This window comes from Peromyscus eremicus, chromosome 17 (genome assembly GCF_949786415.1).
Source record: "Peromyscus eremicus chromosome 17, PerEre_H2_v1, whole genome shotgun sequence".
Classification (NCBI taxonomy): Eukaryota; Metazoa; Chordata; class Mammalia; order Rodentia; family Cricetidae; genus Peromyscus; species Peromyscus eremicus.
Genome location: NC_081433.1, coordinates 56,253,078 through 56,325,166, shown reverse-complemented (window position 1 = coordinate 56,325,166; position 72,089 = coordinate 56,253,078). Strand labels below are relative to the sequence as shown.

At 43.3% G+C, this 72,089-nt stretch overlaps 1 protein-coding gene across 6 annotated transcripts; it reads right to left on the bottom strand.

Annotated features, from left to right (window-relative positions):
• Positions 1-33,086: 33,086 nt before the first annotated feature.
• On the bottom strand, positions 33,087-62,815 carry Ints10 (integrator complex subunit 10). Of its 6 annotated transcripts, XM_059244343.1 has the most exons (19): positions 62,628-62,815; positions 62,133-62,200; positions 60,290-60,393; positions 59,494-59,633; positions 57,637-57,718; positions 57,029-57,169; positions 52,448-52,619; positions 49,914-50,083; positions 48,951-49,084; positions 46,746-46,899; positions 45,540-45,622; positions 44,276-44,428; positions 43,623-43,731; positions 41,385-41,464; positions 39,837-39,999; positions 38,575-38,668; positions 36,535-36,612; positions 35,667-35,744; positions 33,087-33,507 (listed from the first exon to the last, which is right to left on the bottom strand). In XM_059244343.1, the coding sequence occupies exons 1-19, from the start codon at positions 62,754-62,756 to the stop codon at positions 33,351-33,353; spliced, it is 2,289 nt and encodes a 762-aa protein (XP_059100326.1). In that variant the 5' UTR covers positions 62,757-62,815; the 3' UTR covers positions 33,087-33,350. The 6 variants fall into 6 exon arrangements, with proteins under 6 accessions (XP_059100326.1, XP_059100327.1, XP_059100322.1 ...); XM_059244344.1 differs by lacking the exon at positions 36,535-36,612 and having other exon boundaries at positions 46,746-46,902; XM_059244339.1 differs by lacking the exons at positions 35,667-35,744; positions 36,535-36,612 and having other exon boundaries at positions 46,746-46,902.
• Positions 62,816-72,089: the final 9,274 nt, after the last annotated feature.

The following is a 72,089-nucleotide window of genomic DNA, read 5'->3' as shown; positions in this document are numbered from 1 at the left end:
GTTCCCATCAGCCATGGCTTATAACACTTTCAATGTGCAGCTGCGTTCTTGTTTCAGGATTTTCTTGGTTTCAGCATCTATATCCATTAGTGATACTGACTGTTGGTTTCCTTGTGGTGTCTTCCAAAATCCCTACTCCACAATGAGTTCGTAAATCTTTGCTGATCACATCCTAGCTTGTTTCCATCTGGTCATTGATTAACAGGGAAATCACTTTCCCTGTGGTTATCTCTCTCTTCCTCCTCCCCACAAAACAAATACACAGAATTCCACAGGTTGAGGCAACTCAACCAGAACACCATATTCCAGCCTTTTCTCATTATTATCTCTTCAAATTTTTTTCCGTTGTGTCCTTTACAAACCTTTCCCCTAAAGCCACCTCCCCCTGTGAGCATTTAGAATACCTTTGTTCTGTGTTTCTCTTCATGAAGATTGGTCCTCTAGAAGAACAGAAGCCACCACAGAGCTGACATTTTTTCATTTTACTCCTTAAAACCTACCACTGCGTGAGAGTGGCCTCACTGTCATTAAGAGTGCATGGTCCTCTATTGTCCCTCTTGTCAGGTCCCCCCTTCCCAGTAGTTCCCCTGTTCCCTAGACAATTCACTCTCCTCTCATGTCATCCACACATACATGATTTCATGTATCTGTCTGCAATCACGGAACCACATGAGAGAAAACATACAGTACCTGGCCTTCTTGGGTCAGCTTAATTCAGTCATCTGACTTAATGCAATCATCTCCAGTTGCATCCACATCCCCCCTTCTCTCTTTCTGTCATGGCAGTACACAGCATGAACACTGAGGAAGCCTGTAGTCACATGCTTATGTATTCAATGGATGACTTTCAAAAACAGTTACTGACCGTCAACTAGTGATTAACAATAAACTTAAATTTTGAGTTAAGTATTGAAAGGGGCTGGAAATACAAAAAGAAAATCACTGGAATTGATTTTCCAGCTCTTTGTTTGACTAAATGAAGAAAGACAGAAGTCAGTCTCACCCCTGAGTGGAGAGAAGGCTGGGTGAGGCACGTGCCACTGGGTGAGGCCCCTGGAAATGTGAGGGAGTAACTTACATTTGAAGAGGGAAGGTGTTGGTTATGTGTGCTAGGCCCAGCTTCTGTCCTTCCTCTTCCCAGTTCTGTGCTTCCTGCCTCACCCAGTAACCTTGCTGATTGGCCAGAATGTTCTAGAAACGACTCATGCTGCTGCTATCATTATGTGGCCACTGACAAGGAAAGACCACCACACCTGTGCTTTGCTTGGACGAGACCACAGGGCAGCTGTCAATCCCAGTAGGTGTGTGTGGGGACTGGGTAACATAAGCCAGAAGTGTGCTAGCCAACGAGACAGGAAAACTGGAAGAAAGCAGGAGGCATTGCTCACTTCTCCTGCCCCATAAATGACTCATTTCAGATGCTCCCAAAAGCAGTGATTTTATATTCTCAAGAGACATCCTTCAAGCCTAAGCAATCAGCTTATCAATTACACAGTGCCCAATTCACTTTTTGTTACACTTCCCGTTTTTATTTCCCAGGGACTATCCAGTCACCGAGCATCAAAGTAACAACACATATGTTTTTGTCTTACACATTGTTTTCTGGGGCAAAGTCTTCAGGGAATTCATGACCCATCTCTGTAGGGGTAGAAATTATTTTGACATTCATTCAGCAAAGCAGGCACAAAAGAATTTCATTTCTAAGTTTCCCACTTTCAAAATGTCATCTATTGCAGAAGTAATAAAAAAAAAAAAAAGGAAAACTGTGAGACTTAAATTGTGTTTCTGGCTTATTTCTACTACAGAGATGATTAAAAAGTAGTGTTTGTGATGAGGTATTAAATCTTATTCTTGCCTTACAAGGGAAATCCTCTGCCTTTTTATATTAAAATGAAAAGGCACTCAGTACCAGCACAGCTGTATCCAGACTGTTCTTTCAGTGGATTTCCGGAATGCTGAAGAGGAAGCATCATGTTGGATGATGGCCAAGATAAGCAAGCTTCCATCAATTCAGGCACAAATACCACCGAAACACTTTTTCTATTTTCCTCATGTGTGTGTGTGTGTGTGTGTGTGTGTGTGTGTGTGTGTGTGTACACGTGCATGTATGTATGCATATTTTGCATTACGTGAGAGCACCTGTATGGGAGGTGCACATGTGCATGCATTTATGTGGATCCTTGATTGCTCTTTCACCAAATTCACTGAGGCAAGATCTTGGCAGTCAAACCAAGAGTTCACCTCTATGCTACCAGCTTGCTCAGAGGGAGGATCTCCCGTGTCTTCTGAGATTGGAACTGCAGATGGACTTCCATGCCCACCTAACATCTGTGTGGGCTCTGGGGATATGAAAAGCAGTTCTCACACATGCACTCCAGCAGATCCCAAGGAGTTGATGTCCAGTCGGCCTGGCCTAAGTGGTGAGCTCCAGGCCAATGAAGAGTATTTCAGAAAAAGAAAGAAAGAAAAGAAAATGAAATGAAAACAAAAAAGAAACCCAAGGTGCTCTCTCTCTCCCTCTCTCTGTGTATATTTGAGAGAGAGAGAGAGAGAGAGAGAGAGAGAGAGAGAGAGAATATTAAAACATACTATGGACAAATTCCCAGGACTGGATTCAAACCAGGCTCTTTACATATAAAGTTAATAGTATGAGGTTCACTGTGAAATGCAGATATCAAGGTATCAAGGATCTCTTTTCTTTAGGTCAGTTAAGTACACTGAGATAAGTGAGATCTGCTAGGCCTCAGGGGACCCTACCTTTGCCAATAGTGAGGTAGGTCTACATCTTCCTGAATGTACTATACTGAGTTATTACTGTTGTATTTCCTTTCCTTTTAACAGGTCAATCCCTGAATTTTTCTTTACTAATTTTATTATTACCAAATTTTTATTTCTTTTCTTTTTTTTAACATCTATTTTATTATTAGTAATTTTCTTTTAGTAATTCTGGTAGGAACATCTCCTTTTTTAGACTGTCTCAACATGGGTCAATGTTTGAGGGTAGGATAAGCCCTCACTTTTGGGTCTAGGGACAGACACTAGATGAATTTCTAGCCAGTTAGTATGTCTCATCCCTTGGTCAGGGTGTCGTGGGGGCTGGTCACATGACCTGAGTGAAGCCAATGATTATTGAGTGTCGATGGCTGAGGAGGGTAAGCGCTACCTGAACAAACCTGGCACAGAAGGAAGCCAAATCAACAGGTGGTCACAGCTGAGGTCCTGGGCTCTTCCTGCATCCCTGGTCTGGCTGTGAATTTACCAACTCTGTAGTTCGATCAACTCCAGTTTGTTGCTTTCATTAGAAACGATGGAGCTAGGCTCCCTCTCTGCATCCCAGAGTATTGAGGATTCCTGGAAGTGGGGCACGCGGATGACACAATCCCAACTGTAGATTGTGGACATAACCAGGAATGACTGTCATGGTGGTCACATCTCAGCAGCAAAATACCTGATAAAGTCAAATACGGGAGGAAGTGGTTTCAGAGATTTCAGTCCACAGCCACTTGACTCTGGTGTTTTGGGGCCAGTGGTGGGACACATGACTGTAATAGGGGTCTGTGTTTGTGTGTGTTTGTATGTGTATGTGTGTTTGTGCATGTTGTGTCTTGTGTTGTATTTACGTCCTTGTGTGTGTTGTGTTGTCAGTGTTTGTCTTTTTGTCTTGTGTGAGTTTATGTGTATAGAGTATACTTGTGTTTATGTTCCTATGTGTATTATGTGTACACATTTGTATAATCTGTCTTTGTACATATTTGTTTATGTTTGTGTGTGCTCATGTATGTTTGTATCTGTGACTGTGTGCATGTATGTATGTGCATGGTTTTGTTTATGTGTGTGTTTGTAACTTTGTGTGTGTGTGTGTGTGTGTGTGTGTGTGTGTGTGTGTGTGTGTTGCTAAGTAGGCAGGCAGGGTGTGTGAGATGATTGACAATATCCTTCAGTCACAGGCTGCCAGGCCATGAGTTCCCATCCTGACACAGCAGACAGGAGGAATATCTGCCATTGGGAGCAGCCAGATATTTGCAAGAGAGCCCTGGTGTCCTGCTGCTCGTGGGTCACTTTCAAAAAGCCCATTGAGTGATAAACCTGTTTGGTATTCCCCCTCTGTAATGGTGAGGGAACTGGGTAGTACCGAGGGAAGACTGTCTGCCCTGTGGCTCTGTGTGAGGCAGGCCATTTTCAGGCTTTCCTTGACATTGTTATCTTTTTCAAGTGCACTGCAGCATGCATCCCCCAGTGTTCTTTCTATCATATGAGACCTTTAGTGGGAGGGTAGGGGATGGGGAGCCCAGGACGATTCTCTTCTTCAGTCTTTCTATGTAAGCTGGGAATACATCTGAAGGAAACGTGAAAGCAAATGTAGTCACTGATTGGGGTTAGCTTTCGATGTTGATACATAAATCCACAATTGTTCTATACAATTCTCAGGTTACCATTTCTGTCATTAGCCACATTAAAAGCCTTTTACTATATCCAGGGCAGAGACATCAGGGAAGGGAGGCAGCTTGGAGAAACAAGTGAGACTAAGTGTATTGAAAATACCAGCTTTTTAGTTGTATGTTAATTTTAAAAAGTAAATGAAAGGGGGAGAGCCATCAGAAAATGCTTGCTGATTTTGCTCTGTGCAACATTTGGCTGAGGAAAGAAAAAAAAATCATACGTTGCCTTCTAGGTCTAGTCTGAAATTGACTGCAGCTCACTTGAAAGGCACCATGAATGGAACAGGAGACTGTAGGTGGTTCCCAGTGCTGCTGAGGAGGGGAGGGTGACCTTGGAGACCTGGAGTCTACAATTTCTCTAACCAGTCCAAGTCCCTAAGTTCCTTCCTCTGTAAATATGACAGAAATATCCTCCTTCTTATATCACAGGGCATTTTGAAATCAAATGGAATCATTGTGTGTATGTATGATGAAGGCACATGTGTGCATGCAGAGACACAGATAGATGTATTGGTTCATGGAGGCCAGAGGAGGTGTCAGGTGCTATTCACTGCCCTAGTCCCTTGAGACAGGGTCTCTCACTAAACCTGGAGCTAGGCTGGTGGCCCAAAAGGCCCAGTAGATCCTCCTGTTTCTGCCCTCTCCAGCTCCAGAGTTACAGGTGCTTGGCCGTTCCTGGTGTTTTACATGGTTGCTCAGAGTCTGAACTCAATCCTCAAGCTTGCACAGCGAGTGTCCTTATCTACTGAGCCATCTCCCCAGCTTTTGGCATCATTTTTGAAAGGAATTGGTGACCTGAACATATATAAATGCTGGAGTTAGGGATTGTCTGTCCCTTCTTAATGATGTTGTTTCCTACCCAAGGCATGATAAAGTAGTGCTATGAAGTGTACTTTTGCTTCCCCCTAAACCAGTCTTTGGGGCTAATGACTTAAAAGGTAGAGAAATCAGTTGCACTGCACATTTACCCAAATAGACTATGTTTCTGAAACTGTGCTGACGTCTGAATGAGAAGTGTGTTTCACGCAAGAGCCTTGGCTTCATTTCTACTGTGGTGACATGTGAGAGCTTTTCCTAATGCTCAGAATTTTACCCCTGAAAACACACAGTTCTGAGAAGTGCAGCAGGAAATGGCTTTGGAGCCCAGAGCCAGGAGGTCTTTTCCCTGTGTGGGGACTGAGAACCGAGACATAATATGTCCTGTGTATTCGGTGCCAATCACCTGGGGGGGGGGGGCTGGCCCTTAAATGGAACCACTTAGGTGCTGGTGGCTTTCCTGGATCCTGGCATTTGCAGGAGAGTTCTGATGTCCTGCTGCTCTTGGGTCACTTTCAAAAAGCCCATTGAGTGATGAACCTGTTTTGTACTTTACCCTCTTTAATGGTTAGTAATAGTTTCTTTTGAGGGTCTTGTTATGCAGCTCAGGCTAGCCTAGAACACAAGATCTTTTGTCTACCATGTCCCTTCCTAAATGGTGGGTTTATAGGCATGTACACCCTCCAATTAGTTTCTTATGTACTGTAGCTAGAGTTTTCCTGCCTGGCCCACAGTCAGGACAAATCTCTGTCACCCGCCAGTCCCACAGCCGCTCAGATCCAACCAAGTAAGCACAGAGACTTATATTGCTTACAAACTGTATGGCCATGGCAGGCTTCTGCTAACTGTTCTTACATCTTAAATTAATCCATTTCTATAAATCTATACCTTGCCACGTGGCTCGTGGCTTACCGGCATCTTCACATGCAGCTTGTCATGTCAGTGGCTGGCAGTGTCTCCTCCCACCTTTCTGTTCTCTCAATTCTCCTCTCTGTTAGTCCCGCCTATACTTCTTGCCAAATCAGTGATTTATTTATTGACCAATCAGAGCATTTGACATACAGACCATCCCACAGCACTGCCCCTTTTCTTTTCTTAAAAAGGAAGGTTTTAACTTTTACACATCTCCAAAGCCAGCTTGGTATATTTGGGAATTTGGGCGTAGCTTCTCTTACTACTTCCTGCTGGAGGGGGTCACTGTATCTCATGGGGACACAAAGAAAATTTTAGGATTATGGAGTAGTCCGTGAGGGTATGTCATCTGAGTGGGTTGCCTTGAAACGGTTCTGGATGTTGGATCATCTGAGCCTTGGTGTCACCAGAGACCTTTCAGGGGGTCTTGGCTGGTCAAACCTGATGTATCTTAATCTGGAACAAATCCATAGCCTCTTGCTTTCTGTGGAAATAAAAGCAGAGCCTCCTTTCCAAAGCAACATATCCTTACATCCAAATTTTGAAGTCAAGGTACCTTTAAAATATACATTTTGGCATAACTCAACAGCTTTTGCAATCGAATGTTTTTCTTCAGTTACGAATATCAAAGAGAACATAATCCAGATTCTCTGTGTGGTAGCCATCTTCATGTAGCTTATTTTTTATATTACCTTGAGCCTATCGCTTTAAATTGCAGCATTATAAGACTGAAACGGCGCTGTGGCTGCTGGCTCCACCCACTTCAGCTTCCCAACATGGTGGTGGTACATTTTCCGCCAGCTCTGGGAGCCATCAACTCTCAGAAATAGTGGGTCTATGCTTCTATCAAAGCAGTGTGTAGCCCAGAAACCTCTTTTTTTGTTTTGTACTAGCAAAGGCTACATCCACCACGCAGCTTAATGTGCCACTTGCAGAGGCCTCATTCCTGCCATACTGCAGGTCGAGTGCAAACACCAGGAACCCGCCATAGTAGGTCAAACATGCAGGCTGCCGCTAACTTGAGAGAGACAACTAGGAACTGTTTTTAGCTCCGTTTTAGAATCTTTTTACTCAGGTTTTAGGTGGAAATTCTTGCCAACACGTTGGGCGCCATCTGTAGCTAGAGTTTTCCTGCCTGGCCCACAGTCAGGAAATCTCTGTCACCCGCCAGTCCCACAGCCGCTCAGACCCAACCAAGTAAACACAGAGACTTATATTGGTTACAAACTGTATGGCTATGGCAGGCTTCTTGCTAACTGTTCTTACAGCTTAAATTAATCCATTTCTATAAATCTGTACCTTGCCACGTGGCTCGTGGCTTACCGGCATCTTCACATGCTTGTCATGACGGCAGCTGGCAGTGTCTCCTCCCACCTTCCTGTTCTCTCAATTCACCAATCTGTTAGTCCCGCCTATACTTCTTGCCTGGCCACTGGCCAATCAGTGTTTTATTTATTGACCAATCAGAGCAATTTGACATATAGACCATACCACAGCAATGTGCATTTTCTTTAAGATGCTCTGAAGATATCTGTTTAGCTGGAATTGACAATACAACTTCAGCTGGGCAGTGATGACACATGCCTCTAATCCCAGCACTCAGGAGGCAGAGCCAGGCGAATCTCTGTGAGTTTGAGGCCAGCCTGATCTACAAAGCGAGATCCAGGACAGGCACCAAATACACACAGAGAAACCCTGTCTCAAAAAAAAAAAAAAAAAAAAGAAAGAAAGAAAGAAAAAAAGAAAGAAGGAAAGAAAATACAACTTCAGAAGAATTGACAAGCGGTTGATAGCCACTAGTCTTTGTCCGTTCATTTTCTTGGCAGCTTGATGTCTAATGCCCAGTGATCTGGGTGATGGTGAGACATGGTGCCGCCTGAACTGATTGCTAAGACAGGTTTTGTCAGGGCCAACCCGCCACTGCTTTCACACTGTTTGCTTTTTCTTACAAACCAGTTCGTGGATATAAATGACCCAAACCTTAAATTCCTTGAACAGAGTCACCAGGGGAATAGAGCTGGGAGGTTTGCATCCAGAGAGGACTACCCTCTACTCCCGAGTCTGAGTTTTCAGTCCTCAGTGATTCTTGCATGATTGTCCATCTCCTAAGACCATCCTGAGGAGAAAGCTTCCTTTCAAAGAGCTGGTTGGGAAGGAATAGAATGGTCTGCACTATTTAGGGTTTTCCTCTAGTTTAAAATGGGATCAATATTTGGAAGTCAATAGTTTTATTAGATGAAAAAAATACTACTCTGGTTTGTTTTGTCTTCAAAACTCAGAGTTGGTGTGTAGTGATGGGGTCTGTCCATGGCTTTAGTTTCTGTTTAGAATTCTCAAAGGGGCACTCATATTTTCTAGGTTGATTTTGCTGTGGCTAAGAAATCATTTTGTGCTTTGAAATATATTTTCCTATGAGAATAAGTAAATATTTAGTAGAAAAAAATTGTTAATTTTTCCAAATACTATAGATGTGAGGTGTTTTGTTTTTTGTTTTTTTTGTTTTGTTTTGTTTTTTGCTTGTTTGTTTGTTGAGACATGTAGTTCCGGCTGTCCTGGAACTCACTATGTAGACCAGACTGTCCTCGAACTCACAGAGATTTGCCTGCCTCTGCTTCTGCTTTCCAAATGCTGGAAATAAAGGTGTGTACCACCATCCTTAGCCTGAGTTGACTTTTTAATGATTGGAATTTTTTTTACCCAAAAGTCCCCTGAAGATTTATTGCATTTGAACTTTACAGCTTTGAACCAATAGTTTTGTGAGGTCTCCTCCACTTAACACTCGTCAATAGGGATCATCACCTTTGTTTGGGAAGGCAGGCTCTAGGGCAGCGGTTCTCAACATGTGGGCCATGAGCCCTTTGGGGGTTGCATATCAGATATCCTGCATATCAGATATTTATATTGCAATGAATAAGAGTAGCAAAATTGCAGTCACAAAGTAGCAACAAAATAACTTTGTGGTTGGGGTCACCAGAACATGAGGAACTATCTGAAAGGGTCGCAGCATTAGGAAGATTGAGAACCAATGGTCTAGAAAGATGGGAATATCAATGTTCTTACACAATATGTTTCACTGATTACACGATGGTTTAGAGAGACGGACTATTAGTGTTCTTACATAATATGTTACACTGTTTACATGATGGTTTAGAGAGATGGAATATTAGTGTTTTTTTTTTTTTTTTTTAAAGTAACTTTTTTTTTTTTTTTTTTTTTTTTGGTTTTTCGAGACAGGGTTTCTCTGTGTAGCTTTGCGCCTTTCCTGGAATTCACTTGGTAGCCCAGGCTGGCCTCGAACTCACAGAGATCCGCCTGGCTCTGCCTCCCAAGTGCTGGGATTAAAGGCGTGCGCCACCACAGCCCGGCTGAATATTAGTGTTTTTATACAATATGTTTCATCATTTACATGTTCACAGGTGGAGAGAAACTATCTGCATTATACCAAATACTTGGATATTTGAAAACTTTCCAATAACTTTGAACTGTAATCAGTCTTGAATCAAGAAACAACATATTATAGTGAACCCAACATTGAAACCCTGATGCACAATGAAAATTCCTTAAATAATAGGGATGTGTTTGTGTGTACGTACATGTGAGGGGGGTGTGCACATGTGTAGATGTTTATGTGAAGACCAGAGGACATCATCAAGGGTTGCTCCTGAGGCACACCCCACCTATGTTTATTTGGGGAGGGTCTCTCGCCGGCTTGGAACTCAGGTAGGCTGGGGGTCCTCTTGTCCCTGGCTTCCTGGTGCTGGGATTAGAGCTGCACTCACCATAAACTTCTAGCTCTGCCTGACAGCAGGCGCATACACTGTGCTTCCCTTACACACTTTACCACCACTGCCCCCATACACTGTGCTTCCCTTACACACTTTACCACCACTGCCCCCATACACTGTGCTTCCCTTACACACTTTACCACCACTGCCCTTACAATCACATGATTGTCAGTGAGGCTTGGATAGGCATCTTGAGGAAGTTTCCAAATAACCAAAGCATCAAGTGAACCAGTCCTGAGCGGACTGCAGGTTCATTTTCAGAGAACTTCTCTTTATTTTCCAATTACTTCACCAGGATCCAGGCTTCTAGCCTGAGACGGTGAAGAAAATGGGAGGAACTGCTCACCATCATATAAAGGTTTCAGAAGCTTGTTGCCTATCTATCTTCATCCCTACTGCTCTACCGAAGGCCTCCCTCATTTTAGTCTCTAAAGGAAATTCAAACTTTAATCTAATGACAGAAACTTTATGAGAGTCCTTCCTTCGTGCCTTCCCACAAGCTGCTCTTTCATATAAGTCCCCACTTAATTATTTTTAATTATTATTTTAAGTGTGTAGGTGTTTTGTCTGCATGTATGTCTGTGTACCCCATGAATGCAGTATCTGAGGAGACCAGAAGAGACATCAGATTCCCCTGGAATAAGGGATGGTGATGAGCTACCTTGTGGGTGCTGGGAATTGAACCTGGGTTATTAGGAACAGCAGCCGATGCTCTTAACTACTGAGCCATCTCTCCAGTCCCCAGTGAATTATTTTTGTGACTGGCCATTTAGAAATAGTAACTTTTCCAAGAGTGATAACGCATATATTGGCATATTGCTAGGAAGTCGAGGATTTGAGAATGGCGACGACTGTGGAAAGTTGGCAAAGTGAGAGTTTGGGCAGCAGGGGGACCAAAACACGATCCCTGTCCTCGTGCTATCACAGAAGACTCTCTGGGTTAGAACCACAGTCTATTTGTCTTTCAACAAAGCAAATGATTAGAGGAACCAACTAATGTAAAGGAACCCTGCCTCGCCTTTGATTCTAGGGCTATAAATATACACCTCCCTTTCTACAGTGCAAGGACCACTTATAATTTCTATACTCAGACCTGTTAAAAACGGGGCATAAAGTAATGACGTCCTCCCCTGACTGTCCTGGTTGCTGGGGTGGGGGGAGGTACGTGTAGATGTCATTCTCCCCTGCATCGAGTGCTATGAAAGCAAGCCCTCTTCAAAGGTTCATGTGCTGGGCATAACAAGGCAAAGCTTGGTTCTAACTCGTAACCAACTTGGAGGACTCTAAGCCCACCCTCCCCACCCTCCCCAAGGAGTGACTGGTAACCCAGGGAACCCATCAATGCTGGTGAGGGTGGCACAAGAGGCCTTAGAAATGAGGGCTCCCGTCCCTTGCTCTCCTTTCTCACTGAAGTTTGAATTGTTGTTTAGAGCTCACAGAACATTCCTGGATCATCCTCTTTGTTCTCACAATGCATTCAAGAGCAAACAAAATGTATAACGGTGCATTCATTTTGCATGGTAGGTAAAGCGAAGCTCATCGGTGTTCAGGATTCACTTAAAACCATTGCAAGGTGGCTAAACACCATCTCTTTTCTCTCCGGGGATGCTTTGGGGGATTCCCCTTATAAACACCTGAGGGACTTGAATCAAGACTTTGGAGAGGTGCCCACTAAAGAACTCCAATGCTGGGGTGGGGACTGTCTGGATCTGTTTTCCATTATATGTCTGACACTGGGGATTTATAATGGAAAGAGGTTTGTTTTGGTTCACGTTTCTGAAATCTCAGAGCACGGCATTGGCATTTATTCAGCTTCTTGTGAGGGCCTCCTGCTGCTCCATGTGCAATGGAAAAACAGGAAGGAAAACAGACCCACGTGAGACAGAAGCACAGGCTGAAGACAGAGGGAGCAGGGGTCCAAGCTCATTTTGTAACAGCTTGCTCTCGAGTGACTAATGAAGTCCCAGGAGACCTCACTCACTGCTGGAGATGAACCCAGTCTCTCAAAAAGCAGGAATCTACTCATGAGATCAAATGTATTTTATTTTTTTAAGTGGCACCAATTTTATTATTTTATTTATTTATTTATTTGGTTTTTTCGAGACAGGGTTTCTTTGTGTAGCCCTGGCTGTCCAAGAACTCACTTTGTAGACCAAGCTGGGATCAAACTCACAGAGATCCACCTGTTTCTGTCTCCTGAGTGCTGGGATTAAGGCATGTGCCACCGCTAGTGGGCTATTTTATTTTTCAAATAACTTTTACTAAATGTTAAAATTATTTCACTTTCTCTCTCCTTTTCTTCCTCCTCCCAGCACTTTCCAGCTACCCTTCCTCAAGCTCCTCCCATGCCCTACACAAGTTAATAGCCTCTTTTCCTTTGATTATCGTACATATGTGTATCTATATGTGTATACACAAATAGATACATACATAGTTCACACAGTGAAAATATGCTGAAGGGGTGACGTTTTAGAACAGTCATGATGTTTGACTTCTGCTGTCTTCTTCATGTAGTCATAACTCACAAGGCCAGAGGGGCTCATGACTACTGTCTGCCTAAGTTCCATCATTTTACAGAGCTGGAGACTGAGGCCCATGTGATGGCTCTGTTATATTCAAGCTGGATCCTTCTATGCCTGCCTTCTTACTGTTTGTACCACACCACAGCAGGCTACGGAGGAACCAGAGGGATGGCTGACAGTGTGACAGAGTCAAGCAAACAGAGGAGCCTTGCATTTCAGGGCCTGGCTTGGAAGCCAGGCCCCAGTGGTCTGTTATTTTGCTGTTGCCTCTGGTCTATCTGCTGTTCCACTCATTCATCTTTATGGCTACTACCACATATCTCTCCTCCAACACTTCTGATTTTTGCCTTAGGTATTTCTACTAGTGGATATGTAATGCTCTAATTATGAGGGACATTAGAATTTGACACCTCAGAGTTAAAGAACAGTATGGATGTTACTTCAGCAAGCTACGTTTCTGGGGAGCCTTTTCGCTCTCGTATTTTTATTTCATCCAAACCGTGTTTTATGGGTGGAGAGTAGCTAGGCTTGCTTCATTCTTTGGACCAGACAGAGTGTGGCTCCGGAGCTCATGTGACCAAATGCAAAAATGCCCAGGCCACACTTATATAACAACCTCCCTTGCAAAACAAGCTACAGTCATCAATCAAATGCTCAGACTCGGTATAGGCCAAGGCCAAGTTAGGGGCTCCTGTGAGCAGAAAGGTGGGCAAGAGCCATGACAGGAGCCTATAGAAAGGAGCCCACTTCCTTTTCTTTCTTTTGCCATTTGAACCAAGTACATCTTCCCCATCTCCAGTGAGTTAGAAGGATTTCCTATGCTTCTCTTCTTTCTGACAAAGTCCTGGGAGAAGGGTCTCAGCCCTGCATTACCTCCAGACCTATGGTGCCTGGTTGGTAGGACATCAATAAACCTTGAATAACTGTGCTACTCAAATTGTTGTTAACAATATCTTATATAAGAGCAAACAGTCTCTCAGAGCTCTGGCTTGGAAGTGCAGCCCTCTGATAATGAAGACCTCAGTTGTCCTCTGACCTCTAGACACCTATAACGGACGTGCACCTGGACTTGAGTCTGTGAGTTGATTCTTTCTGAGTCTAGGAAATAGGAAGGTGGCTGTCAGCTGACCTCATAATACACACAGTCACGTGCCCTGTAGGGTTTTTGTTGCCTTCTGTGACCTACGGCCATTGCTACCGGTAGGATGTTGGGACAGGTGCTTCACTGGGTAAGACTCCCCTATCTACCCCAAGGTTCGTGAGTCTCCAGATAATGTATGAGCATGCTTTTTCAATGATAGAGCACTATAGGGAAAAAGCACAATAGTTAATAATAATAATAATAATAATAATAATAATAATAATAATAAAAAGTAAGAATAATACATCGTGAAGCTGATTTGCCCTTAGGCTTCTGTGCTGTCCACATATGCCATAGACTCACCAAAAGAGCTCCCACTTCCTGAGTTCACGTTGGAGATTTACATGTTTGTGCCACCACTGGGCTCCAGCAGATGCTTTTTTCCTTTTCATTTCAGAACTTCCTGGGTTCAGATAATTGCCATATGTGACTTCGTGGTCTGGAGAGGAAGAGTCTTAGGCAATTTGTCCCTCTTATTTAACCTTTTCTACGACTATTGGGAAACTATAAGAAATGCTTCTCTGCTGTTTCTCAGTCTTCACAGTGACACAAGTTCTATGAGGCAAGATTGTTCTATTTTAAAATAAGCCCTTATCTTACTCAATTCACAGGGGAAGGCTGGGGACAGCATTTTCACAATGGTTTGACATTTCAAACTCCGTGCGTGTGTTGAAAACAAAGAAATTGCCAGACGACCCCAATGTTGGAGCAAAATTTGACGTAAAATGCTAACATACTAGCTCCGGAGCTGTGACCAGGTTTATCCCCCAATCTGCTCCAGGACCTTGAATGTTTCTCTCGGCAGGTGGGAAGAAAGGGAGGTTCGCAGAGGTCATGCCCTCAGGTGCAAGGAGAACCCTGGAGCCCTGCCCGACTCTCTCTGAGTACTGCCATCTGCCCTGCAGTGACCTGGGACCCTGCAGTTGCAAAGAGCGCCCAAGCCTGAATGTAGCAGGTCTCTGTCGCCAAGCACGGGCCCAATCTTAAGTCTCTTTCTGCACCGGCGGACTTCATGGCCGGTTCTGAATTCCCGTTGGGTTAGACTCTGAAAACTTCCAGGGACTCATGTCCCTGGTAAGTCCAGGCCTGACTAGGACATCTGAAATATACAAATATAAAGCAGGAGTTCTATTTCTTGCTTTTTGTAATATTTTACAATTTAGATGAATTTCCTTCGTATACTCTCTAACTAGAGAATAAGAAAAAAGGAAAACAACAACAAAAAACCCACGCTGACCATTTGGGAGTTGTTTGGTTTTGTTTTGGGTCCTGGGGATCAGACCCAGGCCTCCCATTTGCTAGGCAAGCACTTTATCATTGAGGTACATCTCCAGCCCTTTTGTTTTTATTTGTTTGCTACATAGCCCAGGCTAGCCCAGAACTCCAAGTCCTTCTGCTCAGCCTGGGATTACAGGCCCGCACCACAACACGCAGATAATTTAGGTTCTTTTGACTTGTAATAGCTTTTAGTAACAGTGAAACTTTGTTTGACTATATTATCAAGTTGAATATATTGAATTATATTATATATCATTCTAGAGACTTTATTTGAATATATGAATTCTTAAAAATCCCTCATATAAGAAATTCATTCCTCAACATTGTTTGTTAGTATTAGTTAGAACTTCTTGGCCATGAAGGAAAAGTGAGCAGAGGAGGCTGAGTAGGACCAGAAGGGCAGGTGCTCCCTAGCTGCCCACAGTGCTCTGTATTTGTAAACATCTCCTCAGTCTTCCCACGTCTTTGGGCAAACTCTCAAGTAAGTCTTATTTGGGACCTTCGTAAATGCCATTAAAGGTGATTTGGAACTACTCTGCTGTCTGCGTAAGCCACCCTTGCTCCACTGGGCACCTGGTCCACCCATGGGCAGCAGTGATTCTGAAATATTTCCTGATGCTAAAATCTAAGTCAGTTTTCCTAGTGTTATTTACTGAGGAAAAGAATCTATTGTGGCAGCTTCTAGATGTATAGAGAGCATCTAATTATAGAGGTCACCAAAATGCTAGAGATGATGAAATTGTTTCAAATTCACCAGAAGGTAGCAGGTCTGGGGTGGTCTGAGTTTCTAAGAAGATTTTTGGTACATGCCTTTAATCCCAGCAGACAGAAACAGGCAGACCTCTGTGAGCTCAAGGCCAGTCTGGTCTACATAGAGAGTTCCAGGCCAGCCAGAGCTACATGATGAGATCCTGTCTCAAAACAAAACACACACACACACACACACACACACACACACCAAAAAGAGTCACATTCCAGCTTTGTGCATTGGTCTCGCCTGGATATAGAGAACCAGAGGAAAATAGGCGCTTGGCCCTGAGACCAGCTCTGCTCCTGCATTTGATGTCGTGTTTTCTCTCACTCGGCCCTTGGATTTTCAAACAACTTTGTTATCGTCATGGGATCCTAGAAATTTCTGAAACCAAGTCCTGGCCATAAGATCAGGGCAATAAAGTCTCTCAGGCATCGTGTACAGAAGAAATGAATTAAATGTGATAAGGCTACTGTGTTGTTAAAGGACAAAAGCAAGAATATAAAGCATAAAGTAGGTGAGCTGTAAAAATCAGATCAATAGGCTAAGAGCTGTCAGCTGTGGGGCTCAAACAACTCAGATGTTCTTAAGGAAGCTCAAGAAATTGTTGTATTTTGAATGCATGGGGAGGTGCTTAGTCTTACTGCAACTTGATATGCCATGTTTTGTTGACATCCATGGGAAGCCTGCCCCTTCCTAAACAGAAACAGAGGAGGGGATTGGGGGTGAGGACAGAAGGAGTAGAGGGAGTGAGGGACTGGGAGGAGAGGAGAGAGGGGAAACTGTGGCTGGGATGTAAAATTTAAAAAAATTATACACACACACACATATATGAAGAAATTGTTGCATTTTTAATCCTTATTCCTCTTGTAAGTCTCAAGCCATGGAAATGACAAGTCAGGAAATGCCTATAAAACCTTTGGCTGTGTTAGACATCTCAACTAGATTATTAAAGTATATTTATTTTATTATATGTGTGTATCTGTGTATAGGTATGTGCTTGTGGGTGCCAGTGTTTGCTGAGGGGGCCATAGGTGTCTGGTCCCCCGGTGCTGGAGCTCTAGGCAGTTGTGAGCTGCCCAAGAGGGATGCTGGGAATTGAACTGAGGTTCTCTACAAGTACAGTCAGTGCTCTTGACTACCCTGCTTGCTCTCTAGCCCCTTAACTAAATCATTCAAAGCAGCTATTTGTTACATTCATGAGATGTCTGTCTTTGAGTTCTGTGTTACCAGAGGCAGAGGGAAGGATTTGAGTTCAAGGAGAATTGTTGGGAGATGTGCTAAGCTGGATTTCAAAGACAACACCCCAAGATTCCCCCCCCCCCCCCGACCTGTGGGGTAGAATATGACGAGGGAGCATGATTGAGAGTTTGTGACTCTATGACACTGTAGAAGGGGAGGAAAAAGTCAGTTGGGTTTAATCCAAAGAGCAGGATTACTCAAATCAGTTTAATCTAATTACACAAGCCCTTTAATAGTAGAAAGTTCTCTCCAGCTCTTGGCAGAAGGAGATGTTACACAAACACCAGTGTTGAGAGACTTTCATGCAGGCTTTGAAAATAGAGTTAGGTGGGAAAGAACTGTGTGTAGTGGGTGGGAACGATCATGAATGAGCGCTGCCTGAAGGCAGAAGGAAGAGGGTCTGTTTACCAGCAGAAAGGTGACCAGAAAAGGGGCCAGTGGTGGGGATGGGGTGCTTTGGGCAGAGGCGGCATGTGGAGAAGAGGATGAACAACGATAGAATACATTGTTTCATCCACATACCAGGATACATACACACATATAGCATATGTCATGAGAAACCCATTAATTTGTATTCTAACTTTAAATTGATTAAAAAAAAAATAAGACCTGGGCATGGCTTTCAAAAACTATGAACAACCCCAGCTGACAGTTGATTTGCAAGGACTTGCCTGTCCAAATGGTATAGGCTCATATTTCCAGCAACTTGGGAGGCTGAAGGCAGAACATTACAAATTTAAGGCCTGTCTGGGTGCAGAATTCAGTCAATTCTACCTGACCTCTGACTTACGGGTAGGTGATTACTTTTGTTATAGGTAATAAAGGTCTGGTGACAAGTCGGATTTGTTATGCAGCAATAATATCTAATACAGGAAGGGGCCTCAGGAAGTAGAGTAAGGGGGTGGAAGGGGAAGAGGGAAAATGGAAAGCAAGAGTGGGAGTGGCCAATGTAAGGCTGTGACTGGACTAAAGAGGGCTCTGTTGTTCTGTGACTTCCTAGGATCATGTGACAACAGCCAGAATCATCACCACAAGGTCACAGCATCCACCTGCTTACTCCCTTGGGCTAGTTCTGCTTCCAAATGCCCTTCGTTGGGGGCTCTAACTTATCAGCGTTTCAAGGATGTGATAGTTAATACTGTCAGCTTGGCAGTATTTGGCCTCACCTGTGAAGCAGGCCTCTGGGGATGTTTGGGGAAATTATTTAGAGCAGTGGTTCCCAACCTTCCTAAAGCTTCCACCCTTAATACAGTTCCTCATGTTGAGGTGACCCCAACCATAAAATTATTTTGTTGCTACTTCATAACTGTAATTTTGCCACTGTTATGAATCATCACATAAATATATGATATGCAGGATATTTGATATATGATATGCAACCCCTGGAAAAGGGTCATTCAACCCCCAAAGGGGTCATGACCCACAGGTTGCAAATCACTGATCCAGATTAATCTCTTGACATGCCTGTGAGGGATTTTCTTGATGACATTAACTGAAGTGGGAAGACCCATTTTGGACATGATGGTACCTTCTGACATGAGGGGCAGGGGATAATTGTGTAGGCAGATGTAAGAAGGTCGCACAGCAACTTTTCCTTTTGAACTGCTGGTTTTCATGTCTTACTGGGAAGTTCATCTGCCCTGTTCCTGAGTTTATCGACCCTCTAGCTGTCATTAATGTCACCCCTTGATGACATTAGAACCCACCTTCTTCAATGTGGTAAAGGAATCCTCCAGGCCTTTGATGCAGATTGGGACTGCAGAGCATCATGCAGATTGGGACTCCAGCATCATGGATTGAACAGTTACCATTTCCAGCTTCTCGATATAAAGAAAGCTGCTGTTAGACTGCCCCGACCATACTGTCTAAACTAATCTAATAAATCCTCTTTTAATATAGGGCTCCATTCCTCTAGAGAACCTTGGCCAATACAAATACCTTGCAGCTTAGTTTAAGACAGTCCAAGGTGGGCTAGAGTTAGGCTCTGTGGCAAAGGGCAGAAAGGCGTCATAAGCCCTCTGGTGTGAAAAGCAAGTCCAACAAAATGAGCCTGAGCTTACACTGGAAATTCTAGAAAGCTGTGGTTGAAAGCAAAACTAAGCCAAGGAGATGAACGTGCATTTACGGTCAAGTATAGTGATTACAGATAAACGGTGATCTTCTGAGTGTCTGACGTGAGGCTTAGGGAGGAAGGGATATCTCAGTGGACCTGGGAGTGCCTGGCAGGGTGGGAATAACTGCAGAAGTCTCACAGTCAATCCCGCAGCCTCTCTCTGCCCCTTCTAGTGCTGCCGCCCTGCTGGCCGAAGAGTGTTAAATCATGAACAGAGTTCTCAGTGGCTTTCTAAATTCTACCCACGACTTGAGCCTATGTACCAAACAAAACTACAGGGCCACGTCTCTCTTAGCTAATTTTAACCCCCTTAGCATGAGGAGCTTTGGATAAGCAATTAATGTCAGCAAAACAAAACCACCCTGTAGCTCAGGGGTGCTAGGAATCAACTACAAAGTTAGCTGGGAAAGGTTGAGACAACTGATATTTCAAGCTTGGAATCTCTCTGCAGCTGATTTTAAAAATACTGTTGCTCTTCCTGATTTGTGTATATGCATGGATATTTTCGCTCTGCCTCTGCCTCATTCAATAGGAACTGAATGAGAGATGAATGAGCAAACCAAGCCCATCTCCAGACTTCGTGCTAACATCTTGTTTCCTGCTCTAGAACAGTCATTCTGATCTCCATGCATTTCTTAAAGACACAAGTCTACTATTTCTAACAGCTACAGACAACTTACGTTTGAACAACTGACCTTGCACAGCTGATAAGGATTCTACCAAGTCCCTGGTACAGACTTGGTTTTTACTGGGAAAAGGCAGCTTCCGAGCATCTTTTCACTTCTTTTTCAGTCCCAAGGATTCAGACTTGGGTTTTGGTGCTCCATGACCGCACTGGGCAAGAATTCTCAGCATATTGGAACTTTCACTCTAAGTACCTAGATTTATAACAAGGGGAAGTAAGGAAGAGACAGACACCTCTCAAAAGAAGGGACAGAGGGAGCTGAAGCTGCAGCCCCAGTGAAACGACCCCAAACATTCCATATTCAACTCAGCATCTAAGCACAGCAACTTACTAAGTCCAAATCCTACCCTTTCTATGTTTCAACAACTCTGAACTCAGGATGCCTCTTCCAGTGCTAGGGAACATTTGTGATATATTTAGTTTCACGTACACATGTAACTCATTTCAAAACTACCAACACCCAAGAAACTCACAGTGGCTCCCGTAAGTTAGTAAGCCTTGCAAGGCCACACTTCTGTCTGCTCCCTGCCGGCTTCTCCTGCATCTCTCCCCTTTGTGAAGCTGCACAGAGCTCAAGCTTGTCTGAAGTGTGAGTCTCTGGCTGGGCATGAGAGCATTTGTGCCACTAATTCAGTTTGCCCAGAGCATCCTTTCCTCCAACTTCAGAAAGATTACCATTTCTCTTCTCAGTCAAATGGCAGCTGGAAGTGTATCTTTAAATACCTACATACATAAAAGAGCTTCCAGTCATTGTGAATCTCTGGACTCACACTAGCTGCATTTTTCCTCATTGGTTTGCTTATTGATTAATCAATTGATCAACTGATTATCTTCCCTTCCCCACTTTATAAGGTCTGTACCCCTGACACACAACATGGAGTAGATGCTCAGTGAGTATGTTGAACAATGAATATATGACAATTTTACTTTAATCCTGTAATACACAAGGCTGGTATTACCAATACAAGTTTTGCCCAAAATATTTTATTATACTGAGTGAAAGAAAGGAGGAGGCATGAACAGTAGCTGGGGTAGACCTGGCTGGTGCAATGTGCTATGTTAGATCTCAGGGTTAGAAACCCCATCCCCCACTCTCCATTTCCAGTTTTCAAGGCTCTAAATTGGGGCTAGTTTGTTAAACCCCTCTCTGCTTCATGAAGCAAGACAAGAAGTGAGCAAAGTACCTGCACATTTATTATTCCTGTGTGTGTGTCGGGGGTGGGGGGAGAGCACACCTATGTGCCGTAGCGCATGACTTAAAGGCAGTGGACAGCCAGTGGAGGTTGGTTCTGTCCTTCCACTGTGGGGTCCGTGGCTCAAACTCAAGCGCTCAGGCTCGCACTGCGAGCGCTCTCAGCTTCCAAGCCATCTCAGCAGCCCACCATAGACTTGTTTTGTTTTTGTTTTTTGTTTTTTTTGCATGAATAAGTGTATCTTTGCTAAGGAATGACTTAATCACCCCACACATTGTGACAGGAGGAAAAAATGCAGAATTCCAAACATCCCTCTGGATCAACTCCCTTCTTTCCTACCATGTTATGGACTCCTCAGTTTTATTGTATTGGTACAAGCAATGCCCTTAATTATCTATCACATCCTGTCAATCACTGAGCAAATGCCATATCAAGCCCCTTTCTTCCCAGACGCTCTTTACTGTGAATTTGCTTAACAAAACTGTAACAGCTGTTTGATAAAATTAGAGACCTTAAAAACGGACAAGGAACCCTGTTTAGTGCTAGGGCTCCAACATGGATATTATGCTGTCTCTTTTATAGAGAAAGACATTGAGCTTAGGGTGAAGCAGGGAGGTCCTTGGTCTCATAAGTCTCTACTCTTTCATTCCAATCCCAGCTGGTGCTTTTTCAGCCTGGACTACTGAGAGCTGGGAGTTGTCATGTTCAAATCTCACTTATACTGAGAGCATGGTAGACCTCTGTCATTGTCAAATTGTTTAAAAACAGAAAATAAAAACTAGTTTCTTTTGGTTTCTATACTCTTCAAATGTCTGGTGTGCACACTGTATTAGTATTCATTCATTAACTCTTTCCTATTTTCAGTGTTCTACTGTATAGCCTCTCTCTGTGGGAGGTGAAATGTTAGCACTGAACTCCCAGAAAGCACCAAATGATACAGAGAATGAGTGGAATAGTTTGGAGTGTTCACTAACAGAAAGGTACACGGGAATCCTCACTCACTTCTTAATCCATAGAATAAGACCAAGACACAGTTTCCCACATAGAGGAAAGAATGGACTGGAAGAAAAAGTCAGCAGAGGAGTTCCTGCAGAAACAAACCATCTGGAAAAAACAGTTTGCTAATTGAAGTCAGGAGTGGGTGAGACAAAGAAACTGACGTGAGTGGGTGCATGGGAGGTAACATTCGAAAGCTGTCACGGGTGGGTGGGAAGATATGCTGATGGGCTCCCGAAGCACAGAGATCCTCAGACTGAAGAGTAAGCATGGGCACGGGGAGAGACAGCCGACTTCAGGGACCAAAGAGGAATTGAGAAGGCCATTGTGGCTGAATGGGATTTAGGAACTACTGTGCACAAACTCATTCCTTATGTTGCTGCACGAGCCAAACTTGAAGAAAAAAGGACTGTGGAGATGATTCAGTTGATCCTGAGTTTGATCCCAGCACCCACCTAAGAGCTGGGTGTGCCCGCAACCCCAGTTGGCAGAAGGCAGAGGCAGGAGGATCTCTGCTAGTGTAGGCAAGTCAGCAAGCTCCAGGTTCAACACAAGACTGTCTCAGAAATAAAAATGAGGTGGAGTTAGATTGAAGAAGATACCAGATATCAACCTCTGGCTTCCATACACATGTGTAGATACACACAAAAACCATGCACACACGTGCAAATAAATAAAACAGATGTAGGTGGTGGAGACAAACCTACTCAGTCCCTTTCTCCTGCCTAGAATCAGTGTCTATTCTGTTCTCATAGCCAGTAACCTTGTGTTTTCAAATGTTGTACATTTAAACAAGCTCCCAAAAGTCAGTAAGTAAATGAGCTGGCTCTGTGGAAATGTGCTGGGCTGTCCTGCATGCAGGGATCTCTGTGGAAATGTGCTGGGCCTTCCTGCATGCAGGGATCTCTGTGGAAATGTTCTGGGCCTTCCTGCATGCAGGGATCTCTGTGGAAATGTGCTGGGCCGCTCTGCATGCAGGGATCTCTGTGGAAATGTGCTGGGCCGTCCTGCATGCAGGGACCTCTGTGGAAATGTACTGGGCCGTCCTGCATGCAGGGATCTCTGTGGAAATGTGCTGGGCCGTCCTGCATGCATGCAGGGACCTCTGTGGAAATGTGCTGGGCTGTCCTGCAGGCAGGGACCTCTGTGGAAATGTGCTGGGCCGTCCTGCAGGCAGAGATCTCTGTGGAAATGTGCTGGGCCATCCTACAGGCAGAGATCTCTGGGAAAGAGAAGAGCTTAAGTAGTTTACCTTTGCTTTACAAACAAACGCCCAAGAAAAATGGACCATATCAGAGAACTTGATGATTTCAGTTTAGTGTGGCCAGGATGGAGCTATTTGTGGTTACCGGAGACTCTGCAGAAATAAACAATTTTCTTGCTAAAAGATCGATCCACTTGAGCTTCTGGTCCCTGAAGAAAAACATTACACCCAGACCCCAAGTGGGTGAGAAGAGCCGGCCGGCTCATGCTCTGAGAAGAGGATAGTGCCACCTGCTGGCAGTCATACAACTTCTTTAAGTTTGCCTTCAAAGGCAAGAAGAGTATTTAAAAAATAATTTTTATTTAAGTTTAAAACTAAAAACAAAACAAGAGTGCATTTAAAAGCTGCAAATAATCAATGTCACATGACACCAGTCTGCTCCTCTCCTCTTCTCCACATCCCCTTGTTTCTACAGGGAAGTCATTTCTACCCTCTTTTGGCTGTTTCCATGTATCATTTTGGAAAGGGATTAGCCTGCTTCTGATCAATCACTCATAGGCTTTTCACTGGAGAACTCCTAAGTATGAATGGCCCTGTCTTTTCTCTTGGCCACTCAGTGTCCCCGGAGACAAACTCATCACTTTCTGACATGTGGCGGGGCAGCTGTCCCTCCTAGACCAGGATTATAAAAGAGCTTGGAATGTCCCAGTGGTGCAGTATGAAGATTCACGTAATCCTTTTTTTTAATTAATTTTTTATATCAGCATACCAAGTAATGGGTTTCAACATGGCCTCCTCATGCATGCGTGCCGTTATCCTTTGCTCTTATTCCCTCTTCTGACCCTCTTCCATCCCCCCATCAGGCTCCTTTCTCTCCCTGTTAGTCCCCCTTGTTTTCCTTCACACATCTCTACCATCCTCTCCACTTCCCACCTTCCGTAAACATACACGGACGGTTACATACATATACACATATAAGCATTTGAAATTTAGGTTCCGAGTACGAAAGAACAAATGCTGTTTGTTTTTTCGAGCTGGCTTATTTTGCTCAACACTGTGATTTCCGGTGGTAGCCTATTTCTTGTAACTGTCATGATATCCTTTTTCCTTAGAGTTGCATAAAATTCCATGTGCGTCTGTACCACATTTTCTACAGCAACCACACTGTTATCTAGACTGACTCAGGAAGTCTCCAACAAACTCAATCTCCTCTTGTGAGGAAAGTCCTGAAGAAACTAGGAACAGAGTGCACATGACTCAGTACAAGAAAGGACATACACAGCATGTATACCTGTAGCCAATGTTATCTTAAATAGGGAAAAAACTGAGAGCTTTTCTTCTAAAATCTAGAATACAAGGGTTCCCACTCCCTCTGCTCCTATCCAACATAATGTTCAAAGCCTTGCCTAGAATAATAAGGGGAAGAAACAAAAGATAAAAATAGGAAGGAACGAAGTCAAATTATCCTTCTTTGCAGATGACATGCTCTCACAGTTAAAGCGTTTAACTATTCTGCCAGAAGACTCTTTCTTCTTCTTCTTCTTCTTTTTTTTTTTTTTTTTTTTTTTTGGTTTTTGAGGCAAGGTTTCTTTTTGTAGCACTGGCTATCCTGGAACTCACTCTGTATATCAGGCTGGCCTTGCACTCAAAGATCTGCCTGCCTCTGCCTCCCAAGATCTGGGATTAAAGTTATGTGCCACCACTGCCCACTTTTTTCCCCAGAAGACTCTGATAAACACCCTCACCAAACTAGTAGAATACAAAATCCATACATAAAACAATAAAAACAATCTGGGAAATGCCTTTTCTTTGTAGCTTCAAGAAATAATAAAATACTAGGAATAAACCTCTACAACAAAAATTTCACAATACTGGTGAAAGAAACTGAAGACACCATTGGAAGGAAAGACTTCCCAGGCTCACGGAAAGGCATAATTAGTACTGTGGAAATGGCTATATTACTGAAAGCAATCTACAGATTAAGGGTGAGCTCCATTAAAATGCCAATGTTGTTCTTCACAGACCTAGAAAAAACATCCTAAAACTCATAGGGAAGTACAGAAGTCCTGAACCTAAAGCAAAACTCACAGAAAGAGAAAATGTTATAGGTATCACAAACCTGATCTCAAATTTTATCATGGAACCACAGTAGCAAAAACAATATGGTACTGGCATAAAAATAGACCCACAGACAAACAGAATAGACTCGAGGGCCCAGGATGAGCCACAGCTGCAACCCCTAATTTCTGATCGAGTCCTCAGGAATGTGTTGCCCCTGTTGGTTTCCAGCTCTGACATGAGTGATGGAAGCTTCTCCTCCACGCCTTCCTCAAGACACCCTGGATCCTCGGAAGCCATCAGCCAAAACGTGTCTTTCTTCCCTGAAGCTGCTCCTGTCAGACACTGTGTCTCAGTGACATGAACGTAACACATAGGTCAAAAACAACGTGTCACTCAACAATCATGTTAACTAGCAAGAACTGGTTGTGCTCATTTCTTGGCCACACTTCAGTCTGTGTCCCTTGGGCCCTGCTGTCTCCACTAGGCCTCGGACTTAGTCTGCTGAATCCAGGTTCTGAAAAGAACTTTCCTAGGCCAGATTTCTAAAATCTACCCCTGGCCTCAGTATCTAGTTAACCCCCACCCCCACCCCCACCCCGACCCTAGTTTACACGCAGTCAGTTTGCTCTGCTCCACCTCAAACCTCATACCTAGCCCAAGTTCCTCTTAGCTCCACAGCTTCCTCACTTGCCCACTGGTTACCATCTCCACTTGAATCCAGTCTCTTCCACACTGCAACAGGCTTGTATAAAATCTTTCTTGCTATTTTTAACAAGTACTGAAAAATAGGCTTCCCAGAATAGTGCCTGGGGAATTATTTCTTTTCTAAAGCTCAGTAGCCCTCACAAAATGATGAATAGAAATAGAGTTTTAAAGCAGAATAGACCAAATGCCTAAAGGATAATTGCTTCTTTTTGTTTAAAATAAACTGCACCTTGTGAGAAATGAGGATGCTTTGAGTATAGAAACCTGTGAATCTTGAAATGAGAATAAACTTCCTGGAGATAAATAAAGATAATTTACATGTGGAACTGACATATTTTCTGCCTCATCTTTGCATTCTAATGGCAGAGCGGAGTAAATACAGCGAAAGCTGAAATGTGCGCCCCAGAAGCTCCAAAGATTTATCACTTAGCCATTTATGTAAGAAACACTTCCAAATGTACAGTATGAATGCTATTACAAGACAAAATGCAGATGAGAGATCAGAAATTCAGGAAGGTGGAACTAGTCTGTGTGTCCACAGTGAGAACTGTGGCTGGCTTTGGAACAAGACAGTAGGTAAGAGAGAGGCCTCCGTGGGGCCAGTGGTTCCCTTTGTGACAGGAACACTGAATTCATCGGGTTAAACTGGAAAGTCCACTGTGTCATAGATTCATGATGAAAAGTTTTGAGTACTGTATTTTAAATTTACTTTAAAAACTCTCGTGCTGGAAGTTCTGAAGTTTAAGTAAAAATCAGAGGTAGAAATGGCGTCATCAGGGCTTTAAGTTTTCCAGGATTTTCGGTCCCCATATGATTAAATTCTTTTTTGAATAAGGGGTATTAGGTATCTAAACCTATTATGAGAAAGAAAAAAAAATAACGTTTCAGGCAGCTTTGTAATTCTTTGAGGCTGTTAGAACAGTATAAATCAGTTGACAGCCCAGGGCACTTGCGTTGTAGTATAAGCATCACAGTGGCTGGAACTCCCATTGTTTCCACAGAAACTCTCACCGTATCCGCAATGACGCAATCTTTCCTGCAGAAGGAACTGAACGTGTGAGCTGCTGCAAAGACCACTTTATATGCTCACACAAACAGGCTGGCACACCTTGTAATTAAGGACTGTATGTCCCCCAGAGTCACAGCATTGAGGTTGAAATCATTAGGTGAGCCTGGTAAATGGTTTTCTTCAATTTTCAGCAGAAGGAAGACAATGTCAACTCTTCCAATTTATTGTTTTGTTTTTTTTTTTTTTTTTGCTTACATCTAACGTCTTACCCTTTTTTTTTTTCACATAGTAGGTTGGGATTTAAATAATTTTAATATAGGTTTAAGCACGAGAGTTAGAGAGAAGTGCTCCAAGAGTAAGGCAGACAGGAGAGCGCAGGGCAATCCAAGAAGAGTTTTCTTCAGTTTCATTAGCAAGTTCTTAGGTTTAATTGATGGTGGCAGCCCTGGGGAGGTGTTTTGTTTTCTGATGCTGCTTATCTCCTAACTGTTCCAAAATCTTTGCAATTTTGGGCTTTGGTTTCAACTATATACACAGACTTCTTGGAAAGTAAAGTAAGACAAACTTCATCATCTAGTTCATGAACGAGGATCCAATTATTCATTCAAGGAGGAGGCTAAAGTTTTAGAAAGGCCAGTTAGAAATGTATCTTGGACTGACGAGGAGGCTCAGCAGTGAAAGCCCCTGTCACCGAGCCTGCCAACTAGAGTTTAATCCCCAGGAGGACCCACGTGGTGAAAGGAGAGAAACTACCCCAGCAAGCTGTCCACTGACCCCCCATGTATGCGGTGGCATGTGTACACCCACACACATAAACAAATATAATTGAAAACTTTTTTGTTTTGAGGGTTTCACTCTGTAGTCTTGGCTGATCTGGCACCTTGTTATACAAACCAGGCTGGCCTTGAACTCACAGCCTCTGTCTTCAGAGTGTGCTGGGATTAATGGCATGTACCACCACGCTTAATATGATAATTAAAAAAAGAAGTTAATCTTTGTGCCTCAAATATGCATGTTAAATAAAAATATCATCACCAAATAAATAAATTCTGACCACTTACACAATCAGTTGTGATCATGTGAATCAATTGCCTTTTTTGGCAACTATAAGTAGATTACATCTACAATTTCTAAATACTCTTTATAATGCTTCTATGAGATAGCATGATAAATGCTTTATATTATACATTCTAAAAGGTAATAGCTCTATTACTTTATGGGTAAGGAAACCTGTAAGGAATGGCTTGTCATTGCTCTCGGGACACTCATATCATCTCTGCCCCCAAATGTCATGCTTTCTTTGATTTTCTGCTGAGTGACAGGGAATTTGAATGGACTCCTGATCAACAGTGGCTATCCCTCCTTAAGTGATGTGAAGGGTCCAAAGTAGTTCTGTCAGTTCCTGCACTGCAGTGTCTTAGGATAATGAGTGCTAAAGGCATCCTTCCCCTTTGGTGAAGGAACATGGTGGTGAGATCAGTGGACATCAATACAGCTTCCACTTGTGTGTGTCCTCATTCCTCTTTCTACGGCAGTCTGGGATCTATGGGAGGTCAAGTCTGGCCGGTCCTAGAGGTATAAAATAAGAAGACAATCTCAGAGTCAGGGAATGGGCTGACAAGGGCTGAGGAAGTCATTTGAGGAGACAGTGGATTTAACTTGGAATGTCTCATTTGTGTGTCTGTTGGATCCTGTCCTACCTCCACATGCAAGCACCACAGCCATAGCCTCTTTGCTTATAGAGGACACAGGTTGCAGAAGTACTAATTGCCACCTGGAAGCCATCAAACATTTCTTGCTTACTGGCCCCTTTGCAACGCCCCAACTCTTAAGTAAATAATTGATTTAAAAAAAAAAAAACCAGTGTTCATTTCTTCCACTGATCACTATGTACCCAATGGATTGCCTGCCAATATTTTTAACAAGTCCATTTGACCATTACAATTTTGCCTCCTTAGTTGCTAACAAAATAAACAGAGTCAAACAAGGTGTTTTAAGTATAAGCTTCAATCATTAAGGCAAAGAAAAATCTATAAAAATCATCATATTCTTTTCCTTAACTCTTTGAAATAGCTTTCAGTTTCCAAAGGTGTTATAAGAAACAAAGGTAGCAATTATTTTATAAGGAGAACATCTCTCCCTAGATAATGGTTTGATTTTTAATCATGAGCTAGAAATACTTCATTACCTTTGTCTTTACTTCTAGGAGGTATCCTTGAGGGAAAATGATTAACATGTCAGTCTAAATTTACATCCTCCCACCCTAGTGAGTTTATATGTTGGTCTAAAGTGAGACATAGGGCACCTACAGTTGTATATTCAAGAGAGATATTCAATGCGTAAATTCTCTAAATGCAAGCTCTTGCTTCTGCTTTGTGCAGTCTGCCTTATGTGAAAACTTATAGACTACAAGTAGACAGTGCTAAAGAAGCGAAATGTCTTTGTGAGGCATAGGGGAGCAGATATTCTGGGGTTCAAACAGGAAATTTCTCCCAGAGGTTCAAGTTGCTTGCACACGGCCCAGCTGGTGGTGCTGTTAGGGAAGGTTGTAGAGCCTTAGGATTTGGAGTCTCACAGAGGAAGTGAGGTCTTAAAGCCAGGCCCCACTTCCGGTTTACCGTTTCCCATTCCTGCTGCCATGCTTTCCCTGTCACAAGACTGTATTGCCTCAAACTTTAGGTCAAAATGAACTCACCTCCCTTGTGCTGCCTGTATCAGCTATTCTGTCAAAGCAATGAGACACATAACTAATATGTCCTGAAGATGATACAAACAGATACCAATGAAGATCATCCCGGGGTTCCTGGGCTATTATTGAATTGTTTCTCCCCAAAGTGCATGTTGAAATCTCACAGACCAGTTAGTTCTGGTGAGGTCATAACGGAGTATGACTGATGTCCTTCTGGAAGGGAATATGTCAGGAGACAAGGAGAGACTAGGAGTCGGGATTGCTGCTCTCCAGATGTTCGTCCAAGGCAAAGGACTCAAGTGTAAGTAACAGCAGAGCAACCCTGAGATCGGATCTGTACCTCTGCAATGTGAGACAACAGACTTCTGTCTTTGACACCCAGTTTGTTATCCTGTTGTAACACTCTCGGATGCAAATACCCAGGGTCTGAGCAATGTGTACAGAAGTGATTTAAAAAAAGTCATCTGAGCAATTTGTGAAGCGTTAACAATTTCAAAAAAAAAAAAAGCCCTCACGAGGACGGGATAAAAAAGGGAGATTGAAAGTGGGGTGAGGACCATTCTGCTGGATTCGATCGATGTGGTATGACTATAGCAGACACATGGAGCTGCCATCTGTTTGGAGAACTCCCCATCAGGGCACTGGAATTTCACCATGACAAGCAGATGGTCAATCATCTCTGGAGAGGCAGAAATGAAGCCGCTTTCACGAAGATGTGAGTCAGCTACTGGTTCCCTCTGACGGGGATGAGCTCTGGGCCACCACAGAAGCTAAAGTCAGAAAGAAAAAGGGGTTGGGGGAGGCCAAGATTAGAACTTTGAGTCTACGGAGACGCAATGACCATGAGCTGTTAACTCGGTGAACGTAGGAATGGAGCCCGTCTTGTTCATAAGGACGCATCAACAGCACAACTAAAAGGATCTCTTCCACCATCTCTGTACACGTATGTAACTTGCATTGATCACACTCACCTTTTCCGCAGTGCTAGGAATCAAAGCCAGGGCTTTTGAAGATGCTAAGCAAGATTCCACCACTAAGTTAGGTCCCCAGCCCTTTGTGTGTTTGTTATTATACCTCTATGTGCCTGAATGCCTTCTTTCTACAAGCATACAAGAGGATTTGATACTTCTCAATCCAATAAAGTCAACTTCATCTTTCCAGGTCTAATAATAACCTCTATGTACCTGAATGTGTTCTTTCTACGAGCATACAACAGGATTTGATACTTCTCAATCCAATAAAGTCAACTTCATCTTTCCGGGTCTATTTAGCAGGTCCTGTCTCTGGAAGGCCTCATCAACACCTCCCTCCGCTCTTCTTTCGCGTTTCATCTCTAAATATCATTGACTCAGGCTTTTAGTCTCAGGGACCTAATGGTGGTCTCCCACTTGTCAAGCTCTGTAGGTACAGACAGCATCCTTAGTCTCTCCTCTTCTCTTAGACAGCTATTCCCAAAGTACAATACAACACCAGCATGGGGAGCTCTCAGAGAAGGCAACAGAATGGCCGGGTCTCATTCCCACACCAGAAACACGAATCAAGCACAGGTCCCAAGTCCCGTGACCGCAGTGCGGAGACAGAACCTAAGTCACAGGTCCTCACTCACTTATTAAACCCGCTTCAGTTTTGTCCTGAGAAAAATATATGTGAGATACACAGCATAAAGCCTAGAATAGAGCTAGCAAATGTTAGTACTATTTATGATGATTAAATTAATAACTGACCAATGAGACTCTAAGACATTAAAAAAGCTAACAGCCGCTTCTACAGCTTGGCCTATCAAAGTTAATTTTCACCCAATTTGTGGTGAACTGATCTCAGCTCCAGCATGACCCTTACCTCAGGTTCCAGTTCCCTGGAAAGAGCCACTCACAGTATCCTGAGTCACAGAAGTGTATTTCAGGCAAAAAGCCACTTCAGGGCTTAGATTGGAAGGGAAGTAGGGTCAGGCTGTGGGAAAGGCCATCCAGACCCTATTCCTTCTACTTTTGCTTAAAACCATTGAGGTACTCTGTTTAGTATTATCTTGAGTTCCAAATTTAACAAGAAAACAAACAAGAACTCTAAGGAGTCAATGCTGTATTGAATTGATGACATAACTTTCTGCCATACTGGGCTAAGCAGCATTACAAAGCATGGCAACAGAACCCCAGGACAGACACTGGGCCACAACATGTGGTTACTGACTGTGCCCTAAGAAGTTAACTCAGGCTCTTGGAGGCCTGGCACGACCTTCCTTGACAAGCAAGTCTCTGGGCAGCTGGCTGGTTGACTTTGAGTTCTGATTAAATAAAGAACTGTCATATCCTTCTTCATCAGTCAGTTTTCTCAGGGGTAACTTACCACGAGGTTGCCCCTTGACAAAAGGAAAGACTCTCCACTGTGCTCAAGGTGACCTTGAAATGTCGCTCAGATCTTAACTTGGCATCCCATTAGGAATGTAACTTTAAATACAAACTACTGCGTGACTGTGGTCCTTTTTTATCCATTTTTTCATTCCTTTTTATTCTTTTTATTAGTGGAGTATGGACAATGATACTCAAATCACGAAATCGCTTTATTTTTCTCCCAGATTACTATATTTTAAAGGTACTTGCTGGGACCCATAAAGGCTTTTCAACAGGAAATAGTTAAATGAAATAAAAAATAGAAACCTCTACTGACAGTCTATGAACAATCACCTTTAACTGTATGAAACACTAAATTAACACAGAGTTAGGACCAGTGTGAACATAATGAATGATCTTTAGGTGACACTATTCAAATCATGATAGCTGATTTAGCAAGAAAATCCCTTATGCCTCAGTAGCTTGTCGTTTTTAGAAAACACCTGCACTGGGCAGTGGTGGCGCATGCCTTTAATCCCAGCACTCAGGAGGCAGAGCCAGGAGGATCTCTGTGAGTTCAAGGCCAGCCTGGGCTACCAAGTGAGTTCCAGGAAAGGCGCAAAGCTACACAGAGTAACCCTGTCTCAGAAAACCAAAAAAAAAAAAAAAAAAAAGAAAAAAAAAAGAAAAAAAAAAAGAAAACACCTGTAAAACCACCTACTCTGTGGCATTATACAGCACCCAGGAAACGTAATTCTGGATATGAGGGGGGGTGTGTGTCTGTTTGTCTGTCTGTCTCTCTGTTTGCACATCCAGGGCAAGGCAGGGGTACAGGTGACTGCCAAGCAGTGTTGTCTGGCTCCGAAGGGCCAGGAGGGCCCACTGGGCCACAGTGACTTCCTGAGGCCTCAGCAGAGCCCCACACCTTTGCTCTTCTCCCCTATTTCCTGGCCTAGCTTTTCAGAGACTCTGGAGCACCATACCTTTAGTGGACTGTCAGCAGGCACAGGACAGGCTCAAGTTCAGTTTTGCATAAAACGAAAGGTCAAATGTTATCTTGTATGTAATACTTACCGAAGTGTAGCAATGAAAACACACCTGAGGTCATGGGAGACATTGTCGGTTGTGTATATAATAAAATGCATTCCTCCATTCAGTTGTATTGGATTTCTGCCCCCTTGCTGTATGCTTAGAAAAATAGAAGACAAATGTACCCTATTTGAAACTAGAAAAAAGTTTTTTTTTTAAACTTCAAATTTTAGGATTTTTATTTACAAAATGGATTGATTCTTGTTTTATACAAATTAAAAAACCTGAACTCTTAAAAATAGAACTAACTTCCCACACCCTTGAGATGGACTTCTAAGCAACCCAGGAAGTTAGAACTTGGTGTTTTCCTTCTTCATCAGTCCTGGTCAGGCAGCACTTGTCACAGCTGTGTCTTCGGGTCACACAGCTGAGCTGAGGGCGGCCAAAGGTCTCTCACGTCAGGGTCTGAAGGAGCAAGATCTTCTCATTAATGCAGAAGCGATGCAGGACCACCATCAGGTTCTCACCACAGCGGGAGACCTGGCGCTCCATGGCCAGGCGGAAGTCCTCCTTCACGCCTTTGGTGATGCCTCGAGTGACTGTGTGGTGCCTGAGGTCAGCGACAGGGAAACAGAGAGAGACCACGGTTAGAAGCAGCAGCAAGGCCTACTGTTACCTGGGTAGGAATCAACCTGCCTCACAGCTAAGTGTAGTCACACATTTAAACCACATTTAAAAAGAAAAGCTGCAACCAGATAACCACTCCTGTCCATTCTTCTCGGTCTCAACACTACGCAGATATCTTTCCTGCCCTAGACTGGGTCATTTTACACAGCCAATGGTCAGTGAAATGTCACCTGCTTCACCTCTGAACTCCTGAAGCTCACACAATTCAGTGCCCTGGGTTGCTTTAGGTTCCATCCTGACTAGCCTCACCGTGCTGGAGACCAGGCCACAGACCACAGAGAGGCAACAGTAGGAAGAGGGACCCAGCATGTCCCAGCCACGAAGGAGCTCTCTGGCAGGGCCTGGGTCCAGAAAAGCTCAGGCTTCCACACAACTGCTGGGGTCCTGAGTTAGGCCTATCCCCATGGAGCTAGGGCAGGGCAGACCCATGAGTGCTGTGTCCATCCAGACTACTGTAGAAAAAGCAGGGGAACCTGGGACCCTGACACAGAACTGTGTCACAGAAGAGTAGAGTTGTCGAGGTGCTTGCTAGTCTGTGGGTGGGTTAGTGGGAGCAAAAGCCAAGAGGTGTCTAACTGGGCCCCAAGAGCCGTGCGTTAGGACAGAAAGGACAAACAGAACCCCATAGAGTGAGGACAACAAAATGAACAGAGGAAAAGAAAAGTCCAGCGAAACTCAGTGGACTCAACCACAAACAGAGGAATTTTGGCTGCTAGTTTGGTAATGTAACAGTTTTAGACAAACAAAACCCACCTCTGTTCCCCACCCCCACCCCCTAACTCTCCTGCAAGTCCCAAGGTTTTCATGTAGTGAGAAAACAGAGGCTGTGGCTATCACCCTAAATGCTTCTGTTTCTAACACACATTATTATGTACAAAGTGATCAGGAATCACTACACTGCAGTGCAGTAGTAAAAGATGTCACATGACATCTTCTTTTGGACTAGTGAACACAGAACACTGTGTAACAGCCCACAGCCACTGTAAAAGGCTGTAGGAAGCCAGCAGGGACCTGAGAAAACACAGCTCTACGTGGACGCTTTAAGTCTGGCTGGTTAATTCAGTCAGGTGTCAGTGAGGCTGACGGGCTGGGTGCTGCTGGGCACAGATAGATGCACACTGCTTTATGTTGACTTGAGATACTGCTATTCTGGGTTCCCGGGCTGCAACCCAAGACTGGACCAAGTACAAGTTACATGCAACTGCAGGCCATATTTCAGAGGACAAATTCTCCCCTAATACTACTAAAGACAGTTAAATGTTATACTCTGCTTGCCAGAGGATTGTTTCTGTACATTCACAGATGCACAACTCAATTATATATGCATCAGAGTCTCCTCTATGCAGGTCTGGATGATGTCAATGACAGTCATGTTCCACACACAATGATGGACTGCACTGGTCCCCTACAGCCTGGGTACGTAGCAGATAGGTTTGAGTAAATGCACACTATGATGTCCATGCAATAGCACAGTGCATGACATGTGTGTCCCTGGTGTAAGTGGCACATGACTGTAGATAGCTCTTGTGGTTTAAGAACAGGAGAATCTAGCTAAATAAAATGGCATCATTTTAGCTCATTAAATATTGCCAATTCAGAAGGTAAGGTCTGAAACAAAGGAGCCTGCTTTAAGGCAGGGAAAGCTGTGTGAATGTCTGTTTAGAGCAAAAAAGTCCTGATCATTAATATGGAAATCCACAATAAAAGTTTACTTGTGGTACATGTATGTCAACGTATTTAAATATTCGTGACCCCAAACCCTGAATTTTATCCCAAAAGAATCGCAGCTTAGCACTTCCTCTAATATTCACTTAGTCTAATTCAGTTTTAGCAAACTTGTTTCTTCCCCCCAGATCCATAATGATTTTTAAATTCAACACAAACACACTGGCAACTCATGGAAAAAAATTAAAAATGTTACAATATTTACAACCAGATGGTTTGCCAAGGAATGCAGAACAAATTAAAAACAAATAAATAAAGCATGAAAAAGAGCACCGAGGGACAACGAGCTGAAAACCATGGGCGGGAAAGCATGTTGACAAACAGCACACTATGAGCAGGTGTTTTTCCACTTGGTACCTGTCAGCAGTCTGTATGCTGGGCTGAAGCACAGGTAAGAATTCCTGCTGCAGTAACCCCATGGGAGGGCTAGAAGGCCTTTAAAAAACAGCAAACAGCAGCATTCAAACACCCACACCAGCTCACCCTGCACTGCAAAAACAACACTCCGGAGAGGATACACAAGACTGGAAAGCAGACTGTACAGAAACTTGAACCTCCACAAGGCCCTGGCCGTGCTGTGTCTTCAGGGGGACTGGGAGAAGCTGAGGGCCCCACCGCACCCGCTGCTGGTGCCAGTCTAGAGGCATCTTGGCTCCTGGTCCCAGAGCTCTTCCCACTTGTGATTTGGAGTATAAAGGCATCAGTGAGGAAGATGGAGACGAGATGGTAGTGGGGAGGGGTAACATCTGAGAAGATAGGACTCAAAATCCAGCCTGCTTCACTCACTCTTCTCCTGCCCACGCCGGTCCCAGAAACACACCTGGGGACACTGGCTAGCCACCTTAGCAGGACTGAAGCCCCAAACTGAGAGGCCCTTCAAAGAGGACTCAAAAGGGCTGGCAATGTTTTCGATAAAGAAAGGGTGTTGGAGATTTTGGGGGAAAACAAGGCTGGGAGCCATGGTTTTGCAGAATTCTGTAACGAAGATTTAGTATATTAGCCGGTAATGCCCAGAGATTTTTTTCCATTTTGATCCAGTCTAGTGCAACTATGGTTCTGCGGCTATCAGCATGGAAACAGTTCTCTAATGAACACACGTCAGAACAACATATCTAGCGAACAAGCGAAGACCTTCTGTCTCCTTCCGGCCTGGCACCAGGTGCCGTGTTGTACTGTACCTGCTCGCATCCGAGATGGTACAACTAGGACGGTCTGACAACCTTACCCCAAGGGGAGGAGAGGTACACTGCTCCCAACATCTCTGCTACTCCTCTGGAGGGACCACCCAAAAGGTCTGCAATGGCTTCAGAGAATTTGTTTGGAACCCAAAGGGAAAAGGAATATAGATAGTTTTATTCAAGAGTCTAATCACACCTCAGTCAGTCAAATCTCTGTCTTACGCAGTTTGATTCTCTTGGCGTCATTTAGATAGAGGTTATCTGAAATACAGATTCAAATCCATGGTGAGACCCTCACAGAGAACATTCCTACAAGGTCAGGTCACTAGTTAACAATCCCTAATCCTTTTTCCAAGCTGAATCAACCATGGTTTTTTAGGAGGCTTATCTTCTACAGAAAGTTCAAGTTAGGTTGATCAAGGTGGGAGAGCCCTGGAAAGCAGGACGGATGCCTGCTTGGACAAGCAACCTCTTCCAGTGCCATTATCTGGGCAAGTGATAGGTCCTCATTTTAAATTCCAAGTCCTAGGGACCATGAGCAAGTTAACACTATTCAACTTAAGAAAATATGGACAAAGAAGAAAGGCCTAGTTACACTGAAACCAGAGATTCAACTGCTGAGGACTGTAGATGCGTCCCTTATACTGCCACAGACAGCTAAGCATTCTGTAAGTCATGCGGCAATCCTCTGCAGACGGATTCCTCTGTTGAAAGACTTTGACTCTAAGACCATATATATTATGACAATTTGAATGGTCAGCTTTTAATGAACTAAAAAGCTTTCTTAAAGATATGTTTATATAATCAATTTTGGGACCCAGCGGGTCCTATAGAAAACAGTTTACATGGGTTTCCATATATAGAAGCAATCTATTCTCACACATGGTTAACCACACTTGGAAGCATGCAGTTACTATTCTCCATGACTTTGGTTCATAGTCAAAGTAGTCGATGGAGAAGGGGAGAGGACAGTGTCTAGGACATCCTAAGCAGTCTATAAAGGGCCTCTGATGCTCCTAAACACCACCTTAGTTCCTTATTGGAAATGTCTAAGACAAGCAATATCACTTAGAAGATAGGGAGGGGATCTTGTGTTCTTTAGGGCAGACTCTACTGGGCCCTACTCTTGCTAAGTCATAATAAGGAAGGAATGCTCACCATGGGCCAAATTCCTGAGTTACAGAAATCCAATATAAGCATTTCTTACCTTGCTCCTCCAACACCCCTATGAGTCTACACAGGCAGAGCAAAGTAAGGGCTATGGCTTTTAAAAACTAAAAAACTTGCTTCTGCCAAAACTGAGGGATGACCGAGAAGATTTCCAGTCTCAGCAATGCACTCTTCCTGCTCTGGGTTCAGTCTCTTGGCCTAACTCTGACACTGACTTACAGACACACTGACTACGCAGGAAGCGAAGAAGGAAGTGTACAAACTGCACATGGCACTCACAGGAGAGAGGCTCCATGAACCAAACTGCAATGAGGACTGAGGATAGAAGCAAGATTTATGAGCTATTTAAAAATCATGAATGGTCGCTAACTTGGTACTTCCATTTGAGACAACCCGGGGTTTCTGCGGTGTCCTACGGGCTAGGGGCACACTTGGAACTAAGCACGTCCACAATCATTTTGGGGGGCAGGTATGTTTTAGAGGCACTAGAACCAGCTAATTCACTTTGTGCTACATAAGCCACGAGGAAGCTTAGAAGGTCTTAGGACAGAGTTCTAAACAAAACCTGTACTTTCCCCCAATCCAGTACAACGTTAAGCATGGCTGCTTTCAATTAAAATCTCTTTATGCCTAGCCAGAAATGAATACTAAATTTTGGAAAGGAAAAGGCATATAGAAAATTTTCTAATAAGGATTTCAAAAGTAACAAAAATATCCCAATTTAAGCAACATTTTTTTCCAGAAATGTAGCTAAGTTTTTAAAAGACACCTCGAATCAAGTAGCCCTTCTAAAACAGAGACCAGGTTTGGATTCCTTTCCATTAAATTTCTGAAAGGGACAGAAATTTACAAAGAAATCATGCAAGCACATGAAAGGGGAGCATACAGCTTCGAGCAACAAAGGAGCATCTGCTTACTTGATCAGCATTCCTTGATTCGGGAGTAATTCCAGGTGAATCTTCCCTCCTTCCTGGGTTCTTAAATAAGCGAATTCCTCCAGCATATCAATGTCTTCGGCCACATTCAGGTCAATCAACATGTAACAAGTTGCCCCGTTCTCCCAGGTGAGGAAACAGGCTCTCAGCAGATGAAGGACCTGCCTATTGCCCTCCAACTAACAACCGGTCAGTTCTTGAACCAGGGACTGATCATTACATTAACCAACCTGCCCTGTAAAAAGAACTCTTTGCACGAGTTCCGCCAGTCACACAGCGGGGCTGGCTGTGTAACTCAGTGGCATCAATCTCCAGGCCCATCAGACTGAAAAGCATCAGCACATGGTTTTCCTACGGAGATAGTTAAACAGATTCTACATGGCCGTAAGAGAAATTTCTTAGTAAGAAATCAGAGATAGTAGGAGTGGGGAGGATGGTCTGGCTGACAGGATATGAGTCATAAAAAGAAAGATTATTTCTTCAGACCCAGCACATAAGGTCTTTCAGATGCTTCAAGAAAGGTAGTGTCTGAGAACTCAGAAAATTCCATATGAAATGTCAGATGATGCATCCTTCTGGGGGAAAGTTTTATAACTTTCATTAACCTTAAAAAAAAAATCACTGCTCAGGCACTGGGATATATATAGTACATAAATCCTGAAAACTGAGAAGATGTATTATGAGAGGCAATGAAATGAAAGCCATCCAACTGGGGTGTACCCTCAATTCAAAGGTGGTCTGCCCCTTACAAACATGTGAAGTCAGGTGCTGCCCAACTCACAAAGCACCCCTGCCCCCTTAGCATAACCTCTGGCAGCTAACCTCATTAGCATAACCTGATGGCACAGGCCCAGCACTAAGAACTGACCCCAGGGGCAGCCTCTGTCCAAGGAGAGGCCACAGGGGACACTCTTTCCATAGACAAAGGCCAAGGAACTATGGTAGTCTGTGCTGAACCAACTGCTCTGGGCTTGGCAAGAACTTGTAGGCTCTTCTAACTGGAAGCTTCTAGGCTGCCTTCTTGGAAGTCAGCTAGAAGTGAACGACAGCCCTGATTCCTTGAACTCTTGGAAACGTCACTGACTTTCACAAAGCAACCGCCACAGCTCCGTTTCTAGTGCTCAGTCCTCCTCCTCTCCCCACAAACAGGAAAAGCAGTATCTCTACTGAGAATGGTTCATCCTGTAGGATGCACTCGTGCTAAACCTTCAGAAGGGATTGTGCTTCATCCAGAGAAAGGATACTTGTAACATAGCTGAAGAAGTTCTCATACTGGAAATTTCCTTGCTGGCAAATCTTACTGATGGCTTTCAGGAAAAGGCTCTCTCCCCGCGGCCACTCCTGCTGGAGAAGTACAATCACATGGCCCAGCGCCATGTCATCTCTGTTGTCCGTAAAAGCTCTCAGCTGTAAGAGAAAATTGTATATACAAGAAATAAATCTAGGAAATCTAGGGCATACCAACTATCACTTCCAAAGAGGGGCTGCACATGTCAGGATATTCTATAAATCATTACTATTAAGACAACAGAACTGTTGGTGAACACCATACCCTTCTAAGGAGGGTGGATTCTAAGGAAGCCCCAGGTTCTCTCTGAGGGCTCGGCACATGAGGCTGACAAGTCTTTAAACCAGAGATGGACATGAATAGGTGAGCTGGGGGTTTTTGAGTTTGAGAATCAGGGATAAAGTTGAGTATTCCTACACAGTGAAGAGAATAAATAGGTACTTCTTGTTATTATTATTTTTTTTTCTGTTCTATTCATCAGAGACAGGGTCTCATGAATCATAGGCTGGCCCTACATTTGTTAGATAGCTGAGGATATTCTTGATCTTCTGATCTTCCTACCCCTACCTCCCAAGTGCTGGGATTATAGGTATGTATCACCATGCCCAGTTTATGCCATCCTGGGAATTGAACCCAGGGCTCGTGGGTGCTGGATAAGCACCCTACCAACTGAGCCATCTTCTAACCCTATTAGTGATATCTTTTAGGGAACAACTGTGAGTAGAAAGATGGGCAAGAAGCCATAACAGAGGGGCTTGAGAAGATGGTGCTGGGAAGGAAAGACAGCAAGCAATAGGTGTGAACTACAGGAAAGGCTAAAGGTCTGTTTGCTAGGACAGCTGCACAAACCCACACTTCAGATGGCTTCTTCTTCAATGCCAGCAGCTCTAGCGCTCAGGTTACTGTGGGACCATTGCATAAAGCGGAACCCAGCACTGTTACCTGTTGCACACAAGCCTATGAAACAGCGACAAGCCCACCCCTCTACTCTACTCGACTCCACTGCAGCCAAGGCTTGCGGTGTCTTCAAGAGTCTCGGAAGCTTCCCCGTGCTACTGGGCCTTTGCTGGTGCTGACCCTCATGTCTAAAAGAATTAATTCCTCAGACATTTACAACCCCAATATTTATATTGCCTTCTTCTGTAGCTAATACATTCTGATCTACACAATGTCAAAAATTTTTTACTGTACACCAGCCATAACAGGCAAGGGAATTTGTCTGTCCTCCCTACTACTTACTACCCATATTCTTCTCAAGGATGGGTCTTCTTTTCTATTCACCTTTGCCTAGTGCAGTTGAACTAAAAAACAATCAAACAAACAACAAACAAACAAACAAAAAACCCAAAACCAAAAGAACACTTGTTAATTCCTAGCCCACAAAATTTTCCCACCTGCTTGGTAAATTACAAAACAGTTGTGAACAAAGCTCTTAAGTCATGCCATCTCAACAGGAGATATTTCAGAGGGAATGTGCTTCCTGCTGCTCCCATTTTAAGCTCACCTTAAAGCATGCTAGCATCAAGTGCAGGCAGTACGGCATAATAGCCTTACTGGTACAGGGCAGAAGCTTCAGATCCAAACCTAACAGAAGGCCAGACTGTTAGTGACTGTTACCATCAACGAGAACAGCTTTGACAAACAAATGTTTCGCTTGCTTCCTCAGGAAGATAAACAAGTTACAGAACTCGTGACCCAGCAGACAATTATATTGGTGATGAGGACACTGGTTTTTGGTCTCTAGATTTCATTTCTCAATTTTCTTTCCTACCCTACTAAATAATTATTACACAATATTTCAAGTATGTAGAATATTACATAGAGGGAATCTCACAAACCCAATGTGCTTGTCACTCAGCTTCTGTGTGTGTATACATAGCTAGCTTGCATGTATACATGGGCATCACATGTGCAGCACCTGTAGAGGTAAGAGGGTCTTAGATCCCCTGGAGCTGGAGTTACAGATGATTATAAGCTGCCATGTGGGTGTTGGGAACCTAACCCAGATCATCTGCAAGACGCTGAGCTATCTCTCCAGCCCTGTCCCTCAGTTTTACAAAATGCTAACATCTGGTTTTAATTTTTAAAGATTTTAACACAAATTATCACAAAACCAGTAGAAGATCCTTATAGTGTCCTGATGTCATCCTCTTCTCCTGCCCCGGACAGACACAATTCTGAGTGGTGATGGTCACTCCTGTGCAGTCTGCAGGCTACTGGCACAGGTGTCTGTATTTACAGACACCACACAGAAATGTTCGGCATGCTTTCAGTCTACTATGTCAAATGGTGCCATAACGGATGTATCTTCTGCTAACTGACTTTTGTACTCCGCCTTCTGAGTTTCAGGTTTGTCAAAAATACATGAAACGCTAGACAAGGAATTTCCAAGATTACATGGTATTTTACTGTTTACACACACACACACACACACACACACACGCATACATAAGCACACACAAAAGCTGGTTCATGAGATTTCTGATTTTTCACTTTAAACACAATGTTTTATCAAACATGTTTACACATGACTTCATGTGTACTTGTAGGAAAAACTTTAAGCAATGACTTCTAAACTCAGATGTCAATCTTTTTCCACATGGCCTGTGCTCTTTGTATCTTAAATCTTCCTCTCGGCAGAGGCAAGAAGTAGCAAGAAATCAATGCCTTTCTATACGGATCCCCCTTAACACATTGTACATCTAAAATGAAACGTTCATTTACTTTCAGTATCTATCCTTCGTACCTTAAGTACTAGAATATTCCATTTCATCAAAAAGAACATTTCTGTTTGGAAGTCAGGACCCAGGGGGCAAAGGCCCAGTCTGGAAAGGTAGTGGCTGGGGAGGACGCACAGCCGGGTAATGGGGTGCTCGCTTGCTCTTCCGGACAATGCTGACTTCTAGCATTTACTCACTTTCAGAAGCACAGGAATGGTGTGCTCCTTCGCCCTCACTCAGGACCACTGCTCAACAACTGCACTTTCTGCAGTCTGTGCCTGTTTTTGTTTTTCTTTTTTTATACCAAATTTAATATCCTTTTGTTATAATAAAAGATTTCTATTTCATTTTGTCTTTTTTTATAAGTTGTGCTTATCAAAAATTTTCCCACTGCATCTAATTTTTTAAAATTCTTGACATAAAGTTGTTCTCTTATTGTCCTTTTGACGTAACCAAGATTTGTTATGGTATTACCTTTTCATTCCTGATCTTGAAATTTGTGGCCACCATCTTCTGGATCAAGTTCATTAGGATTTTATCCATTTTATACATATTTTCACAGAAATAACCTTTGATTTTTACTCATTTTCCCTATTGTGTTGATTCTGCTCTAATTATTATTATTTCTCTCTCCTACTAGCTTGCTTCATATTTAATTTGCATATCTATTTCTAAATCTTAGGTGGAAATTTAGATTATTCGCTATGCATTAGTTTTTCCAAGCAATGTGGAATCAGGTGAAGCTCAAAATGGCCCCAGGGGAATATGGTGACATGGGGTCATGCTGATTAATTAGTCCCTTGTTTCCCTAGTGCTAGGCAAAACAGGGAAGATGTTCTTCAGAGACAACAAACTCATGAAGTGGAACTCAGGGTTTGGAAAAGATGCAGATTTACTTAGGAACACAGCCTGGAGAGGGAGTAGTTTTCCACAGCGCACAGTGGTATGACCTCACTAGGAACTGTGACATCTTAGCCACAGGTCCTAAAACTTCTGTGACAAAGAACAAGACTTCATGGTACCTTTTCTAAACTTGGGCTTCACTTTGGAGGGCTCTTCCTGAGATTTCCCTCCATCTTGTATGGGTAGCACCATGTAGCACATCAGGTCCAGAACCTTCTCACATGTCATCTACAGGAGAGAAGACCACAGGACTAACGTGAAGCTCTGAACGGCAGCTGTCTACAGCAGAGAAGCAGACAGTGTGTCTGCACAGAGGGCTGTATTCCTATGACCATTATGACCATCGCTGAGCACTCAACAGTGACCACAGGGAAAGGCACAGTCAGATTAAGTCTATGAGAAAGAGGGAACAAAAACCTATTTATTCTTCACAGTTAGAAAATACCACGAATTTGTATACACTAATAAACATACACAGTGCCTATCTCAAACCACACAGCAAATTCAAAGACAGTCTGGGATACATGAGACCTTGTCTCAAAAAAGGGAAGAATAAGGAAATAGTACTGATGCCCAATTTCAGGGAAGTTACGCTACAGAAACATTAAGTAAAACAAGATCATTGTGTTTTTCAGCAGCAAATTAAGTAACAGATCCAAGTGGTAAGGTCAATCAAGGAAGCGTGCATTGACTTGAAAAATCACTACAGGAAAGAGATATCCCAGGGTGCCATGCAGCCTTTGAGAATGCATGTGAACCACCTAGTACTCACTCTATACTCCCCCAGTGCAAAGTGACAGGTTGCCAGCTGGATGAGCGCCCTCTGGTGTTCTAACGTCCCCTGTCCTGTGATCTGTGGCTGAGAAAGGGATCCTTGGAGAGCTGCTAAGTGATGCAGACTGGCTATTGCCTTCTTATATTGACCCTTGGAAAGACACAAAGGCAAAGATGGAAAAGATTGACATTAAATACACACACACACACACACACACACACACACACACACACACACACAGCACAGCACAGAATCTCTGACACTTTAGATATCCCATTTCTATAGAACCAGCTCGGTACTTGTGAAGGGCAGAAGCAGCCCGCTGTCCCTGTCTGCATCTTGGTAGCAACTATCTGCTCTCCCCATTCTGGCAGCTACAGAACAGTGCGCATGCCGGAGGGCAGCGGAGCAGAGGGAAGGAGGATCCAGAGGTCTTCATTCTACTGAAGGAATGCTGCTGTTGTAGGCAGCCCCCTACTCAGACAGACAGACAGACAGACAGACAGACACTACACGCTCTCTCACATGTGGATCTGAGCTCGAATGTTTCTATGTGGGTACAACTGTAGGCAGACGTCATGAGACGAGAAAGGGGACCACAAGTGAGGAAGGAAAGGAGAGTTGGGGAAGGGAGGGTAACAGACTTTTTTTTTTGGTTTTTCGAGACAGGGTTTCTCTGTGTAGCTTTGCGCCTTTCCTGGAACTCACTTGGTAGCCCAGGCTGGCCTCGAACTCACAGAGATCCGCCTGGCTCTGCCTCCCGAGTGCTGGGATTAAAGGCGTGCGCCACCACCGCCCGGCAGGTAACAGAAGTTTATGATGACAGAGGCAGAGACTGCTGGAGGTGGGAGAGCACAAAAGAGGGCTGGTGGATGTGCAGGATCAACCAAAGCAAATTATATTGAAATGCCCTAGGAAACCTAATATTCTGTATTGTAACTTAAAGTGGAAAATATTAATTACGAAAACTGAGACGTATTTATGCTATCTTTAATGTGCAAGAGGGTAGAGATAAACAGGGGTGTGTGGGGTTTTACTTCTATACACAGGGAAAAGCAGGAACATGACTGGACACACTGAAAGTCACCAAGAAAGTGAGACAGGATGAAAGTGGACCTTAATCTCACAACCACAGAATACTCCAAGATGTGGATAGGTGGTGGACTAGCCCCCATGGAGCACAACGCTTCTTATGCTAAGACCAGTTTGCAACAATCCCACCCTGCACAGACACAGCGGCTGGAAATGCCTGTCACAGTACCTGGTAGATGATCATATCTGTGAGGAAGATTCTTAGCCACAGCCATGTGTCCGTCTTCCAAGCCAAACAAATTCTTGTAAATTCTGTGTGAGAATTTGAAAGTAAATTCACTCCAAACTGGTGAACTCAGAGGCAACGAAGGGAAAAACGCACACATTAAAAAGAGACGGATGGTGACCTTCGCCGAGGCTCTAGGCGTTCTGGTAGGCAGTGGGCCCGTGGGCAAGAGCCTTTACTCACTGAGCCATCCCAGCAGCCCACGAGAAGGATTTTTATACACCGACATTTGTAAGCATGTACTATATACCAAGAACTACACTTTCCATGCGTTACTCCATGTATCTTGTTTTGTTTTTTTAAGACAATGTCTTAGGTTGTCCCAGCTGCCCATTTACCGTTTTTAAAAAGGTCGATTTATGACTAAAGAAAAGTTCTTCCAAAATAGTCCCATACATATCCACAATAAATACAACAAAAGAAACTGAGGCTACACTCCCTTAGAAAAGATAATATAGCACACCCGACCAGGGGCTGTCTGGCCATGTGACAGGAGGCCAAAGGATGCATGCTCACTGCCTAACAGGAAACTAATGGGCCCTGATTCCACAGGAAAGCAAAGATGATTGGTTAGCAAGAGGGAGTGAGTCCTAGAAAGCAGGCACATGAATCATTTATGTCCTCATTCAGAAGGGAGCAGCCAGGTGTGGGCGAGGTGATGCACACTGCTGATCCCAGCACTTGGGAGGCAGACTCAGGAGGGTCTCTGAGTTCTAGGCCAGCCTGGTCTACATAGCAAGTTCCAGGCCAGCCAGAGCTACATATTGAGATCCTGTCTCAAAAAAGAAAAGAGGCTTTCTCCATTTCCAAGGCAACAGAGCTGGTGGCAGACAAAAGCCACACTGCCTTCTGCAGAACACAGGCAGCTTGAGGGAAGGAGAAAGAGGAAGAAAAAGAAAGGGGCGGTACAAACACAGGAGAAAGAGCAAGCAGCGTCCTTCCCACGCTGCCCCAACACTGATGGTCTAGGAGCAGCTCAGAGATGAATGGTTAATTGATAGGCTTCCTCATCAAAAGAGAATCCTATAAAACACGTGATGGCTCGGCCTGATTCAACAAGCCACGAGAGCTGACATTTCAAAGATCACACTGATCTTTCAGAGTTGATTTTACATGATTAAACAGTGTCAACGACGAGCACGTGCTCACCTTTGTCAAGGAACTCCAGGGAATAGAGCAACTCCCAGCTCTCCCTGGCCAGTTTGAAGCTCTCCAGCACTTCGATGGAGTTGCTGAGCTCAGCTTTACTGACAACAATGTGCCGATTTCTTCCTTTTGCTGAACATTCCTCATCATCTGAACTCTGCTTGTGGGACGGGAAAAGCATGGATCATTGAAGGTGATAAATGCCATCACAGACTGAAGCACTCGGTCATTGTCTTCTATAGAAGAACTCTGTCTCCTATAGCTTTTATATCAAAGAGTATTACATGTACACAGCTTTTCCTATTTAACATTGATCTCCAATGATCAATATATGATTTTCATCTTGACATTCTCATGCTGTCAATTTGTACCTTTAAAATTAAGTTTGCTGGTTTCTTACAAGTTCAAAACACATCATTTTAATCAAAGTCAAATCAAAACAGATTTTTTACACTGAGAGATATTGTGTGAGATGCACTCACTTTGGTTTCTCATTTCCTTACTATGTGACATTCATTACTTTGGTTCCTCACAGCAGTCTGCCACACAGTAGATAAACACAAGTCCGAGGTCCCTAAGACACAGAAGCAGCTGCCCCCCGTGAGTGCCCCTTTTGCTCTGCACGCACCTGTCCGGGGCCACACCCACCCCACCTTCAGCTATGCTGCTGAGGTGTGATCTGGAATGCCCTCCGTGTTTCACAGTACAGACTTCTACTCTTCACTTCATGTCATACACAGCCAACGAGAGCTGCAGAGAAAGGCCACTGCTTTGTATGTCACTGGGTATGTCTAGAGATGCTGCCCCAACAGTCAAGGTCAAACAGGTCACTGACAATCAGTCATTCTGCCATGTCACTAGCCCCAGTGAAATCGTCCCTCGCTTTTACCACACTGAGGTCACTGCAGTGTGCTCAGAGGTTTCAGTGAAGCATCCCCTCCCCCCCCGCCCCCCACTGATCTCACAGGACACTCTGCCTTGGATGCCTCCTTTCTTTAAAATTAAATACATAAAGATTTTCACTATTTCTAATTATGTATAAGTGTATAATTATGTATATGTGCTAGTGGGTGCAGGTGCTCTTAGGTGACAGAAGTGTTGAGTTCCCCAGGGCTAGAGTTACAGATGTTCTCCTGATGTGGGTGGTGGGAACTGAACTCGGGTCCTCTGGAAGAGCAGCAAGTGCTATTAACCACTGCACCATCTCTTCAGACCCAGGCGCCTCCTTTCTACCAGCCTTCCTCCCTGCCTTCAGACCTCCTGCAGCCTCTTGTACCTGGAGAATCTACCCTACCACACTCGTCCACCTCAAGAGCAACACACACACAATCCGCTGGACATCCTAGTTTATCACAGTTCTGGCTCACAGCAAGCAGTGGTGAACTAATACCCTATTTACTATTGTAAATGGCGAGTTCATTAGTGTTGCAACTTATGAAAAACAGTTCTGCTTCCAAATTAGGTCAGACATGTATCAAAGAACCCCAGTTTTCGGGGAAGACAGTATGGCATTCCCAACAGCTTGCAAAAGTTTGAGAACTCCATCTTGAAACACACATGAACACTGAAGCTCTGAGAGGAGGCTCTGATGGAGCAGTCAGAACTGGAGGGAACACACATGTGTGCGCCTAAGAGGAGAGGACCACCAGTCGGTCAGCTCCTAGGCACAGGATATGAGCTCTTCAGTGGGGCTGAGCGGAGACCTCTTCTAAAGTTGACGAAAGCCTTTCTGTATCTTGTGGGGTGACCAGGCTGCCCTTTCCATCCTGAGGCCAACATCCATCACAGCATCCTACTCCAGCCAACAGTTTCCAGGTGGTTTTGTAAATTTATTCAATACCAATCAGTCAAAACATGGTTAAGGAACTCAAAACAGGGTTCATAGACCTTGACACTCCTGGGCTGCTCGGCTGTTCTGTATGGTGTATGATGTTTGGCCCTGTCCTGGCCTCTACCCACCAGATGGCAATTATCAATCCCTCCTCACAGACCCACAGCTGTGACAATCAAAAATGTCTCCAGACACCATCAAATGAACCAGGGAGAAAGAAGGGTGCCAAGCTGCCCCCACGGAGGCAACTAACTTACACTTTACTATACTGTCACCTGATAAGTTTTACTATTTTAGCTCTAAAATCACATTTTACCAAGATTCATCTCTGGTAAATGACATACACAATCTGTTAGTAATTAAGTGGAAAGGGTTACCATGGTTTTTTCTCTTCCCTCAGCTAGCTTCCTCTTCTTGTGTATGTGTTTACTGCGATCAATTTCTACATCACCATACACATTGGCTACATCTTCCAGAAGAACTAGTGGAACCTGGCTTGGGGCGTTAGGACCTACACAAAGAAGGACACATGAACATTAAAAATGAAGTAAGAGAAAGAGTAGTGAATATGAGCAGGAGGTAGGTACAGTGTCACATGAAAATAAAGCTCATAAAATACATGCCCAGTGTGACCCTGACTAGGTAAACAAGAGCATATACACACATGGGGAGAATGGCCAGATGAAGATCTACTGAATCGTTTATAAAGCCACCCTTTCCGTGTTGAAAATGGACAACTGTTCCTTTGCATTTGTTCTTATGTATCTGTAAGTGTTTAAACAATGACGAGATATAACATGATCATGAACACTACATGCTTCAAACAAAAGCAGAACACACGAAAACCCTAAGTCAGCACACAATGCATATAACACAGAGCTTATTTAAATCTTTGTCTACTGTGCTGTCTTCATAAAATCTACACTTTAGGATTTTTCCCTTGATTTTGTGTTTCTGGTTTTTTTTGAGAGGGTCTCATGTGTATCCCAGGCCTGGTCTCAAACTTAACATGTAGCCAAGGCTGTTCCTGAACTCCTTATCCTCCCTTCTCATCCTCCAAAGTGTTGATTTCCTTTTCAAACAGAGGCATTCAGTATCCCTATTTAATTTTGTATGACCACTATAGGTCTTAATACAGGAGTTCCTAGTGAGAAATAGTCACATAAAAACTTAACCAATCCAAACCAAATTAAATTATCAATGACAAAGCACCCTGGTACCACCCTACAACTTTTTAATCCCACAGCAATGGTGAAAGTTGAATATTATGAAATACTTTTGTCTCCTTCTTATCCGCACTAAACTAATAATCTGAGTTTTATACAAGACTGTGCGCTAACCTTGGAAGAGAGATGGCTGTATGCTGCTGATGTACTGGAACGCACTCTTGAAGAAGACCAGCATCGTGGAGTAGAGCACCTGGTTCTTGTAGTTGGCGTGAGCTTCGCTGTCGAAGCTGCTCATGTACCTGCTGAGCTCCTTCATTCGGTGCAGTAGGTCGCTACAGCTTCTGAGGGGAGGGGACAAAATTCACCTGACTGCCTGTCAGCAAAACGATGAAAGGAAAGGTCTGGGAGAAGCGTGCACTTACCAGAGGCAGCTGCAGGTGTCTGGGTAGATAAACTTCTGTGGTTTAAAGTAAAATGAAGCTTTAAAAATCATTTTATGTACATTGGTGTTTGGCCTGCATGTATGTCTGTGTGAAGGTGTCAGATCCCCTGGCGCTGGCATTATAGACAGTTGTGAGCTGCCATGTGGGTGCTGGGAATTGAACTGGGTCCTCTGGAAGATCAGCCAGTACTCTTAACTGCTGGGGTATCTCTTCAGCCCCTTAATAAATTATTTTAACTGTACAAATTCATACAATGCACTGTGATAATCTAATACAGTATATGATCAAATCAGGGTAATTAACATTACTATCTCCATAAACATTAAAAAATTATATATATTCACAAATGCCTAGTGTAACATTTTAATATATGTGTACCATATGCAGATCAAATCAGGGTGATTAAGTTTCTTTTTGAGACAGAGTTTACTATTATAGTCCTGGTCTGGAACACACTATGTAGACCAACTTGGCCTCAAACTCACAGAGATCTACCTGTTCTGCCTCCTGAGTGCTAGGACTAAAGGCGAGTGCCACCAGGCCTGGCCCTCGGGTAATTAAGTTTCTGCCTCCATACCATTACGTTGGAAACTTCAAGCTCCTCTATTCAAATTATGTAAGTTAAATGTATAATAAGCTATTATAGGGCTGTGGCTGTGGTTCAGCAGTGGAGACCCGGCCCAATATAAGCAGAAGCTGGGTTCAATCCTCAGCACCACACACAGGTAACTATGGGGTCACCATGCACCTTCTATTCTGTAGAACACCAGAAGTTATTTCTCTGTAACAGTTATGTGGATAGTGTTAGCTAATGTTTCACAACTTCCCTCCCCACCACCATTCACAGGCTCATACAATCACCATTCTACATTCCAAATGGCATTTATTAATGTCCGTGAGAGGGATCATGGCGAATTTGTCTGTGTCTGACTTACTTCACTTATGTCATCTAAGCCCATCCATTTTGCCAAAAATGATGTAATGTGATGCTTTATAGCTGAATAATATTGTAATATATCTATATCACACTCACATTTTCTTTATCCATTCATGGGCATCTAGATTGATTCCATATCACAGCTACTGCAAACAGTTAATGAACATAAATATACAGATGTCTCTTTGATATGCTAATTCCCCTTGGAAACGACAGCTGGCTTATAACGTAGAGCTACTGTCGATTTTGTGGACCTTGCACACTGCTTTGCATAATAGCTGCACTAATTTACATCCCTTTCAACAGTTCAGTGTTAGCTTTTTCCACCCCAAGGATTTATTACTTCTCATCTTTTCATCATTGGGTAAGTCATTTAAGTTCTTCTGAGACATGTTTATTCACATTAAGTTATTGGTTATTGTTTGCATGACTGGTAAACTTCCCCTTCTGACCAGGAGCTGAGAACACAGACAACCTAACGACAGGAGCATGCCAAGTCAATTTCTCTTTTCTCTGTGTGAATAAGACAGGGTCAAGATCTGAACATCATCTCTTTGTAAATGTATTTCTTTTTCACTTTTTTTGTTTTTTGAGACCAGGTTTCTCTGTAAAGCCCTGGCTATCCTGAAACTTGCTCTGAAGACCAGGCTGGCCTCAAACTCAAAAGATCCACCTGCCTCTGCTTCCCCCATGCTGGGATTAAACGTGTGTAGTGTGTACCACCGCACTCAGCACTGTCGTACTGTTTTTAATGTGCGTGTGTGTGTGTGTGTGTGTGTGTGTGTGTGTGTGTGTTGTGATATGCACATTTGTGTGTGGCACACTATATGGTGGTACTGGAGTCATGTACGTGCATGTACATGTGAAGTCGATGCCGGAAGTCTTTCTTGATCGCTTTCCACATTATTTATTAAGAAAAGAGCTCTCTCTCTCTCACTGAATCCAGAACAAGCCGATTCAAGCTTGTCTAGATGGCCAGCTTCTCTGCCTGCTGAGTGCTGGGATTACAGGCAGCTGGCACGACTGCCCAGCTTTAGTCCTCTTCCTCAAACTTGTACAGCAAACCCTTATCCATTGAGGAATCTCCCCAGCGCCACTCAATACCATTTTAGGAGTTTACCCTTCAGTCAGGAATCTTTGGATAAGATGAAGAAGTACCCTCTTCCCTCGCATAAATTGTGACTATTGCAAAATCCCCACCCCCAAAGAAGTGTATCTATACATGATACTGATTTTTTAAAAAAATGGTTCTGTTTTCTACAAGGATTCTGAGATGATACAACCAAAGATTTAATAAGCAATTCTGGAAATAAACTATTCATTACCGTCTCCCTTTATCCATCTGCCATTCGCATCTCATTCCAACAACATTCAGAATCTTAAACAACCTCTCCCAAGGGTCTACAATCTGGGATGATTTCTCAGTCAGTCCTTCTATTATGTACTTCTGAGAGCTACGTTTGCTGGGCGACATTAAATCAGATGTATCTTGTGCACCTGAGATGTGAGAAAAAGTAACCTACAATTAATATCATTACTTATTTATATGGTACTTGTCAGAGAAAAAAATCTGACTCTTCATTCAAAAGACAAAAGTACTGACCCTAGAACATCACTATAGAAAAAAAAAAGCTCAAAGGAATAAAAAAACAAAACAAACAAAACAAACAACAACAACAACAACAACAACAACAACAACAAAAAAAAACCCTGCAAGCTACATTTTTTACTACTTAATTATGTAGCACTAGATAGAGGAGACAAACATCTAAATCCTCACTCACAAGGATATGTACCGACCCTGGCACACAGTCCCACAGTGCCCTGAAAGGGGCCCCTCAATGATGCCATTGCTTATACAACTGGAGCCTATAAGGTTACGAGGGAACTGCAAAGCTCCTATCACCCAGGAGTAAAGAGCTACAGAAAAGATAAAGCTGCAGAAGAACCCCAGGACAGTTCACAGTGAAGGCCACAGAAGCCTCAATGACACCCCACAAAGTCTAGAAACAGACACCAACACCCAGAGGTCCTCATTAGAGTGGAGTGTGATGAATGCTTGAGGTAAATCAGGGATTAAAAAAAAAAAATAACCCAGCAAAGCACCAAAAGCACAGTCCTGGGAAGGTAACAGTTCCCCAGGCACCTCAGGCAGGCCCTTCAGGCAGGATCTGGTAGTGTTGCTGGGGGCTAAAGACTCAGGAGGACAGGACCTGGGGGTGGAGGACAGTTTAGGAGCAGATCACGGTACATTTATGTTGCAAGTCACAATAATATGAAGCAGGATTTCCACTGACTATGACAAGCTAATACCCGGAAGAAGCCAAGCGCCTTTGTACCCCATGTGTTGCAGAATATTCCTTCACATTGTGAAGGTGTGTCCTTGCCAAGGCACCTTCTAATTGGTTTAATAAAGAACTGAATGGCCAATAGCTAGGCAGGGAGAGGTTAGGCAGGGCTTTCAGGCAGAGAGAAAAGAGGAGATGAATCAACACAGAGAGGAAACATGATGGAAAAGAGGTAAAAAGCTATGAGGCAAAACGTAGATTAATATAAATGGGTTAATTTAAGTTATCAGAGCTAGTGCAAGCCTAAACTATAGGCCATTATTATATATGTTTATTATATATAATTATTAATAAGTCTCTGTGTTATTTTTGTGTGTGTGAGCTGGCGGCCCAAAGAAAAATATGTCAACATGGCGTCCAACGTGGGGGCTCGAATATCCAAATACAGGACCTGAGAAATCTAAGAGAAGTTCTGGACAAGGAGCCAAATGTAGCTTCCTAGTCCTGCAGTCTTCTGGCTACAGGCTGCTGCCTGCGGGCTGGAGCCAGCTAAAGCGCAATGCGCTAAGCTGACCCATGCTGCAGCTGACATGGCAGTTTAAGATTTGTCTTGAGTGGTCAGAGAATGCTGCAGGTGCTCAGTAAAGACAGATCAGATCCAGGTGGAAAAACAAAACAAAACAAAACTCTAAACAGGTTACAGTGGATTTAAAGTATGTGTGCAGGCTTGGGAAAGAAAAGAAAATGGGTATAGACAGTCATAGAAAAAAAAGTTGATAAATAATCAGTCTTTAAGGAGAAAATAAAATAATATAAAAGGATAAGCCTTTTATATTAAATGTAAAGACGGAAAATACACAGGGAGTTTGGATCCTATATGGTGTCCTGTTGACTTGGAATTTTTGATTGCCGATGAGCGAAGAACAACAGCTGCTGAGAGACATGGGATTGTAAAGAGACTGCTGAATGGAGTTGATCAGGGGAGACCCCTAAAACTCCTGACTACAGACATAAAAAAAAAAACCTAAAAAAATCCTACAAGACAGGTGACATATATTTTACCTGCTCAAACATAAAACAAAAAACTCATCTTTGCCTGGCTTGTGTACAACACATAGTCCATACTTGTGTTAATGCAGATATGTATGTTGCCTTTGAAAGTGCGTGGTTTCCGGAGCAAGGGGATGAGACACCAATGAAAATGGGTGGCCTAGGTGATCTAGTCTCTCAGAGCACCTCTGTTGCAGTTTCCTCAGAGTTCTACATCCAGAACAGCTTCAAGGCAGTTAGCCAAGATGGTCCAGCCTCACTGACTATTCTAGCTGGGACCACAGATAAGCCTTACACTTTCCCATTACAAAGAGACTGCACAACAAATGTTATGGCTAGTTTTCCCAGGACTCGACCATTATCTCAGTTTTCTCAGGGTTCCCTAAAGATGCCATCACCTCCAGACAACAGGAAGCAGTCTAGAGAACACGATGCCCACATTCCCAACAGGTGGGGTGGGTAGTAGTTCGGTGGGTTATGGATGTTGCTCATCATTTAGGGGGGTTGGTTATAAATTGTTACTGGTCATGGTCAGGGAGAAAGCTAAACAAAGGAGAAAGGAGATTAGATTCAGGGATCTCTTTCTGAAGAGAAAAAGGGGGATACAATATAGAAGTGATGGGATAAAAGGGTAGATTGTTGAGTCTACTTTTGAACAACCACTAGTCTCAAATATTTTACACTGGTATGGATTTTTGTATATTGATACAAATTTAAGTTTATTTTTGTTATACTGTATATATGTTTCTATTCTTGCTTAAGGTATTGTACCTATGCAATTCATTTAAAAAGGCAATACAAGGTTTTAGTCCTTAAAAGCTATTTAGGATAATAAAGAAATACAGGTTAATAGTTAGTCATCTATAACAATCAAACTTATAGTCATGTTAGGTATGTTTTCAAGGTCAAACAGAGATATATTTTAAATAGACAGATGGTCTTCAAACACTTCAAAGACCTACAGAATGTGGCATTTAAAATGTCTTAATAACCCAAGGCTTTTCATGACAATGAGACATGTCTGCCCCTGGCAGCACCAATCTACTTCATAAAAGGATGATAGGCATTGAAGAAACTCCATATAGAGTTTGCCTTCATTTGTGGCAAGGTTAGCCACTAGGCAAAGAAACTGTCCTTGCCTCAACTGCTCACAGAATGCTGTCCAAACTAGACAAGCAGGACACAAAAGAAAGTGACTGGCAAACTTTGTCAATACAAGGTAGGACAGTCCTTCAAAATTCCTACTTCATAGAAAAGTCTGTCATATATTTTAGGCCTATAGGCCAAAGATGGATGCCCCAATGTTACAGAAGAAACCTTGGGAAAACTGTCCAGGCAGCCAGATGCCGCTGTCATTTCTTAGTTTTGGAAGTTGTTTGCTCTGCACTTCCTGTTTACTCAGGTAATATATCCTTCTCGGGTCTCTGACAGAGTTGAAGGTGCAATAGTTACAGCTACAGTTTTGTTACCAAATTCAAAAAAGAAACTTACAAAAGAGATGTAAAATGTAAAATGTTGAGAGACATAAAAGCTTAAGTTGTTTACCTAAGAAAATGTTTTAAGGTCTAAAGTGATATTTCTCCAAATTTTCCAAATACATATGGACTGGAAATGTAAATGTAATTTTTACTTAAAAATTGTTCTCACTGTATATGGTTTTACTTTGTTAAAGTTATAACCTTCCCTTTTTATTTGGTCAATATCTGATAATTGTTCTTATTGTATACAGTTTTACTGTGTTAAGAGTTAAAACCTTTTCTTTCATTTAGACAAAAAGGGGGAAAATGTTGTGGATTATTCCTTTACACTGTGAAGATGTGTCTCTGCCAAGGTGCCTTCTGCAGTCAGAATGAAGAGCTGAATGGCCAATAGTCAGGGAGGAAGAGGTTAGGTGGGATTTCCAAACAGAAAGAAAAGAAGAGATGAATCTAGGCACTGAAGAGACACCAGAGAAGACGAAGAGGAAGCAGGACATGCAGGAGGAGAGGTAACAGGCACGAGCCATAGGGAAGCACATGGAGGAATAGAAATGGGTTAAGTTGTGAGAGCTAGTTAAAAACAAGCCTAAGCTAAGACTGCGCTTTCATAATTAAAAACAAGTCTCTGTGTCATGATCTGGGGGATGGTGGGCCAAGGAAGTCTGCTACATCTACAGGCACTAGGCTGTACCATATAGACTTAATGAGTGGGAGACACCATCTAGCTTGGTATACCTATGATGTTCATACAGTAAAACTGCTAACAGCACACGTGTGAGATGACTGTGCTTGCTTTGCTCAGGGATCCATGATTGGTGGCTGGTCAAAGTGGCGTCTGAACTATGGCACCTGTGTGTTGTTCAAGGTACCTGTCTGATGTTTAGGAACTGGACTATTTTAATCAAGGGGTAGAATTGATTTCAGAAAAACCTCACCTCTTAATTACATACTTTTTTTTTCTTTCTAGAGGCATCTTTTGGGAAAACTATCAAACTAGCACACATTCAGAGAGGGACAGTCAATGTAACAAGCGACTTCAGAATGACTTCAGCAAATCCAGCCTGAGCAGGTGTGGGATGCTCCCACTTACCTTGATGCTGGTTTTCCAACTGTGTGGACCGAGTGACATAGTTGATGTAAAATTCAGCTGCTTTGTTCAAGTATTTATACAACAAGTTGGCAGGCAATCGAACATCATGGTTGTTAATTATTAGGGGAAGGACATCACAAACTGTTGAAAGGAGAAAACAAACTGTTCAGGTGTCTGTATGAGGGCTCTGACAGAAACTAATTCATCTTCCAGTTCACTGAATGTGGCATCTAAAATATATAGGGGGGAGTCGCTCTGGCACAACTCCTTAAACCAGCTATACAATCAGTGGAGGGAGGCAGAGAGGAAACATGCCTGCGGATCTGACACCATGGCTAGAGATCTGCTGGCCCTGGGAGGAGGCTGGAGTGTCCATGACTACAATTCATGTGCACACACATACTATACACATTGTATCGGAGGTATCAAATGTTAAATAACACATAATTTAAGAGTTTTTTTTAAAAATTCTTTGTAGGTAAAATCAAGATTAAATTTCATAATACAAAGAGTTCCTTTGCTTTGTACAAGTGACCTTACCCCTGAAATGACAATCCCAGATACTCTCCTTATCCCAAAGAAATAATACGAAATGCAGTGTTTCTTACCAAATAGCTTTCGAAAGCAGTTAACTGGAGACTCCTGCTCTTCAATGGTCTCAGCTTCTAGCAGTGCCTCCCCAAGGCCAACCTGTTTAAAAACAAAAATCACTTACTGTGCACAGTGTGAGACGTCAGAGTCACAGGAAGAAACAGTGGTCCCTTATTTGTCACACAGATTTCTCAAAGAAACAAACCATTCTACTTTAAAGACTAGAAACATCAGAGTACATCAGCAACGTTGCCCAGAAGATCAAGTTCCCTGACTACCTGTCCACTCTGGTCTCATTCTCCTCTAAACTAGCACAGTTAAAGGACTAACAAAATGTCTACAGAAACCCCAGCACGGCAGTGGAGGGACAGCACAAACAATGATCGTTGAAGAGATTTTCAAGAAACTGGAAACCAACTTTACACTCTGTCAAGATACACAAGAAGGACAACACTAACTCTCCAGAGTCCCCAGTAGATAATCACACAGTTTGGGAAGCACTGGACAATAATGTCTGAGTTTTAAGGCCACCTTCCCTCACTGGTGTCCTGGCACAGCAAAAGGTCTCTTAACAAAATCCACCCACACATTTATTTTACTCTCTTTGCAACACTGTAGTCTCGTTAGAACAGCATAAAAGATCACAGGACACACAAAGTTAAAAGCCACTGCAACAATCAAAGAATGTAAGGTCTGAATTGTGTCCCCCAAATTCATATCCACTGAAGACCTCAGAATGTGTCTGTACGCAGGCATGCACGGCTCACAACAGGGAATGCATCTGTTCTAAGTATCACAGAGTAAGTATCACAAACCAAGATGGCCATGTTGTCACTGGACAGTATGCCCTCATGGGACCACTATCATGTACACAGTCCATTATTGACAAAATCTGTTTAAGGGCTGCATGACTGCACAGCTCTCCTTTAAACAAGAGCACTGTCTATCTACATAGATAAAATGAGTTAAAATGAGGTCATTTTAGAGTAGGCCAGATGCCGTGACTGGCATCGTAAAGAATGTGAAGTAAAGACGGAGATGCAGAGGAAAGGACCCTGTGACAACAGAGCTAAGACCTGGAGTGAAGCAGTGGAGTGATACCCACTGGAAGGTGTCCTAGAGCCTCTGGGGGGAATGCCCACACCTTCGTTTAGAACTGTGAGAAAACATCCCACTTCTGGTGCTCTGTAATGACAGGCATAGAAAACTAATACAAGGAAGTATGAAAAAAGTTAACTAGGCCAGACACCAGAAAGATGACATGGAAAAGGTAAGCAATAAAAAGAACCAGTCATTCGAATCACGACTACCCACTGGCTACAGCAGGTTACTAAACAGTTAGAACTCAGTTTCTCTAGGGTACCTGACACCAACCCACCAACACCCGCCCACAGCACTCACTAGTCCTCACAGATTCAGAGATGGGACAACAGGGTGTGCAGGGCAGAACGATTGAAAATCTATCTGTTAAGACCATACACTATGACTCTTAGTTGCTTTGTTTTCCATTTATTTATTTATGGGGGAGAAGAATATGCTCAGCACTCAAGTGGAGGTCAGAGGACAAGTTGCTGTAATCCGTTTCCTTCTTCCATCACGTGGGACCTAGGGATGGGATTCAGGTTGTCTGGCTTGGCAGCAAGCACTTTTACGTACTGAGCCATCTGGCCAGCCCCCTGACTCTCACTTAAACACACTGTCAAAAACACAATGGAAATAAGCGACTTTCTACTGAACACCACTGTCAAAATTTGGGGGGCTATAACCTTAGGTTGATAAGACGACAGCTCCTAGAGATGTATAATCAATGCCAAGGCATCAACTGATAAGCAACTGCAGTCTTTTCTTAAAGAAAGGGGAAGCGGCAGCCCTACCCCATGCTGCACCACTGTCTCAGGGAAGCGCCTCAGAAGCAACAGCAACATCTCTGATCGTTCCAACGTGTTGAAGCATTGTTCCGTCACCTTCAGTAACATTTCACACTGGACCCGACCCGGAAGAGTTTCAAATAAGCCTGGAAACAACATTTCACCTGTAAAGTTGTTTTTTTTTCTCCCCCCACGAAGAAAATGTTGACCTGAAAGTAGTAAGTAAGGTATTTTCCATTCATAAAACTGTAAACACTCAGAATTCACCTGCACACTAGCAGACTTCTGAACTCCACAGCATTTGCACTAACTGTTTGCTGAATAATCATGAAACATTTTGGAGGCCTGATGATCCAGAGGGCAGCAATGACCCATGTGATTTATCACCACAGAGCTAGGTACACTAAGATAAAGGCATGAGCTTGCTTAAGTTGAAATAACCAAAACCATTTGCTTGTTAACTATCTAGAATTATAAGTCTTTGACTGGCTATAGTAACCAACATAGAAGTTTGAAGTTTTTCTCCTATTTGTGAAGATCTGGTTTATCTATACATGCTTTCTGGTTATTGTAAAATGTATCCAAAATGCAATCTCCCAATGACAGAATGCCATCCCATAGGGACACTTAGAGTGTTCTAAGTAAATTCTGAAGGGACCAAGTGACATCACTGTGGACTTTCATTGCCTAGAATAAAACATAATGTGGGTACCACTATGACAGGTGTGACTGAGATGTCTATGACAGATAGGACATTCCAGAAGTGGTCATTTATAAACTATTCAACTGTTACTATACTCACTCCTTAAAAATTGGGTTTGTTTATCCTGTGAATCATTCCTCAGTGCTGATGTTATGATACTGATTTCTCTCCACACCACCGGCTGGTCTGGGAAATTCACAAACCTATTTTTAAAATGAATGCATTAAAGTAAGATGTCAGATCAAAAAAATAAGAGTACTAGCATTTAGAGAAAACCACTTTTCTTTGGGTGAATGTTTATATACATCAGAATAAACCGAAGTAAATACACAAAAATAATCTATTAGTGAAAATAATTGAGAATACGCATAAAAGTCTTTACATCTTTTTATAAATGAGGGGCTGGGGATGTAGCTCAGTTGTTTGTAGAGTGCTTGCTTATCACACACAAAGCCCTGGGTTCCATCCCTGTCCCCCATAAACCAGATGTGGTAGTGAATGCTTATAATTTGGGAGGTAAAGGCAAGAGGATCAGAAGTTCAAGGTCATCCTCAGCAATCTGGATGAGAAACAAAAATCTTGAGAAAACAAAGCAAGCTGAGAACCATTGTTCATCTTTTGCATGCACATTGTGACCGGCCACCCAGCTCCTGTTGCCAAGCTTTCCCCACCAAGATGGACTGTATCCTCAAACCCCGAGAAAGAATACACTCTTCCTTTCTAAGTTGCTTTCTATCAGTAACAGCAATGGAAAAAGTTAGTGATATAAGTAATACTCTATCCAAAAAAAAAAAAAAAAAAAAAGACAAAGGCAAATCACAGACCACACATAACCAAGGAGTACAGTTGCAGTGATACTCAACATCGTTGGTAATATCAGGGGCACAAACTTAAGAAACAATACAGCAAGATATGATTTTTCCCACACAGGCCAGGTGTGGTGGTATAGCCTGTGTCCCAGCTACAAAGGAATCTAAGACAGGAGGAGCATGTGAGTCATTTGGGTTCAAATCCATCCTGGCCAATAAAGTGAGAATCCTCTGTCTCAAGAGAAAGAAAGAAAAAAAAAAAAAAAAAGGGGGGGGGGAGAAAGAAAAGAAAGGAGACAGAGATGTTCATATAAAGGTTGGTGGAAAACTGGCATTCTTATACATCATTTATGGAAATGGATATTTAGGATATCCCTTTTAGAGAATAATTTGATAGACGATGAAATGCACATACCCTTTAGCTACAAATCAGAGACATCGAAATATGGATACAGAATTACTGACATTCCAAACATAATTTAAAATAACTGGAAATTAAATTTGCACCAAGAAAGGGGAGGCTGACAAGTATTACATGGGAATGAAGAACGACATCCATCTCCATAAAGTAGACATGGAGGGGTCCATCCCAGTGGGTGATGAAAGCAGGTTTCAGAGTAAGAGCAGAGCCGGGCGGTGGTGGCGCATGCCTTTAATCCCAGCGCTTGGGAGGCAGAGCCAGGTGGATCTCTGTGAGTTCGAGGCCAGCCTGGTCCACAAAGTGAGATCCAGGACAGGCACCAAAACAACACAGAGAAACACTGTCTCAAAAAACAAAAAACAGAGTAAGAGCAGAATGCCCTCACTTCTGTCAGCTCCCCAATGTACTGACGTGTTTACACAGAGATGCACAGATACACACAAAACTTAAACCTGGTTCAGAAGGGGTTGCACATTTCATTCTATCAATTACTATCCGAATGCTTGTAGTGAACGTATGTTTCTTAAATAAACCACGGGATACAAATTTTGGGATTCAAGAATAAGTCGTCTCTGCAGAAGGTGTGTTGGCAATTAAGAGTTCTGGGTACCAGGGATGCAGAGTCCCAACTCCTATCAATTGTTGATATCTGACGAGCCCCGTTAGGATGTCGACAAAAGGTCCTGGAAGGATCCCCAAACAGTTAACTCACATGTCATACAGCAACCTCCCCGCAGTGGCAGTCCTCTCTGCATTCCGTTCGATGGTGTACATCTCATACTGAAACAAGGCAGACAGGGTCACCACCTTCCACCGTGGTAGCGGATCCAGCTCCAGCCCACCTGCAGCACCGCTCAGAGCCGGGCCTTCATTCAAAACACCCCCAAACCCCCCAGCTCAGGACTGGGACTCTGGGCTCCCTCCATGCGCGGGGCTTCTGGGATCAGCTGGGATAACGCTTCAGAGCAGCAGGCACTGAACGGGTAGCTACCACCACGATCAATGAATGAGTAGTGGGGCCTGGGCCCCAATCTCCTGTGTGGTCTCCGCCTTTGCAGGCGCTAGGGAGAAGGATGGTCAACTGTGCAATGTGGAGCAGTGTAGGAGCGGCGTGGGGACGGAGGAGCGGCCGTGCACTGCGCCCAGGGCCACCCTGCTCAGCTAAACGCTCCCTTCCGCGCGTGGGGACGCGCCGGGTCTGACTCACCTGGATGTTGAAGTCGGCCGGGTAGAGGCTGCGGGCCGTGATAAGCCACGCCTTGGCTGCCCAAAGGTCCTGGGGCACGAGCTCCCGGGCTCGCTGCACCAGGAACTCACAGTCGCCCTGGGCCGACATGCCCCTCGGTCACTAGCCCTTCCGGCAGGGGGACTCCCAAAGCCGCCAACACCCGCCCCCCGCGGGCGACTACTGCGCATGTCCGGAGGCCAGCCAACCACAGGGCGCAGCGGCCCCGCGGAGTCCTCTGCAAACTGCGGAGAAGTGGATTTCAATCCCTCGGATTGCTATCCCATGCGCCGGATCCCGCAATCCTTTGCTCCAGGTTCTTGCGTTCTCCTTGCACCCTAAATGCGGTTCTACGGGTGCCGGATCGTGCAGACGCCCGGCTCTGGTCCCTGAGTGTCCACAAGTTTGGTGCTCTGGGCTAGGGTGCAGTTGGAGAGAAAGCGCCCAGGAGTGCTGGGCTGTATGGTGCCGGGATGTCCTCACGCCTGCACACGTGAAGACCCAGGCTTGCCTATTGATTTTGAGCTTTGCTAAAGGCGTGTCTAGCCGCTCCCGCCTCTGCTCTGTGTTTGTTTCTCCCGCATCTATTACTTTTCTCCAATACTGAGCAATTAGCATTTAGAAAATACTCAGCTATGTGTCCGAATCGCCCAGCCAGTGTTAAAATCTTTGGTTATTTGACCAACGGAAAAACAGCTGCACTATAAATCGGTGACACTTTAACGAAACTCTGGCTTTGTTTTGCATTTGAGCCAAAGAAAAAAATTGTCTTCCTGTTCTGTTGACAAGGTAATAATCATTTGCTGAATTGGAAGAGTGTCCCGAAAGTGAGTTTTCAGTGTTAGTTTTCAATCTAAGTGCCATAGTATTTAATCTATCTATCATCTATCTATCTACCTACCTACCTATCTACCTACCTATCTATCTATCTATCTATCTAGTATGGAATCTATCTCTGTCTGTCTGTCTATCTATATTAGCTATCAACTCTTGTCACCAATTGCCACTTAAAGCCAGGAGATAAAAGATTCAAAGGTGACTAAATAGTTTCTTTTCTGTTTTTCTCTGAGATACATTCTTTCATAGCCCAAACTGGCCTTGAACTTTGTAAGTATGTGAGGATGACGTTGAACTCGTGATCCTCAGCTTACATCTCCCAAGTGCTGGATGCCTGCCTGTCCTGACATCTTTTTTTAAACAAAAGAAATTGGCATATACTTATATAAGTGAAAAATACAGATATCTAAAGTAAATATGAATATATACATTACAAGAGTGAACTGCAGTTCTTGCATGAAACTTTGTTTACGTTAAAGATTCTGCAAACAACGTAACTTTGGATGATTAGAATATTATTGTGGAGAGATGGAACATAGGCTGAGAACCAAAATTATTTGAGGCCTTTAATAGACATCTGCCTCAGCACTGATATCTGACCTAACATTCTTCTAGAAGATAATCTTTTCAGATGGGATCACTAAGCCTCGAAGACTCAAGGATCCACCAATCTTAAAGCTAAGAATGATATAACATCTGGACACCCAGCCTTAGTGTAGCCCAGGCACCTGATACCCTCACAATGTAGCTGGCAAATGCATTGTGCTATGACTCCTTTTTTCTTCTACGATTCTAGAAGCTCAAGTGCCTCCTGATACAGATATGATGGGATAAAAGGGTAAATTGCTGAACCTATTTTAAAGAGCAATAATTTGTTTGAAATGTTTTACATTGGTATAGATTTTAGTTTATTGATACAAACTTAAAGTTAATTTTGTTATACTGTGTGTATATTTCTACTCTTGTTTAAGGTGTTATGTTTGTACAGCTCATTTAAAATTGTAATGGATAATTAAAAAATAGATTAATAATTAATCATCTATGATAATCATACTCGTAGCCATGTTAGTTAAGTCTTCTAGGTATACATAGATATATTTCAGATAGATAGGTAATCTTCAAATACTTCAAAGACCTACAGAATATGGCATTTAAAATATTTTAAAAATTTAGACTTTCTGGACAGTGAGACATGTCTGCTTCTGGCAGCACGGATCTACTTCAGAGAGGAGTATGGGCATTGAAGGCACTCCATATGGAGTTTATCTTCAGCTTGGCAAAAATTGCCATTTGGGCAAGAAACTGTTCTTGCCAGAACTGCTTGATCGACTGGACATGCAGGACCCATAGAAAGGTGACCACTGAACTTTGCTTGACAAAATGGTCCTTCAGGTTCCTGCTTTACAGAGAAAACTGCAAGACATTCTACAGGACACAAAAAAAAAAGTGACTGAGAGACTCTAGGCCTGTGGGCTGAAGACAGATGCCCCAACTTTACAAAGGAACATTAGGTGACTGTCCAGGCTGCCAGCTGTCTCTGTCTACACTGGCAAGACTCCTGAAAGTTGCTTGCGTCCTTCTCCCATTTTTCAGGTAATATTATATCCTTCTGAGGTCTTTGATGTAGTTGAAGACTAGATAGTTATAATTTTCCTTAGTTATGATAAAAGATAAGTTAGATATGAAACCTTAGACTCACAAATATAGGGTAGATAGGGTATCTTCTTTAATTTTGCCAAATATAAATAAACTAGATATTGTAACTGTAATTCTTGCTTGATAATTGTTTTGTTATATGTAAATTTACTATGTGAAAGATAAAATCTTCATTTTTGGAAAAAAAAAAGAAAAGGGGAAGTGTGTATATTGCTCTGTATAAATAAAATGCTGATTGGCCAGTAGCCAGGCAGGAAGTATAGGCGGGACAAGCAGAGAAGAGAATTCTGGGAACAAGAAGGCTGAGGCAGAGAGACACTGCCAGCTGCTGCCATGACAAGCCAGATGTAAGGTACTAGTAAGCCACGAGCCACATGGCAACTTATAGATTAATAAAAATGGGTTAATTCAAGATAAAAGAAGTAGATAACAAGAAGCCTACCATGGCCATACAATTATAAGTAATATAAGCATCTGAGTGATTATTTTATATATGGGTTGTGGCACTGCGGGGGCTTGGTGGGACCTGGAGAGAAGCTCTCCAGCTACAGCCTCCTCTACAGTGAACATGTCATTCAAAGCAAGGTGAATCCTTGCTTCTGGCCAAAGATGCCTCATTCATATTAAGCTTTGAATAAACTTTCTTTTAAGTTCCTTTATTGTTTTATGTCAATACTATTTATAGAATCACGAAAAGATACAGGCTTGCTAATGAATAATTTATAAACAGGTAGTCAAAATTTATGGTGAATTAGAGTGCTAATTAAAAAAGTGTAGAACAAAGAGACTATTTTCCCCCCTTTGGCTCAAATGCAAAACAAAGCCAGAATTTCAGTAAAGTAGAACTGATTTATACTCCAGCTATTTTTCCATTGGTCAAATGACCGAAGATTTTAATAAAGCAATAGAACACTGTCTAAGGCAGAAGTTGGTACCAGGAGTAGGATAGTGCTGTGACAGACCTGACCATGCTGCTTATTGGTAGAATATGGACTTAGGGACTTAGGACTAGAAAAGCAGTTGGACACTTTAAGCAGGGCTCAATGGGCCATACTAGTAGGATCATGGAAGACAGTGGTGTGGAGAGTGATGTAGATTATGACAGCCTAGCTCAAGAGGTTTCAGAGGAGAAGAATATTAGTAAGTGGCCTAGAGACTGTTGTTGGTGAAGAATGTGGCTGCTTTCTGCCCTTGTCTGAAAAAGCTGTCTGAGGCTAAAATGAATAATTTTGGATTAATGGCATTGGCAGAGGAGAGTTCAAGACAGCTTATTATTGTGTGGTTATTAGAGATCTTATGCAGATCTATAGTGAAACGGACCAAGCTGAGAAAGGAAAAATACAACATACACAGTTTGAGGAGAAAAAGAGCATCAGAAAGTCCAGTGCTCAAAGAGATAAAAAGTTTAAAGAAAAGTCTGATGCTAAATGGAATAAAGGGAGTGGTGACCTCACAGTGTGATTCCCCTGCAGGCTTTACAGCACACAGGGAAAGAACAATCCATGAAGAGAAAAGAATGAAACTCAACTCAGCCCAATTTTATTGTAGCCAGAGCTGGACCAGAACTTCTAAGTCTGGCCCAGATCATTTTACTTTAGTCATATTTAAGCACAGCATGATTTTGAAAAAAAGTATTCAGATAACAACTCAGCCCCAAGTGCACAACAATCCAAGGCATGTTTACATTAAGATTCCTTACAAGGCCGGGTGGTGGCGCACGCCTTTAATCCCAGCACTCGGGAGGCAGAGCCAGGTGGATCTCTGTGAGTTCAAGGCCAGCCTGGACTAACAAGTGAGTTCCAGGAAAGGCGCAAAGCTACACAGAGAAACCCTGTCTCAAAAAACTGAAAAAAAAAAAAAAGATTCCTTACAAAGTACATCTGGCTTCTTTCACAAGAACTCAGAGATAGTGGTCTAGGAAGTTTGACTGAGGTAAACATAATGGGTGTTAGGATTGGTCTGGCCCTAAGATAACATAGAAGTCACTTAGGCTGTAATAAAGTACAAGTGACCTCTCTCATAAGACTGGGTTTATGGTCTAAAAGCAATGCTCAAGATTTCGGGAAAAAGGTCTTGGATAAGTAAAAGAATAAATTCTGGGATAAGGTAGAGCCTGTCTGATCAGACAGCACAGGATCACCAGGTTGTAAAATGACATCCTTCCTAGCATTCCAGAAGAGCAGCTTCCACCTCATTCCTTTGAAGAAGTGAGCTGTGTGTTTAACTTTCCTGGCTTCTTCAGTGCTTATCTGTGTGCATAAGGCTCATTGCTCTCTAGATCAGGACAAGACTCCACCCAGCCGAGCTTCCAATTTGTGAAATGGAATTTTAAAAAAGCATAAGCAGTGAAGGAAACCATCAAAACCAGGAAGCTATTGAAATCTATTTGAACAGAGGGACCAACAAGCAGAAGACCTTGGTAGCTTTGGCCATGTGGTTCTGGCTTTAGAGTCAAGTATAGAAGAGAGAGTCTGTAGAATCTCTCTCTGAGGTGAAGGAAAGCTGCTGAGGCCAGACATATATTAGGGGTGTCCCTGAATGGAGGCCCAGAGAGACCATTTTGTGGAATGGTTAAGTGAAGCTGGGATTTCATTGGAGACCAAGATGTTAGAGATTCCAGAGTTCTGGGATACCTGCCAAGGAGAGCTGCTAATTGTGTGGAAACAGACCAAGAGAGCGAGGGAAGTGTGTTGCAGTCAACAAAGCTGAAAGGAGTTGGAGATCTGAAGACTTCTTTGCCGTCAGACATGGAGATGCAGAATTTGTTTGACTTGATGATTTTCAGTCTTGCTTTAGTCCAGTATTTCCTCAGAATGCTCTCTTTCCTCCCTTTTGGAATGGTAAAGTATGTTCTGTGCCATTGTTTGTTGGAAGTATGTGATCTGCTTTTTGATTTTGATCTTACAGCGATAATAGTTAAGAGGTTGCCTTAAGTTTCGGAAGAGAGTTTGAATTTTGGACTTTCAAACAGTGTTGAGATTGTGATAGACTATGGTGCCTTTTGAAGTTGGACTAAATGCATTTTGAATTAAGATATGGCTACAAGCCTATGAGGACCAGGCAGTGGAATGTGGTGGTTTGAAAGAGAATGGCCCCCATAGGCTCTTAGACTTGAATCCTTGGTCACCAAGGAGTGGCACTATTTGAAAGGATTAGGAGGTGTGGCCTTGTTGGAGAAAGTGTGTCAGTGGGGGTGGACTTTGAGGTTTCAAAAAGCCCATTCCAAGGCCAGAGTCTCTATTCCTGCTGCCTGTGGATCAGATGTAGAACTCTCAGCTACTATGACTCTAGTACCATGCCTGCCTGCCTGTCACCATGCTCCTTGCCATATAGACTAAGCCCCTGAAACTGTAAACCAGTCCCAATTAATTTTTTTCTAAGAGTTGCTGTGGTCATGGTGTCTCTTCACAGCATTAGAATATTGACTAAGATAATGCATAAACCCTTTCTGCTTTACTTGGATATTTTTCAGACTTGACTTAGTTTTATTAGCACCCTTCATCCATAACTGAGCTGATGTTAGCTACAGTTCACTGTATTAACATGTTTACTCTCTGATGTATTGTGTCTGTTGGGGTATCAGTGTTTCTGAACCTTTATGGTCCTAGGGATGTTGCTTATTTTTCTCCAATGATGCCAGGAGCAACCAAATTATGTGATGGCTTTGCAGGCCAATATTACTCAGTGATGGAGAACTTGGGACTTTGTAGAATGGACTAAAGCAGAAGACTGAATGTAGGTGGACTTTGCTGTCCCACCAGCCAGCTCCCAGATAACAACTTATATTAATTATAAATGCTTTGCCAATAGCTTAGTCTTGTCTTTAGCTATCTCTTATAACTTAAATTAACCCATTTCTATTAATTTATATGCTGCCTGAGGCTCATTTACCTCATCTATCTACTTCACATCCTGCTCACTCTGCATCTCATAGCATCTCCTCAGACTCCACCCTTCTCCCATGCATTCTCTCTGTGGAGGCCCAAAGAGGCTTCCTAGTAAGACCTTCTTCAAGGTCAGAATCTGAGCTTGCTTTACCCAGCAGGGCTGCATAGTGGGATGATTTGGCCACACGTATGGTTACCAGGTGTTTTGAAGAGTCTACATTTGGCTGTACATTGTGCTTTAATCTTGAAAGGGGAAGGTCTTTTGCCTTGCCTCTTGGCATTGTATAAAGAGCCCTTTGGAATAAAACTCGAGGTGACTGGGTATTGACCTAGGACCCTCCAGAAGCTATCTTGTGTCTCTGTCTTTTTCTCGCCTATATTTCTATCTAATGCTTCCCCATTCCTCTCTCCTCTCCCCAAGAACGCTTAGAAAGGTGAGAGCAGGTTGGAGCTGGTCTCCCACGGACTCCAACACAAAACAAACAGTAGAAGAGTCATATTATTACTTAGGTACCTAAAATTACATGTAATACATATAAAGTCTATGTGTAACATATTCATATATAGTTTAAGTGAAGTTATTCCATCTGGGATGATGTGGTTGTCTGAAAGAAAATGGTCCCCAAAGGGAGTGGCACTGTTAGGAGGTATGGCTTTGCTGGAGTAGGTATGGCCTTGTTGGAGAAAGTGTGTCACTGTGGGGGTGGGCTTTGAGGTCCTCTTTACTCAAGCTACGCTCAGTATGACCCACAGTTGCTTCTGCTTCCCGTGAATTAAGGTATAGAACTCTCAGCTCCTTCTCCAACACCATGTCTACCTGCACACTGCCATGAAAACAATAGACTAAACCTCTGAAACTGTAAGCCAGCCCCAATTAAATGTTTTCCTTTATAAGAGTTGCTGTGGTCATGGTGTCTCTTCACAGCAATAGAAACCCTAACTAAGACAATGCTCCCACCAAGGCCATAGACTAACAAAATCCCCAATACTAGGCATGCGAAATGCACTTTCATGTTAGGAATCAGGGGAGTCTGAGAGATTCTCAAAATAATATAGGCTATTGCTGTTGCTCTTAGTTGCCTCCTGGAGGTTAAAGGTAAGTCTCTATTGCTGAAGACACCATGCATGTCAGACACAGGACCCAGAGGACTGCAGCTGGATCTGACCTGAAATCTTCCTCCCTGTGGACTAGCTTTCATAGTACAGGAACGTGCAATGCAAGCTTCTAAGGGAGGACTGATATTCCTATCCAGCTGTGACACCTATGAACCACAACAATGACCATCATGGCACAATAGCCTTAAGGTTACAGGAGTGGCACCCATATCAGTAGAAACCACCAGCTGTGTGACTGGACTTACAGCTTTCTCAGCAGGTGGAAAATCATGCCTGGTACAGGAAACTAGCCAGACTACTCAGAGCTAATAATGTCAAGGATCTCGGAGAAGAGCCTACTACAGCCACTTTACTAAACCACCATAGTTCTTAGCTGCCTTCTAAATACTTACCCTCGTACCCACAGAGAACTGTAACTCTCACGGCCCATCAGAGGAACTTCTTTTAGCAATAGAAGCAGATCATTACAGATTACAACTGGTCAAAATGCCGAGAATGGGATGCCCGGCTACAGTTAATATATCTGCAAAACAACACTGCACCTAGAGCTCAGGAAACGTGGAGGAAGATTTTAAGAGCTAGAGAACCAGGCAGTCTGCTGTGAGATTGTCTTCTAGAAATGACAGAGAAGCTTCACCCATGATGCCTCAACAGTATAGCTGCCTAGACTAGACCCAAACAAGTACAGCACCAACAGACATGCTAACGTGGGATGATTCCCCTCCCTAGACAAAGAGCTACAGCAACTAGGAAATGATAAAAAGAGAAATAGTCTATCCTAGGGATTATCGCTGTTTACCCTGAAATCATATACAGACAAGCAACACTATATAGACTCAGCAGTTTGTGTTTGTATATTTAGAGCTCTGTTTCTCTGTTGAGAGAGAGAGAGAGAGAGAGAGAGAGAGAGAGAGAGAGAGAGAGAGAGAAGAAGAAGGAGGAGGAGGAGGAGGAGGAGGAGAAAGGAGGAGGAGGAGGAAGGAGGAGGAGGAGGAAGGAGGAGGAAGGTGGAGGAGGAGGAAGGTGGAGGAGGAGGAAGGAGGAGGAGGAGGAAGGAGGAGGAGGAGGAGAAAGGAGGAGAAAGGAGGAGGAGGAAGGAGGAGGAAGGAGGAGGAGGAAGGAGGAGGAGGAGGAAGGAGGAGGAAGGAGGAGGAGGAAGGAGGAAGGAGGAGGAGGAGAAAGGAGGAGGAGGAAGGAGGAGGAGGAAGGAGGAGGAGGAAGGTGGAGGAGGAGGAAGGAGGAGGAGGAAGGAGGAGGAAGGAGGAAGGAGGAGGAGGAAGGAGGAGGAGGAAGGAGGAGGAGGAGGAAGGAAGAGGAGGAAGGAGAAGGAGGAGGAGGAGGAGAAAGGAGGAGGAGGAGAAAGGAGGAGGAGGAAGGAGGAGGAGGAAGGAGGAGGAGGAGGAGGAAGGAAGAGGAGGAAGGAGGAGGAGGAGGAAGGAGGAGGAGGAAGGAGGAGGAGGAGGAAGGAGGAGGAGGAGGAGGAAGGAGGAGGAGGAAGGAGGAGGAGGAAGGAGGAGGAAGGAGGAGGAAGGAGGAAGGAGGAAGGAGGATGAGGAAGAAGGAGAGGAGGAAGGAGGAGGAGGAAGGAGGAGGAGGAGGAAGGAGGAGGAAGGAGGAAGGAGGAAGGAGGAGGAGGAAGGAGAGGAGGAAGGAAGAAAGAAGAGGAGGAAGGAGGAAGAAGGAAGAAGAGGTTATGAATTCAAGATAGCAGAAGGTAGGAGGATTGGAGGAAAGAAATGGAAAGGGAAAAATCATGTAACTATATTTTAATGAAAAATTTAAAGATCTCTAAAATCAAAAACAAAAATACAGAAGAGAAATATCAATCAGTAAGAGGGTCAATTACCATAAAAGTGACATAAGAAAGCTCCTTTGTTCTATAAGGTGAGTGACTGAGAGGAGTGATCTGTTTTCCATTCCTCATTTCTATTTTCTTTGGATCCTTTCA

Excerpts from the sequence above, each read along its gene's own strand:
- Ints10 (XM_059244343.1), bottom strand. The coding sequence starts at position 62,756 with ATGTCGGCCCAGGGCGACTGTGAGTTCCTGGTGCAGCGAGCCCGGGAG. Across the intron at positions 41,465-43,622 it reads GAAGCCCAAGTTTAGAAAAG|GTTTGGATCTGAAGCTTCTG; the intron begins GTACCATGAAGT and ends GCCTTCTGTTAG. Across the intron at positions 40,000-41,384 it reads TGATGCTAGCATGCTTTAAG|CTGAGAGCTTTTACGGACAA; the intron begins GTGAGCTTAAAA and ends TTTCTCTTACAG.